This window comes from Aquarana catesbeiana, linkage group LG10 (assembly GCF_042186555.1).
Source record: "Aquarana catesbeiana isolate 2022-GZ linkage group LG10, ASM4218655v1, whole genome shotgun sequence".
In the NCBI taxonomy this organism is placed as follows: Eukaryota; Metazoa; Chordata; class Amphibia; order Anura; family Ranidae; genus Aquarana; species Aquarana catesbeiana.
In genome coordinates this window covers 209,152,370-209,204,704 of record NC_133333.1, presented here as the reverse complement: position 1 = coordinate 209,204,704, position 52,335 = coordinate 209,152,370, and the positions used below count along the sequence as shown (strand labels likewise).

Genomic DNA, 52,335 nt, shown 5'->3' with positions numbered 1-52,335 from the left:
AAAGTGTATTCTGCTACATTTTCTTTGATAAAAGTAACCAAAATCAGTGTATATTATTTAGTCTGTGTGAAAGTCATAGAGTTTATAATTGATCAATCCTGATAGGCCATCAGTACATTTAATTTCTTCAGGCCCTAAAATGCCAGGACAGTACAAATATCCCCCAAATTACCCTTTTTTGGAAAGTAGACAGTCCAAGGTATTTAGTAAGAGTCGTCTTTTTTTTTTTTAACCACTTGCCGCCCGCCATATAGCAAAATGACGGCGGCAAAGTGGTTTCAATATCCTGACCAGACATCATATGACATAAAAAAAATGTATAGCTGGATAGCCCCACTCCAAATATTCACCTTTATTGAAAAAATGTTTCAAAATCAAGGCATCAAGGGTAAGTACAGACTAACTGCACAGCCAATGACATGTTTCAGACCAGACAGGGTGCTTAGTCATAGCTAAAGTGCAGAATATACATACAGAGATATATACACATCCAAGTAATAAGACAAATAGAAAAAGCATGTATGTTATAAATAACGATATGGAAAGTACCTGTGAGCATCCAGAGTCCAAAGCTTAGCTATTAAGCAGATGGAGAGAATCCTCCCCACCTGCTGAAGGTTCACATACTCAAAATGCATGTAGTAAAAAACATGAACAATCTTATATTCAGGAAAAAGGAGACACCGGTGCACCCTAAAAAGAAAAAAGACATAACACATAAAAAATGTCATATGTAATAAAAAACTTCCATGCACCAACGCATACACAACAAGAGAAGAGACAGAAACGTCTCTCCCACCTGTCTCAATGCTGGTGCATGTAGCTCAAAGATATCTGATCCGCTAAAGATAATAAGGTCCTTCCTCTATAATAATTCATATCCATATAATTGTACAATGACAGAATTTAGATTGCTAGAATCTTCCACTTTTACAATTCACTGCTGTAAAGCATCAACATCGCCCCCAAAAATCGCTGAGGCTAGACCACACATGGCCGATAAAAGGATAAAAAGATGAGAGATCAAAAAATGAATGCTGATATCACCCGGTATAGAGTTATAACAAACCTGACAAGATAGTCACTATAATGAAAGACATCCGGGGGACATACATACAAACATGGAGCATACACACATATATCCACATGGGTACATAGCCACAGACGAAATAACTAAAAAGATAATAAATAAATAATAAATGTCTGTGGCTTACGATAAGTGCACAAATAGAACTGATCATAAATATAACTATATAAACATGGATATAAATATTAATTGATAATTACTATAGCAAATATCTAGTACTACATGTGTGCAGCTCCAGAAAGATCTCAATCAAGCGACAAACATAGTGAAAAGTAAGGAAATACAAGGGGAATGGTAAATAAGGAGAACAACAAAAGAAGGACATAGCGGAAAACACAAAAATAGGCAAAGCAGAACTGAGATGGAATATAATAGCACTCAATGGACAGCCATAACCTCCCATCAGGAAGCATCATGAAAATAAAAAATAAGCATAAATAGATGAGCAAACCAAGATGGGAATATTGCAGATAAACCTCAAACAAAAAATACCGTCAACATTAACGTATCAAATGTAAGGCGACCAGTGTATAAGGTGTAAAGGTCACTCATAGAAGTGTGAGATATCCCACTCAAAGTTAAGGCCGGTGGGCTGCCTCGTATGGAGATGGAATTAATTAATATTTATATCCATGTTTATATATTTATATTTATGATCAGTTCTATTTGTGCACTTATGGTATTCCACAGACATTATTTATTTATTATCTTTTCAGTTATTCTGTCTGTGGCTATGTACCCATGTGGATATATGTGTGTATGCTCCATGTATGTATGTTTGTATGTATGTCCCCCCGAATGTCTTTCATTATAGTGACTATCTTGTCAGGTTTGTTATGACTCTATACCGGGTGATATCAGCATTCATTTTTTGATCTCTCATCTTTTTATCCTTTTATTGGCCATGTGTGGTCTAGCCTCAGCGATTTTTTGGGGTGATGTTGATGCTTTACAGCGGTGAATAGTAAAAATGGAAGATTCTAGCAATCTAAATTCTGTCATTGTTTTATTACATATGACATTTTTTATGTGTTATGTCTTTTTTCTTTTTTAGGTTGCAACGGTGTCTCCTTTTTCCTGAATATAAGATTGTTCATGTTTTTTACTACATGCATTTTCAATATATGAACCTTCAGCAGGTGGGGAGGATTCTCTCCATCTGCTTAATAGCTAAGCTTTGGACTCTGGATGCTCACAGGTGCTTTCCATATTGTTATTTATGACATACAAGCTTTTTCTATTTGTCTAATTACTTGGATATGTATATTCTGCACTTTAGCTATGACTAAGCACCGTGTCTGGTGTGAAACATGTCATCGGCTGTGCAGTTAGTCTGTACTTACCCTTGATGCCTTGATTTTAAAACATTTTTTCAATAAAGGTGAATATTTGGAGTGCGGCTATCCAGCTATACATTTTTTCTATTTAATTTTCTGTTGCAAACAGAGCCAGCACCCTTTTTGATCGTGGAGACAGCTGATTTTGGGAGGGGTAATCGTCCTGGAGCGGTGAACACCTACACAGACGTCATATGACATCTTCAGGATATTAAGCCGCTGCACACCCCCGGGGGCGCGCATCGCGGCGATCGTTGTTGTGCAGTGGCGTCTCCAGCTTTCATATTTAGGGGGGGCACATGGGGGGACAGGAACAAAAGTAGGGGGGCAACTATAAAATGCAATTTTATATATATATATACATAAAGTGTATATATATATATATGTATATATATATATATATATATATATATATATATCTCCTGGGGCCCTTTACTACGATCCCACAACGGGCCCTTTCACATGCTCTGCAGTGAGCTCCCTTCCTACTGTATTGGGGCCCCCCAGGGTGGCAGAAAACAAGAGATATATGTCACCAGCATACCAAGAAAATATAAGGGTCCAAAGCAGTGGGAGAACTATCAGGGTTGCAAAGGTTGTCTTTCCACCGGGCCCTGGTGTTCTGCCACTGTGGGGTTCCCCAGCCTCCTCTTGCTGTCCTGCCCCTGCTATTGACAGCGCTGGTCTGGCATCTCTTGGAATTTACAGGCTGGTTCTCCTATCCTAAGGATGGGAGAAATCAGTCTGTTTTTTCAGTAACTGAGAGTCCTGGTGGAGTCCTTCCTGCAACTCGCTCTTCTCCCTGCCAATGAGGATGCAGGGGAAGGAGCAGATCGGGCGGCCGTGGTTGTGTGAGCGCTCACATTATGCAGTGTCAGCGAGCAGAGGGAGGGGGGAGGAATCACCCACAGGAGCTGACTGGGGACGCTCTCCCTCTCAATAGAGACTGTGTTACTCCAGCGGCGGCCAAAGTAAGATGCAGCGCATCCGCTACGAATGCAAACAGAAAGACATTGCCTTTTTGTAAAAAAAAAAAAAAATATTTTTTTTTTTAATTGGGGGGGCCACATGGTGGGGCACAGCATAATGTTGGGGGTTAAGGCCCCCTCTGGCCCCCCCAGGGACGCCATTGTTGTTGCGGTGTGTCAGTCTGACACACTGCAACTACTATCTAGGTAAAGAGTCTCTGTCCAATCACGGCTGATCACGATGTAAACAGGAAGAGCCTGTGATCGGCTTTTCCCCAATTGCGTCTGTCAGACGCGAGTAGAGGAGAGCCGATCGGCTGCTCCTCTGACAGGGGGGGTCTGTGCTGATCGATTATCAGTGCAGCCCCCCCCCCCTGAGGATGCCCACATTGGACCACCAGGGACGCCACTAGGACCACCAGGGATGTAACCACCAGGCATGCCACCCTAGACCACCAGGGATGCCAATCAGTGCACACAATGGATGCCAATCAGTGCCCACATCTATGCCACCTATCAGTGCCCATCCGTGCCGCATATCAGTGCCACCTATCAGTGCCCATCAGTGCCGCCTATCAGTGCCACATATTGGTGCCCATCATCAGTGCCCATCATTGCCACCTCATCAGTGCCACCTCATTGGTGCCCATTAGTGCCACCTTATCAGTGCCCGTCAGTGCAGCCCCATCAGTACCCATCAGTGAAGGAGAAAACTTACTTATTTACAAAGTTTTGTAACTGAAACAAAAAAAAAACATTTTTTTTTCAAAATTTTCGGTCATTTTTAATTAGTTTAGCAGAAAATAAAAATACCAGAGGTGATCAAATACCACCAAAAGAAAGCTCTATTTGTGGGAACAAAATGATAAAAATGTAGTTTGTAGCATGACCGCGCAATTGGCATTCAAAGTGCGACAGCGCTGAGAGCTGAAAATTGGCTGAAAATAGGAAGGTGTATAAGTGCCCAGTATTGAAGTGGTTAAGCTGAATTTTTTTGTCACATTTTAGTTGTCATTTTAACAAGTTATTTCTCACACACAGCATAGGCATACATATAATTATATCCCAAAACACATTCTGCTACTCCTCCCATGTATGGTGTGGCGTGGTGTACGTGTGAGACTTTTTCACAGCCTAGCCACGTAGAGAGGCCCAAAATCCAAGGAAGCACCTTCAGGCGTTCTAGGGGCATAAATCTAATCTGATTTCCTGACTACCGCTCACATTTTTGGAGGCCCTGGAGCACCTGGATAGTGGAAACACCCACAAACTGATCACATTTTGTAAAGCAAATGCCCCAAGGTATTTTCTAAGAGGCATGGTGAGTCTTTTGAAGGCTTCATTTATTTATTGCCACGTTTTTGGAAAATGAGGAAATAAAATGATTTTTTTTTTTTTACACAGTCATCAATTTAATAAGATATTTTTCACACACAACATTGGGCATGCGTAGAATTACAACCCAAAACACATTCTACTGCTCCTCCCAAGTATGGTTATACAATATTTGTGATACTTTTTCAATGTTTGGGCTGATTATGTACTGGATATTGTATCTTGTGTATCACACAAATCAGCCAGTTGTATTAAAACAAATGTACTGTAATAGTCGCCTCTATACGAGTGGTCAGGGATTATAGCTTAGTGAAGTGTCACCTATAGCAGTCTCCTTTGCTATAAGCCAAGCAAGCCTAGCCTACATGTAGGCAGGTAGTGGTTAATGTTGCCCCAGGCGTGAAGGAAACAGTTAACCTATTTCCCACATTTTTGCAGAGTTCTGCTTCTCACCCTGTGCTGTAAATAAAAGGGGGAGGGCTCTGCCCACACACACAGTCTGTATGGGAGAGAAGCCACAAACAGCCAGCAAGATGTAGTTGAGTGTTCCCGATTCCAGCAAAGCTGCTACTCGCCTGTGTCCAGGAGCCTTCCGCGATGTAGGGGGATTGCTGGAACCTGCAGCCTCCCTTGAAGACAACAACCATGGACTCTGCCAAAGATGGACTCTTTCCTATGCAGGTATGCTTGGGCAGCCACAAGCCTGAGTTAGGGACCAGGGATGTTAGGGAAATGTTTGCACCTTATTTCGGACAGTTGTCTGTATGAGTCATTTATGTCAATTTTTTTTAAGTAAAGCATTTGAAACTTTGTCTGGTCTAAAGTTACCCAAGTGGCGTAATGCAAGTAACCGGCACACATAGGGCTCGGGTCACTACACACATCGGGGTATGCAGATAATGGTACAAGAATTTATATGTGGGAAGATACAGTGATTTCCAAGGGTAACGAAGGTCTCTCTAGCAGCCTGTCGTTAAGCGTGTGGCAGATGAGATAGCTTCTTGCAGTGAAGGAGATGTTGTCAGCACTCCTTCGGCAGCTATCCATCTCCCATCTGCACCATCGGGGCCCTTATCCTGAACACATGCATGGAAAAGGAAGATATTTAAAGTGGTTGTAAAACCTCCTGCGTAACTTTTACCTATAGGTAAGCCTAGAATAAGGCTTACCTATAGGTAGTGGAAATATCTCCTAATGCCGTGTACACACGGTCGGACTTTACGGCAGACTTTGGCCGGCGGACTTTTCGACGGACTTTCTGAATGAACGGACTTGCCTACACACAATCCACCAAAGTCCGTTGAATTCTTACATGATGACGTACGACCAGACTAAAACAAGGAAGTTCATAGCCAGTAGCCAATAGCTGCCCTAGCGTGGCTTTTTGTCCATCGAACTAGCATACAGACGAGCAGACTTTTCGACCGGACTCGATTTCGATGGATTGATTTAAAACATGTTTCAAATCTAAGTCCGTCCAACTTTTGAGAAAACAAAGTCCGCTGGAGCCCACACACGATCGAATTGTCCGACGAAATCCCGTCCGCCAGGCAAAGTCTGACGTAAAGTCCGCTCGTGTGTGTAAGCGTGCGCTGTTTAGGAGATATTTACCTTGCAGTGCGCCGATGACGTCATCGGCACATGCGCTGTGAAGAAACTAACCTTCTGGGGCTGCCAGAGTCCGCAGCCCCAGAAGGAAGAGGGCAGAAGATGAATGCTTCCACCATCGGGGACCGCGCGGCTTCAATTGCAGGCAAGTGCCACATAATGGGCTAGTGTGCGATGCATACTAGCCCATTATGCTTTTACTTTGCAGGGAACGACAGAGGAAGTGAAACCCATCAGGGTTTACTTCCTCTTTAAGTGAAGTGCACACATGGAGTCTGCGCTAGGTGCACGGCTGGACCCCATGCTGTTACTGGTAGTGAGGTAGCAGTGATACACTGGACAGGTGAAGACGGCAAGGGCTCTGCGTGTCCCTCCTAATTTCACAAGTGACCTTGGTGATGTACAGAAATGTTGTGGGAGTTTATTAGAGATTGGTCGGTTGTTCCAGTAAATGTCCCCCAGGTGTAAAGCAGTGACCCTAACCAGAGTGCCTAGCGTAGACCAGAAGAACCCACCCCAGGGTAGCCCTCTCATGTTACCCTTGCTTGGCACCCAACGAGGAGGAGAACATAGAGGATGTGACGACCACCCCTTATATGCTGGTATGCAATGCAATGTGTTTTGGCCAGGATGTACAGGAGGATAGAGAAAGGCAAAACAAGACAGTTCCTGTAGTTTCAGGAGGGTAGTTGTTTGCAGGGGGTGGCTGGGACTGGTGGCTTGCAGGAACATAGTCAGTTGGATGTAGTAAAGGTGGCAGGCAGAAGCAATGCTGCACTGGTGTGATGGTGATTGGGATCACTGTTTCTGGCTGCACTGGCCTGGTGACAGTGAGACTTGTGTAGTGGTGATTAGGAACACTGCTACTGACTAAGGCCCCTTTCACACGATCGGACCGTTCAGGTCCGCCTGTCATTTTTGACGGCGGACCTGAACGGGCGCTCCATGTTAGTCTATGGAGCGTCGGATTTCAGCGGAGACATGTCCGCTGACATCCGACCTGGTCCGATCCGCTTAAAGCAGACGAATGGCTCTACGTCCAGGTCCGTCGCTGGCGGATCGGATCGGGTGAGATGTGATGAAAACGACATGCTGTCCGTTTTCATCCGATCCCTCCATAGGCGGCAGCGGCGCCTGACAAGCCCCTCCCCGCTCAGTGAGCAGAGAGGGACCTGTCATCCGCCGGCTCAGCGGAGATCAACGGACAGATCTCCCGCTGAGCCGGCGGACCAAGGCGGGCTCCGTAGAAACGGAGCCCGCCTCGTGTGAAAGGGGCCTTATACTGGTCTGCTGACACTAGGGACTGGTGTGGCAACAATCAGTGCTGAGGCGATCAGGAAAACCGTTGCTGGCTGCACTGGTCTGGTGTGGTGGCAATCAGGAACACTGATTATAACTACACTGGTCTGAGGACACTGTGTCTAATGTGGTGATCAGAAACACTCTGACTGGCTACACTTTTAGGGCTCGTTCATACATGAAGTTGGGGGGTGGTAAAACCTTGCGGTTCAGCCACGGTTTTAATACCCCTCAACTGCTACCCCCTTTAGCTGCAGAGTTAGAGGCCGGGGGTGTATACATGCCATGCCTGTGAGACATTGCTTTGCAGCTGTGCAGGAATTATATCCCCTGTATGCTCACAGATTGTGACCCATTCAAGCAAATGTGGGTGCTTGTGTGGGGTCCAAGGGGTTAAAGCTGGCAGGGAGGAGGTGATACAATGCCTCCTCACCACTTGTCGAATACTCCCTAAAGATGGATGGCTCTTCAGAAAGCATCACAACTGTGAATGATTCCTTATTGTAACACTGGTGTGGCGGCGATCAGGGCACTGGGGCTGGTGTGGCGGCGATCAGGGCACTGGAGCCGGTGTGGCGGCGATCAGGGCACTGGGACCGGTGTGGTGGCGATCTGGGTACTGGGATGGTGTGGCGGCGTTCAGGGCACTGGGACAGTGTGGCGGCATTCAGGGCACTGGCGATGGTGTGGCGACGATCAGGGTACTGGGGCCAGTGTGGCAGTTATCAGGGCACTTGGGCTGGTGTAGCGGTGATCAGGGCACTGGGATGGTGTGGCGGCGTTCAGGGCCCCGGGATGGTGTGGCGGCGTTCAGAGCATTGGGATGGTGTGGCTGCATTCAGGGCACTGGGATGGTGTGGTGGCGATCAGGGACTCTGTGACTGGTGTGGCGGTGATATAAAGAACACTGGGGCTGGTGTGGCGGCGATCAGGACATTGGGACTGGTGTGGCGGCGATCAGGACACTGTGACTGATGTGGCGGCAGTCAGGGCACTGGGACTGATGTGGCTGCGATCAGGGCACTGGGACTGGTGTGGCGGCCATCAAGGCAGTGGGGCTGATGTGGTGGCGATCAGGGCACTGGGGCTGGTGTGGCGACGATCAGGGCACTGGGGCTAGTGTGGCAGTGATCAGGGCACTTGGGCTGGTGTGGCGGCGATCAGGGCACTGGGATGGTGTGGCGGCGTTCAGGGCACTGGGATGGTGTGGCGAAGTTCAGGGCATTAGGATGTTGTGGCGGCATTCAGGGCACTGGGATGGTGTGGCGGCGATCAGGGCACTGGGATGGTGTGGCGGCGTTCAGGGCACTGGGACTGGTGTGGCGGCGTTCAGGGCACTGGGACTGGTGTGGCGGCGATCAGGGCACTGGGACTGATGTGGCTGCGATCAGGGAACTGGGACTGGTGTGGTGGCGATCAGGACACTGGGACTGGTGTGGCGGCGATCAGGGCACTGGGACTGATGTGGCTGCGATCAGGGCACTGGGACTGGTGTGGCGACGATCAGGGCACTGGGACTGGTGTGGTGGCGATCAGGGCACATGGGCTTGTGTGGCAGCGATCAGGGCACTGGGATGGTGTGGCAGCGTTCAGGGCACTGGGATGGTGTGGCAGCGTTCAGGGCACTGGGATGGTGTGGCAGCGTTCAGGGCATTGGGATGGTGTGGCGGCGTTCAGGGCATTGGGATGGTGTGGCAGCATTTAGGGCACTGGGATGGTGTGGTGACAATCAGGGCACTGGGATGGTGTGGTGGCATTCAGGGCACTGGGACTGGTGTGGCAGCGATCAGGGCACTGGGACTGGTGTGGTGGCATTCAGGGCACTGGGATGGTGTGGTGGCGATCAGGGACACTGTGACTGGTGTGGCAGTGATAAAGAACACTGGGGCTGATCTGGCGGCGATCAGGACACTGGGACTGGTCTGGCGGCGATCAGGGCACTGGGACTGGTGTGGCAGCGATCGGGGCACTGGGACTGGTGTGGCGGCGATCGGGGCACTGGGACTGGTGTGGCGGCGGTCGGGGCACTGGGACTGGTGTGGCGGCGGTCGGGGCACTGGGACTGGTGTGGCGGCGGTCGGGGCACTGGGACTGGTGTGGCGGCGGTCGGGGCACTGGGACTGGTGTGGCGGCGGTCGGGGCACTGGGACAGGTGTGGCGGCAGTCGGGGCACTGGGACTGGTTTGGTGGTAATCAGGGTGTGGGGACTGTGATAAAGGAAATAAAAAAATAAAAAACATAAGGAGCTGCACTAAAAATGAGTTAAAAACGTGCAATTGAATAAGATCAATTTGATTGGATCATTTAGATCGAATTGAAAAACCAATCACAAAGAGTAATTCCAAACAGGATAAATAATGAGTGAACATATAAATATATATTTATTTATATATATTTATTTTTTTCTGTGTGGGAACACTTTCATATGTTGGCAGCTTCTCATACTTTATATATTTTGATCATTTGAGCGAGTTTAGGTTTTGCGCATTAGTTCTCTTCTCTTTCAGTGAGTGAACATAAATAATAAATAAATGAATCCACGGTCTTTGAAATTTCCAAAGGAAAAAAAAAAGGTTTGATAAAACACCATGTGATACAATCTTCATGGTGTATCCACCACCACATAGAGTGCAAGCTTACCAGCTGCACAAGCTAATACCCAGCCAGGGCCTTTGATCCATCCAGCACCTCCGGTGTCCGATAAGCCGAACGTTCCAGGGGAGTTAAAACGGGGTGGTATTTATTGTATAAAAATCCGTGCTAATAAGCAGAGAATGCACAAATAAAAAGTTCCATAAAAAAAGGCGGCCGGCAAAATAGTACAAACACTCTCGTACAAGCGGGACGTATTACAGCGCGGTAACGTCAGCACGTCGCTCCTCCCATGATAAAGGACACTGTGACTGGTGCAGTAGTGTTTAGGGACACTGACTGGCAGCACTGGTCCAGTGCCATTGTACTGCTGTGACCACAGACAATGGCTGGTGGCACTGACATACAAGAATATCAGAGCAGCCTGCCTTGTACATGACCACTGCCACAGCAGTCACCATGAAATAATAATAATAAAAAAAAAACTACAGTGACATTTTTTTTCTTCTTTTACACTGTCACCAGAGCAGTTCAGTGTCACCATAGTGCCCATTTTTTGTGCATTTTACATCACCTGCATGCGGCAGCCAATCCATTTGAATGAGCTGCCCTACACGCAATAAAATGCACCAAAGTAGCTCATGTATTTTTGTGTTGCCAAGCTTTTTTTATCCACGCGTTTAAAGGTGCCATTAATGATAAAAGGCAACACAACTGCAATTTTTCACATGATTACAGAAAGCCTCGAACACACAGTCGGATTTACCGGCAACAAAACCGTGGAAGTTTGTCCAAAGGGCGATGGCCCAAACTTGTCTTGCATACACATGGCCACACAATTGTTGGCCAACAATTACGAACGTAGTGACGTACTACGTGGTTTTTCAGCTCTTTAGCGCCACCCTTTCGGCTCCTTCTGCTAATTTCGTGTTAGTAGAAGTTTGGTGAGTGTTGATTCACGATTTTCTTTTCGCGTTTTTTATTTAGCGCTTTTCATTTTGCGTTTTTCAGTTAGTTTCTGAGTGGCTGTTCGTCAACCAGCCATGTTGCGGAATCGGAGGAGATGACGTGTTATTTATTATTGGCCTTGGAGTTATTGCTTTGACATTATTTTTTGGTGGAATAATGATTTGATTTAATATATTTTCTATATTTTTGGATGCATAGAATGCACTTTTTGGTTAAGTTCTATTGGCTGATAGCATGTCTAATTTTATTTGTTTTCTTTTTTTAATGCACAATAAAAAAATTGTGTAGAATAATACTTGGCTATGTGTTTTACTTCAAATGACAGTTTGGGAGTAGGCGGCTACATTTTATAAAATACAATGTAAAATTAACAAGGGACACCAACATAGTTGTATCTTTGATCTTAAAAACTACGGGATAATGGTGTTGTGGTAACTTGCCCAAATAATAATAAAAAAAAATCATAATAATATTATTCTTGATATCACTAGAAAAAAAAAGCCTTTGAAAACTAGTTTAAAAACTCCATCAGTATCACCAGCAAAGCAGCTTCATTATTATCCCATTAAAGAAGAAGAGAATTGTGCGCTGCATTTGAAGATTTCATAATTTCGCACGTCACGAATGTTAATTCTCCATTACAAACGCTAGTTTACAAGACCGACCGCTTCTGCTTCCGAGCATGCATGTTTGTACTTTGGACTTTTGTTGGACGGACTTGTGTACACACGATCGGAAAATCTGACAACACGCATTTGTTGGCAGAAAATTTGAAGACATGCTAACCAAGATTTGTTGGCGGAAAGTCCAACAATTTTCTGATGGAGCGTACACACCGTCTGATTTTCCAGCAACAGCCTGACATCCGACATTTCCCATCTGAAAGTTCGATCGTGTGTACGAGGCTTTAGTGTGAATGCAGGCTATGGGGTGGCTGGGGGCTGCATATTTGCCTAGGAAGCATTGCATATGTGATCACCCATGGGATTTTATAATATCCAATAATGTTCTCTCATCCTTTATTTCACTAAGAAAAGGAACTTCGCACCAATCTTGTTCCTGGCTGGAGTCCCCGATTGGAGTAAGGATGATTTTGAACACATTTTACGCCACAAGGCTGGCCCTTTGTTGGGAGGAATAATGAATAAAGTAGGTAAAACCTCAGATGTCTTTATATAGAACCAGCTGGGAAAATCGTGCTTCGGTAATTGTAACTTCTACTATAAAATTCTACTTCTACATGGAACCCCACCACAAATATTCTGTCTTTTCGAGCTCGCAAAGTGCAGCGTTACAAATTCGCGGTCAGCAAATTACAGCCTGTCAATAGCCGGGGGACATTGGTGTCTATTTTTGCCTGCCTTGTGTGCAATCCTGCTCTTTCATAGTGAAAAAAAAGAGTTTTATTTTTGGCAGAACATGACAGGAGTATTTAAACGTTATGAGAAAGAGCCAGGCGCTGACATTCTGGTGGATCGTGTGAGCTAGAAGGGGAACGGAGATCCAGTTAAAGGAATTTTTTATACATTGGATTCTTTGGGAATTAATATTAGCGGACAACATGTCGATCGCACACAGAGCAGCGGAGTATATGCTATCAGATGCGTTACTGCCCGACCAACCGCTGAACAAGAAAGCCCTGCGACTGGAGTTACCTCTGGACCGTATTATAAAGTTGGTGACAGTCGGTCTGCCATTGTTGCTAGTTTCTTTAACATTTGCCCGGGAAATGTCTTCAGGTAAGTGACCTATGTACAACCGAATTTGTTTTTGACAAAATGCTAGCAAGTCGTATTCAAATAATCAGCACAACCTTCCTTATAGCCTTACCCACTGTGATCAGGGCCATCTTTAATGTTGATTGGACCCTGGGCAAAAGTTTTCTTGGGGCCCCCCTCCATGCAGTTTCGCTCTCCACCTGCTCTGAGTCATACAATAAATAGCAGCTAGACTCAAAAAATCTGTTTACTGAATCAGATCAGGCTGCAATCGCAATTGGTTGCCAGAGGTTACAGTGTAGCATTACCACTCACTGACTGGTTGCTAGAGGTTACAGTACACATTACAGCTCACTGTATAACAATACCGCTCACTGATTGGTTGCTAGAGGTTACAGCACATCATCTCCTCACTGCTTGCACACCATGGACTGGGGAGGTGAGGGGACCCATTAATAGACAGAAAACTCCTAGGGATCCTAGGACTCCTGGGAACAGTGGCAGTGCTGGGGGGAGGGGAGGGTGTGATCAATGGCAATGCTGATTTTTTTTCACCGACTACCAATATAAAGAGGAGTTTCAACACTGGCCACCAATGTAATAGGGGTTTACACTGACCACTAGTGTAATAGGGATTTACACTGACCACTAATGTAATAGAAGCATTCACAGTAACCGCCAATGTAAGGATGGATTTACACTGACCACCAATGTAAGGGGGACATTCACACTGGCCACTAGTGTGAATGAAAGGATTCTACACCAAGCACCAATGTAATGAGAAGATTTACATTGACCACCAATGTAACTGAGACATTTAGCCTGCGTTCACATTTGTGTGTGTTGGGAACGCATTCAAAATCACTTTCCTGACACCACAGAAATGTGCTGCCCTTTAGCAGATACACAGCAATGCCAATAATTGTTAATGACACCCTCACGCATCTGCTGACATGTGCCTTGGCACCGCGTGATTTTGCAAAAGGGTTTGGCACTTTCTTCCGCATTTGTAGCGCATACAGCAGTCCATTGAAATAAACAGGCTGCCCTACACGCGACCTACATCTTTGTCCACCCTGTCAGTACACCTTTGCATCCTAAAACCCATGCTAACCTCTGCACCCCAAACCTCCCCCATCCTCTCCACTCCAATCCCCCTCCCCTTTAACGCTACCTGCCTGCTCTACTCATCTTTGCATCCACCTTCCTTACCTCCATACATGCCCTTCTTGCTCACCTGTGCACCACAAACTGTAATTCCTTCTCTGCCTATCTCTGCACACCCCACACTACCCTCCCCCCACTAATTTTCTTACCTTTGCAGAATAGGCTGATGTTAGGCTTAATGACCACAGTTGTAGGCAGGACTTTCAAGCATGTCCCTTTATCTCCCTAGTGGGCAGCATTCAGTATAGGTGATGATGGATATGACCTCAGGGAGGCATGACACACATATGAATATCGCCTCTATTTACATATGAATGCTGCCTGTCTGCCACTATTTACATATGAATGCCACCACTATTTACATATCAATGTCAGTATTTACATGTACACACAGGGTCTGTAGGTGAGTCATCTGTACACAACAATAGGGCAGAGCTGGGCAACATTAGTAACAGAACTTCACACTGAGATATCAGGGCACAGCACAGGACTAAAACTTCAAGGGATGAGGGAATTTAAACTGGGATATTTGGCAAGTATGAGGCAGCTGCTTTGGGCCCCACAACAATGACAGGGCCCAGGGCAGCTGCCCCTTTTGCCCTGCCTTAAAAACGGCCCTGACTGTGATCAATACAAAATCAATCACTTTAAAGCGGTGTTAAACCCAAAACCAACAAAGTAATATAGTGCAGCTTACCAATCATTCGGTTCTCCTTTGATCTGCCCAGCAACACACCTCAAGTATTAGTGAGACACTACTCTGGAGGAATGAGCACAGCGAGCACAACAGCACTGTCAGTCTGGGGGAGGGTAGTGTTAAATGTATTAGCAGATTTAGATACACTAACAAATTGAATCCAAACTCCAGCTCACACCTTATAATCAGTTACAACGAATGCCGCGTACACACTATCGGAATTTCCGTCAGAAAAAACGTGGAATTCCGCTTAAGCTTGCCTTGCATACACACGGTCACACAAACGTTCTCTGGACTTTCGACCGCCAGAAACGCGGTGACGTACAACACTATGACAAGCCGAGAAAATGAAGTTCAATGCTTCCGAGCAAGTGTCAAATTGTTTCCGAGCATGCGTGATTTTTTGCGCGTCCGAACTGCATACAGACGAACGCATTTTCAGATAGGAACTTTTCCCGACCGAAAAATAGAGAACATGCTCTCAATCTTTTGCTGGCTGGAATTTCGCCAACAAAAGCTCTCATTTGAGTTTTGCTGGCGGCATTTCCGATCGTGTGTACGTGGCATAACAGTTATTTTCATTTTTGGGATAAAGGTTTTGCTTGAATAAGTAAAAGCTGATCATTTTAATGACCCCGCCAGTGCTAAATGGTTTGTCTCAGCCATGTAAACGAATATGCTCTGCTGGAGAGCTTGAGCTTGTGAAAAGCAACAGACTTGCTGGCTGGGTCATCATATAAAAATAGAAAAAAGAAAGCCTTAAAAAGGAAACGAATGCAGCCGTCACATCTAAGAATTGGTAAGCTGCAATATAATAAATGTTTGCTTTTGGGTTTAATACTGCTTTAAGTAAAGCAGCCTTTATCACTCATTAATGTGCCTATAATGTTAGCATTTTGGATGTGTTGCACAGATATTCAAGTTGTACACACCAGCGAGCGTGCACTATGTGCCCCAGTATGCTGTGCCCCTTAACATACAGTATGCCTACTGGTGTGAATGAGCCCTTATCTTCCTGAAATCATTCTCCTTTTCCAGGTTCACAAATAATCTGCTTCCCTCCAAATAACTTCTCATTGAAGCAAACGCAGTTTGTAGATAAGCACTGTTGGCAGTCCCTGACACACCACGACTTCACCGCTGGTGGACAGCACATTGTCTACTCCCTGTGGATCCACAAGGTAAGAACAATTCTGAAAATGAAGTGCTGATTTTTGTACTGACAATGCATTCTACAATCATCAGCCATACATAGGACAGCTCATTTCCATGTGTCCTCACATCTAGAAGGTCTTTGTAACAAGGAAAGCTGCCCTTCATATCTGCCAGGAGGTCAGCTGGCCAAGTCCATCTAAATCAAGGGTCTTCAAACTATGGCCCTCCAGTTGTTCAAGAACTACAATTCCCACCATGGATAGCCATGTCAGAGTTTTACAATGCCTCATGGGATGTGTAGTTCCGCAACAGCTGGAGGGGCCATAGTTTGAAGACCCCTGATCTAAATAAACAGATTACTTGCTGAGATTAAAGGGTCAGTCCACCAAAAACTGACACTTCAGTGTTTGGAGTATGATAGAACCTACCTGATCGTTTCTTCTAGCTGCTGTAGACTGCACACCTGCTATGTCCATTATGAGGGGCTCACACCATCCCTGTCCTGAGTGCCCAAGTCTGTACATCTGCTGTGCTCATTATAAAGAGCTCCCACCATCCCTGCAGAGTTCCTGGGTCTTTATGCCTGCTGTGCCCATTGTTAGGGGTTCCCACCATCCCTGCACTGAGTTCCTGGGTCTTTACACCTGCTGTGCCCATTGTTAGGGGTTCCCACCATCCCTGCACTGAGTTCCCGGGTCTTTACACCTGCTGTGCCCATTATTAGGGGTTCCCATCATCCCTGCTCTGTGTTCCTAGGTTTGCACACTTGCTGTGCCCATTATGATGGGCTCCCACCATTCATGCTGGGTGTTTATTTTATAGCATGGAGAATGTAACAGTGGGAAATAACACAGACAGAAGTTAACACCAACACCGAGTCTCCCAGATTGAGAGAAGAGTCTGGATATAAAACTGGGACATCTCTTTGTTGGAGTATCCAAGACATATTAGAATCTGGGAGCTGACTCAGCCCCCTAAGCTCCACTTACAACTAAAATATCACTTTTGGGTGGATTGACCCTTTAAAACGGAAGTAAACTCTCTTTTTTTTTTCTTTTTTTCCTTCCCTGCAAAGTAAAGGCATACGATGCATACCAGCACATTAAGTGACACATTATGTGAAGAAAAAAAAAAAAACAATATATATCCCATAGTTTGTAGACGGTATGACTTTCACACAAACCAATTAATATACACTTATTGGGATTTTTTTTTACCAAAGACGTAGCAGCATACATTTTGGCCTAAATTGTTTAAGAAATTTGATTTTTAAATGTTTTTTATTTAATATTTTATAGCCGAAAGTAAAAAAAAAAAAGTTTATTTTTCAAGATGTTCAGTCTTTTTTTGCTTATATAATAAAAAACCCAGTGGTGATCAAATACCACCAAAAGAATTTGTGTGAAAAAAATGATATAAATGTTATTTGGGTACAGTGTTGCATGACCACGCAATTACCAGTTAAAGTGGCGCAGTGCCAAATAGCAAAAAATGGCCTGGTCATGAAGGGGGTAAAATTTTCCGGTGCTGAAGTGGTTATGAAAGAAACAAGGAGGTTGCCATTGACAAGATGTTCACCCTGTCCTGTCACTTTGCAGGTTTTCCCATTTACGCTGACAGTTGTGGCTATCGCCATGTACCTTCCAGTCGTACTTTGGAAGTATATCTCCAGGTCTGCGCTGTACACTGATCTCCTCTTCATTATCGACGAACTGGACAAATCCTACAATCGATCCATCAAGCTGGTCCAGCACTTGGTGAAGACCCACAGGAGCTGTCCTGATCCGCAGCTGTTCTGGGAGGAGCTGAAAAGGTGCCGTGAGCGTAGTAGGGTTACGTTCAAATTTGGGAGTTGGTGTTAGGTCTAGAATATAGATTAGGGTTTCCATCCCTTAGTATTACGTTCTACGGTTAATCAATACCAAACACATACTGTATCAGCAATAAACATATACTGAGATACAATGCACAGTAAGGTTACCCCAACTTTGTAAGAGGAACTCATAAATGAAAATTTTGGTGGACATCATCCAATACTATGTATAGATCAATCACACTTCTTTTTCTTAATTTTTAGTGCCCGCCATGTGCGCTACTTTGAATACCCTCTGTTGGAACGTTACCTGAGCGGTAAACAGCGTTCCCACTTCATCGCATTCACCTATCTCTTCCGGAACATTCTCTTGCTAATTTTCATTGTCATTACCTGTTTCTACCTTGGCTTCTTCCACCTCAGCGTCTTCTATCAAGAAGAGTTCAACTGTCATATCAAACCGGACTTTCATGAATCGGACACTTCCTCCTCCACATTTGTCAGATGTAAACTGATATCGCTGACCATCTTCCAGCTAATCAGCGTGGTCAATGCTGCTGTCTACATCCTCTTGGTTCCGGTGATATTGTACAATTTGACTAAGCTCTTCCACTGGGACAAACAATTCCTGAATGTCTATGAAATGCTCCCAGCCTTCGATCTTCTGAGCAAGAAGATGTTGGGTTGCCCTATTAATGACCTAAATATTATTATTCTGTTCCTTCGGGCCAATATATGCGAGCTTAAATCATTCAGTCGCCTGAGTGTTCTCTGCTCACTCAAGGACATGTCCAGGAACCGGGAGAACATTGACACAGTGGTGGATTTCATGACGTTGCTGGTGGGAATGGAAGAGGACAGTGAAACCTTCCTTACCGCAGGGTATGATGGGATCATAACAAGCAACGAGCTTCAGTCACCATCAAAAGTGGAAAATATCGGTAAGAGTAGGCTTTCCTAAATCTGGCCTGTGTTGAATCCTTGCGGTTTTTATAGTCAGTCCACCTGAAATTAATAATGGATTATACTGACTAATAAAACACTACCCTAACCCTACCATAAAAAGCCTACTCCTATTCTTAACCCTAATGCAAACCTCACTATCCCTACAAAACCTGATCCCAACCTAACCCTAATCATAAAAAACCTAACCTGCTCCAACCATAAAATACAAAACATTTTTTGGAGTGCACAAAATCCAGCTGGACCCCCTCCATTTGACTTCCTCCATGATTGATAATCTCTTCCGGGAAACTTTCTTTATATTTCAGATTAGACCCAGATATGTCACCCCAGCAGGCGGCTCCTTTGGTTCTCCCCTGCATATCCCTGACTAATTGCTGACATTGACGTGCTCCTTACTTTAGTTTACAATCGATGTTCACTGTGCTTGCTTATTGATTGCCTTGTGGAATTTATCTGCCTACTTTATGCACCTCTTGTACCATGTCATTGGCTGTTATGTATGAGATGTCTATGATTTATTGTTTTTGTTGCACATCTATAAAAAAAAAAAAAAGAACTTGAAACCCCCTTGGGACCCAACACTAGCCTAACCCTACGCTAATGCTTACCTCGAAACACCCTGCAAAACCTAACCCTAGCTATAACTCCACCTTAACCAAATGTAACCCTAAATTTTAAACCTATTCTAACCCTCCAACCCTTAAAATCCTAGGGGTTTTTTTGTTTGTTTTTTTAGAGGTTCAGGATAAAGGTTATGATGGAGTAGAAAACCAGATAAAAAATGATTTAAAGGGAACGTATGGCAGAAAAGTCATCTCTGGGTATCATTCCTGAATTTTTCTGGATGTGCTCAGAGCTTTTCCCCACTAAATGGAGAAAGAAAGTATTGTAATACAGTGAGCCAAAACGCTTTGCATTAAGGTGCAGCAGGATAATCCCCCCCCATACGTGCCTAGGCCTGATCTCGAACCAGCGATGTGCACGAGAGTAGCAGCTCTCTCACTTCTCACTGGGCAGATTGATAGCAGTAAAAGTCATTGGCTCCTGCTGCGTTCAATCAAATTCTGTGATTAGGAGGTAGGGGGCAGGGCCTAGTCGCACTGCCTATGTCTATAGATGCAGATGGGGCAGCTCAGGAGCGAGCCTGCATGAATGCCACCATGGAAAGTGGGCACTCGCCGAAGAGGAGTAGCCAGGAATGCCGGCAAGGCACCCCAGAAGAAGAGGATCGGGGCTGCTCTGTGCAAAATCATTGCAACAGCAAGTAAGTATAACGTATTTATTATTTTAATTAAAAAAAAAAAATGATAGCTTTACAATCACTTCAAGCCTAGCCAATTGTTCGGTTTTGTCTCACTTTTTATATAACAAGAGAATAAATTATTATATTTTTTGTCTTTTACAGAAATGTCAAGTAGAGTGATCAGAAAATAATCCATGGAAGAAAGAACTCTAGTTATCAGCATTTTTGTGTTCTATAAGTTTTTTAAAGTGTTTTTTTTAATTTTATTTTTGTGGAACAATGTGTGTTTATTTAAAGTAGAATTATAGATAAAGCAAAGTAAGATCAATTTCATGCAGCAACACAAGATAATGTGGATTAGTGTCTTTGTTCCTTTAACATGTACTGTAAAGTCGCATAATCTACCTTTCAGAAATCTAAAGCCTGTTTTCTTTTATTACCTTTGGAGTGGTGACAATACATCTGCATCTTCCCTGAATAGCTTGTTGCCAAAGGTTTCATGAACCACAGTTGGAGGCAGCCATGTAATGTGGGGTTGTGTGATATACTGTAGCAAATATGCACATTAATTACCTATTCTTCAACTCTGCCGCCTTTCCCTGGAGCTCTACTGCATAGAAATAGCGCTATGATTGTTGGGAGATGTAGTTTGTAGACCTGTCTCTGGGGGGAGAAGCATTGCAAAAAAGTATGAAGGTGATCAAGCTTTAGGGCATCTTATCTGTTTTAAAAGTGCAGAATTATAAGCTGCTGCCAATGTAATATGCAAGAGACAGATACCTCACTTGTACTTGAAAGTGATTCTAAAAGACAACACATGACCTATAATCACACACAGAGGTTGGACTTGATGGACTTGTGTCTTTTTTCAACCTCACCTACTATGTAACATTTTATTTTTTAAATATAACGAACATGTCATACCTACCTGTTCTGTGCAGTGGTTTTTCACAAAGCAGCCCCGAGCCTTCTCTTCTGAGGCCACCCCCCCCCCCATCAGTGCTCCTGGCCCCTCCCTCCTGCCAAGTGCCCCGTTAGCAAGGCGCTCGCTCCCTGACGACGGCAGCAGAGATCGTCAGCTCTGTGTATCCACTGATGCTCCCTACTCTCTCCTCACTGGCTGTAATTGACAGCAGCAGGAGCCAATGCTTCCCGCTGCTGTCTTTCTATCCAATGAGGAGAGCCAAGAGAGTCACAGTTGTCATGCACCTTGCTGGATCAAGATTGGGCTCAGGTAAGTATAAGGGGGCTGGGTGGGAAAGTTGCATGGCAAAGGTTTCTTACCTTAATGCATTAGGGATAAAAAACAAAAAAAAAAACAAAACAAAAAAAAGCTTCTGGCTTTAGAACCACTTTAACTTCACATTTCTCAACCTTTTAAAAATATGCAAAATCTTGAGGCACCCCAATCTAAAATGTACAAGTTACTTATTGATGGGAAACCTGACCTTAGGACGATGCACACAACCACCTTCATAATATTAACTACACATCAAAAACCCCCTCGAGATCTCACCCCCCCTTCCATCACATCAGAGGTTCGGCCTACATATCAGCACCCCCCCCCCCCCACATCATATTGGATATGTCCCATTCACAGAGTCATATACCATCGGAGTCCCCTATCACAGGATCTCCCTTCACCAAGATCCCTTTGAGGCTCTATTCACACCTATGGATGTTGCTTTTGCGCATTTCTGGAGTGCTTTTTGTGGGGTTTTTACCATGATTTGCATTTTTTATGTTTTTTTTTTTGGCAAATTTGATGTTAGGCAGATTTAAAAATGCAAATCGCAGTAAAATCACACTACATGCTTTGCTGCAGCTTCTCTATTGAAGTCTATTAAACCAAAAAAAGCAGAGTTTTGCATTTAAAAAAGTCCCTGACCCTTTCTAAAAATGCAGAGGCACAAAAATGCATTGATGTGAACATTTTCTATAGGAACCCATGTTAAAAATAAAGTCCTGTGTTTCTGAAAAAAGCATGAAAAAAAAAACACAATAGTGTTAACCAAGCCTTACAACAGAGCCCTACCTTTTGGCTCCAGCAGTGCTATAGAGGACGGGAGGTGGAGCAAGACTGGAGAAGCAGACTCCCTGCATGCTGCCTGCCCTGGATCAGTATCATGAGTTGCCATGATGTGGACAGGCCAGCCGTTAACCCCATAGTAATGAGTTACCCTGTCCTACAGCACATTGGTTGATATGGTGCAGTAGGAAGAGATGAGCATGGACATATCAGAGTTGATTTACTAAAACTGGAGAGTGCAAAATCTGGTGCAGCTGTGCATACAAATCAATCATCTGGCAGTTTTTTTTTTTTTTTGTTAAAGCTTAATTGAATAAGCTGAAGTTAGAAGCTGATTGGTTACCATGCAGAGCTGCATCAGATTTTGCACCCTCCAGTATTAGTAAAATCAACCCCACGGGCAGCAGATACCTACTTTTAATAAAAACAGCAACAACATGGATTGCATTTATGTGATTATGTCAGACCATTTACTGTGGGCGGACGGACGGGGGATGTTGCAGGCACTGGTCACCCTGCTGAATATATAGCACTTGACAGCAGACATCTGGACAGGATTATTCAAGAAAGAAGCAGACATTGTTGAATGTGAGAACACACCTTTAGGGCTCCTTTACTTTTTTGATTTGAGAGGGGAGGGAGGGAATGTTGTGGTTAAGCCGTGTTTTTTTTATTGTACCTCAACCGCTCCCCCATTTGCTGCAGAGGCAAAGGCTGAGGGTGTAACACATGCTGCAGCTGCGATGTTTTGCACAACACATGCGGTATCTGGTTTTTAGGGGGTTAAAGCAGGCAGTGAGGAGTTGATCCTTACTGCCTGTCTAATGCTTGCTGAAGAGCGATGCAAATGTGGATGTGGATAACTCTTCAAAAAGGAAAGCAGGTGTAAATGGGACCTTAAAGTGGAGGGACACCCTAAATAAAAAAATTGCATGAAAAATCCTATAAAAAAAAAAAAAAAAAAAAAAAAAAAAAAAAAAGTTTAAAAACTTACCTAAACCCTTGTTGCTAGGCAGTCTTCGTAATCTGCCTCTTCCTATTCTGCGGCGTGTCCTGCTCCTCGGTGAGCGGCCCCGCTGCCTTCTGGGAACTGTGTGTGTTCCCAGAAAACCACGGGGCCATTCACAGAGCGCAGCGCCGCTCGCGCGCAGTAGGAAACTGGCAGTGAAGCCGTAAGGCTCCACTGCCTGTTTCCCTTACTTAGGATGGTGGTGCCAGGACCCGAGAGCCGAGGGACGGGTCGGTCTCGGGCGGCTGACATCGCAGGCACCCAGGACAGGTAAATACTTATTTAAAGTCAGCAGCTACAGTGTTTGTAGCTGCTGACTTTAAAAAAAAAAGTTTCACTGGCCGGAATCCCGCTTTAAAGTTTCTGCCCATAGCTGGGCTTTATATAACATAACAAAACTTACGTATTTAATTATATATTAGGTTTTTTTTTGTTACGTGAAAGTGACATTTTCCTTTAAATTAGATTACAAAAGTTCACCATGTACAATCCCGCACAATCCCATTAGTCTTAAAACATGTAATGGATATGAGCTACAAGGAATACAAATTTTGTACGACGGTTAAAATAAATTCAGATGTTTAAAAAAAAAAAAAGTTAATGTAAAAAAAAAAAATCTGAACATGTTTTCAGTTTATTAACAATAGCTAAATAAATAAAGCGGAAAATATACATTATAGTACATTTCTTGGGGTGACAGTCTTTACAGATTGTCCTCAGGGGGTCACGATGGGCTGTACTGGCTGGACGAGGAAGACTTTAGTTGCTGGATGTCTCTGGAGATGTGCGGGGGTGACAGGAATATTTCCTGATAGGTGGAGATGTAATCATGCGAGGCATGAATGTCTGGAAGATCCAACGTTCCTTCAAAGAGAAAACATCAGAAAATGGGATTCAAGAACTGTCAACATGGAGGAAGCATCAACAGAAACAGATAAGTTACCACCTTTTTAAAGCTGAAGTTGAAGACATTTTTAAATAAAGCCTGTTTTCATTACATACCTTATTTTAGACCCAGTGATGTCATCACTGGGTCTCTGTGCTTCTCTTTGCAATGCAGGCAGATCATGGCTGGTGGGAGGGGCTAGCAGGGTGCTGTACATAGCTTCTTGAAATCATCACAGCACCCTGCACCCCCAGCACTCCTCTCAAGAGACTTCAGCTCTGATGCAAGCAGTTATGCAATAATACAGATCCCTTGGGTGTCAGTCTGGAGAAGTGGGTTTCTAGGCAGACTGTATTTACATACAGATAACCCTAGGTAGCACTCACATGTATTGCTGAGACTCCACGATTTAAAGAACTGAAAGCCAATGAATGACCTCTGGCAGGCCTGGGACAGTCAGACTGCAGAAGAAAGGGTTAGTGATGGAGAGCCTACTGGCAGGCTCTAGCTGACCTGGGGAAGTTTCTAATACACATTGGGGTTAATTTACTAAAGGCAGATAGTCTGTGCACTGCAAGTGCAGTTGCTCTAGATCTGAGGGAAACATGCAAGGAAAATGAAGAAAAGTCATTTTTGCTTGCACATGATTGGATGATAGAACTCAGCAAGGCTTTCTCTCATTTCAGAGCTTCTCCCCAGATCTAGCACAACTTCACTTGCAGTGCACAGACTATTTGCCTTTCAGTAAATCGATCCTATTGTGGGAAGCTCACAGTGTGCAGTCAAATCATAGTAAGAAATTTCAGTACAAGAAAGGAGCCTGTATAACTGTGGATGGAATGGAAGGTAAAACTAGAGCTCAGCTTAACCACTTCAAGACCAAGCCTATTTCTGCACACTCATTAGCCACATCGGCTGTTATCATGAGAAAGCTGACAGCCAGCTCTAAAAAAAAAAAAAAAAAAAAAAAAAAAAACACACACACACACACAACACATTATACTTACCTGCTCTGTTGCAGTGGATTTGCACAGAGCAGCCTGAATCCTCCTCTTCTCGGGTCCCTCTTCGCTGCTTCTGGCCCCTCCCTCCTGTCGAGTGCCCCCACAGCAAGCAGCTTGCTATGGGGGCACCCAAGCTGCAGCTGTGTGTATCCATTCAGACACGGAGCTGCGGTTTGGCCCCGTCTCCTGATTGAGAACAGTGGGAGCCAATGGCACCACTGCTGTGTGTCAGCCAATTAGGCAAGAGAGTCCCAGATGGCTGAGGGACTCCTGGACATCGCTTGATAGAGATGGGGCTCAGGTAAGTATTAGGGGGGCTTAGGTGGGGAGCTGCACACAGAAGACATTTTATCTTAATGCATAGAATGCATTAAGATAAAACACCTTGTCCCTTTACAATCACTTTAAGGTTTCCCAGCATGATGGCCCTTGCCAAGAATACAATAATAAAATGTCCTTTGGCTTGACAGTCACTGGTTGACACTTTGCACGGATGCTGGCTCTCATTTCAATGTGTAGTCTGCCAGAAACACACACCAAAGTAGCAAGAATATTTTCGATGTCGATTTAAACAAAATGAACCCCGGGGCAGAGTTAAAATAGGGACTGGCAGAGACAAGGGTGCAATCTGTGCAGTGGGTGTCTTTGGATGCTGGTAAAACTCTCTACAGCTGTGCGCTCTCAGGTCTTTCAGTTGGCAGGTGCTGCGGGTACACTGTGCGTTTATAGGGCTAAGTCATCTGATAATCAGCCATCTTACCTGATAACACATGATCCGGTTTCATCTCCTCCAGGGATTGCCTCTGAAAAGTGTCGAAGCTTATGGCTGTGCTGTTTTCATAAATCTCCTGTGGCATTGGCCCATCCCCCGGCTTCCATACTTCAAACTTTACCCACTCATAACTAAAAAAAAAAAATGACAATTAGATGACAAGATTGGATTGTACTCAAAAAAATTTAACATGCCTCACTGGTGCCTAGGCTGTCTGCTCATCCTTGCATGTTCCATGTACTGTATACCAAAAGACATATTACTGAGGGTAAAGATAAAAAAAAAAAAAAAAAAAAAAAAAAACACAGTTCACACTGCATAGTGCAGATAGAACACATATTAAATCAATGAATATAGATAACTTGCACTTACAAAGAAGAGACTTCAGAATGTGTAACCTAGTAAATCAAATCCTATTGGATATCAGGTCCTTTGTGTACAGATGCAAAAACTACGACTTCTAGAAAGCAAAACGAGCGAGAGCGTGTGGTGGTAAAATGGGACTATAAAAGGAAATTAAATCATCCGGGACAAAAATCAGCCACTACTCGTCCAGAATGTAATATCATAGATAGGAACTGAGCTGGCAACTTGAAGCAAAGTACCTCCACCTATATGTTTCAGGGCCTGTCTCTTCATCAAAGTCTCTGATGATGGTACAAGCTGGCATCCTTGAGCAAAGTACCTCCACCTAAATGTTTTAGAGCCCTGCCTCTTCAGCAGAGTCTCTGATGATTATATGAGCTGGCACCCTGAGGCAAAGTAGATTCACCTACATGTTTCAGGACCCTGCCTCTTCATCGGTCTCTGATAATAGTACCAGCTGGCACCCTAGAGCAAAGTACCTCCACCTACATGTTTTGGAGCCCTGACTCTTCAGCAGAGTCTCCGATAATGGTACAAGCTGGCACCTAGAGCAAAGTACCTCCACCTACATGTTTTGGAGCCCCGACTCTTCAGCAGAGTCTCTGATGGTAGGAGATGGCACCTTGGAGAAAAGTACTTCCACTTACATGTTTCAAGGCTCTCTCACTTCCTGTTTTGTCTCTTGAACAGAAAGTTAAGGGAAATGCCCCAACAATGGATGGCAACGATAAAAAAAACAAAAAGCCTAACAATTTAAACCCAGCCCTTCTCTATTCAATAAAACTCAAGAAAATCTGAAGTGAAAGAGAGCCCATTGCTGATAAATTTGATTCTTAATTGCCATCTCATGCAGCAAGAAATGTGGCACAGACTCTGAAATCTACGGGCAGAAAGAAGACTTGTCTTTCTCTTTCTTCCTCCACTGTCCCTTCTCATCCTTACAAACACTATGATGGTTTCTGTATATAGAAATTGCAGAGAAATCTCACCTTGAGCATTTGCGAGCTCCGGGGCAACTTTGTATTAAGTTCTGAATGGTGGGGTGCGCAAACCCAAAAAAGTATGGCCCGGCATTTTCTGGAGCGGAGACCCTCCGTCCTCTGCAGAGAAAAGCAGCATAGTGAGCCACCAACATATTTACCGAGCAAAGTTAATTTTTATTGTTATTTAGAATTATATTTCCGGATTCTTCGCTCTGTGCACATTTGAAGATTTTACTGGGGATCTGAATCAAAGAGCCCCCTAATGTATGGAACACAATCGCTGTGCAAATCATCTTTGCACAGTGCAACTTACAACAGCTTCAGAACATGCTCAATGCCAGCTGGGAAGTTTACAATATTTAATGGCAAGTTCCTTCCACATAACATCAGAACCATAAAAAAATTGCAGATATGGAAACACATAAATGGAACTTTAAATTTTTTTAAAGTTATTTAAAACCCTCAGCATTGCACCTAATCACTTACGGAGTATGCAGGTTCTTTATCTTGCATGCAGGGACTAGAGTTGTATCTCCCTACACTTACTACAAAGTAACAGATGGACTGGAGACTGCACCGCCCACTTAACTCTTTCCTGTGAAGACCAGAAGTTCAAGATAGCAGCAATGACAGAGCAGGAGCCACCATTGCTTTCTGTAGGAAATAGACATGTGCAATTTGTTTAGTTACGAATTCGTTTAACGAATTTGGTCAAATTTGTTAATATCAGAAATATCCGAACGAAAACCCGTTTAACGAATTTTGCCGAATAATCAGAAATTTGAAAATAAGAACGAAAATTAAAAAGAACGAAATAAGTAACTAACTATTACTAACCATTAAATTATAGGTATTGGAATCTCCTTTCAAATTTGGCTGTTAGTGAACGTAATGAATACGAATTTATCTGAACTTACGAATTGTCTGAAATAACGAATGCTGTATCTAAACAAATGGAACGTAATGAATTAATAATAAACAACAATAATAAAAACTTTTTATTATTATTATTAATAATTTGTGCTGTTTAGATGCGGCATTCGTTATTTCGGATAATTCGTAACTGCGGATAAATCCGTATTCATTACACTGACTAACAGGCAAATTTAAAAATCAAATTCAAATACCTATAATTTAATAGTTACTATTAGTTAGCTATTATTTCCAATTTTCGCCCTTTCGAATTTTCTTTCTTATTTTAAAATTTTCAAATTTACGAATTTCGATCATAATGAATGACTGGAAAAAAAACCCAAAACACAAAAACAAAAAACGAATGAAACAAAAAGAATTTTTCAGCAGTGCACATGTCTAGTAGGAGATTCTCCTTCACTTCCTGTGCAGTTGCCAGAACGGGATGTAAGGACAAATCTTGCCAGTGAAGACACAGAAAGAATGTTAGCCTGACTGAGTATGGTATTTATAAGAGAAAATCAAGACAATAAGATAGATTATTATATATTAATTTCAGGGTACTGCTTAGTCACAGTTAACACTCCTCGATGTTCTCAAACAAGATAGCAAATTTTCACTTTTGCAGTTTAATTCCACCAACAGAAAACTATTGGTACATATGAACAGGACAACAAAAACAGCGCAAGGACTGTTTGTAGTAAGAGGTATGTAATCAACACCACAGTATCCCCTCACTTCTTTTTGGGTCCGAGTTCAACCATTTCATATAAAGTTAGCGAAGGCAGATACCAGTTTCCCCCTCTGGTTGGAGGGAGTTCATTACCTAGAGCACCCAGACAGAGGCTACCTGCTGCCTCCTTCAACTAGAACAGCTCATTTACCTTAGCTCCCAGATAGAGGATACCTGCTGCCCCCTGCTGGTTGTAGAGCACATTACCCCTAGCTCCTGCAGTAAAAGACAGATCTGGAAGTAGAGTGCACTCACCGCACAGCTCCGATGCTCTTCAGTAAAGCATTGTGACATTCTACAGCCGAGCTACCAGATATCGTGTTCTGGGGGTCATCTTCAGGGACAATCTCAAACTAAGGGAACAGAACAGAGAGATTCTTCTGGTCCAGATTTTCAGACTTTAGCTTGCGTAAATGGTTACACAGGTGTGCTTTCAGGGATTAAGTGTGTGGAGTTATTGCTACAAGTTTTTTAAAAAACTTTTTTTTCTACTCATACATTTTCATACACATGGAAGTGCCCCCTCCTGTGGCTGTACATATATTAGATACACACCGATGATCCACAAAAAAACTCCCGAGAGAATCAGCCATGTGAAGAGTCTGTATCGACCACAATTGTACGTTTATGTTCAGACAAAACAATAAATGAAACTTTATTTTCAGCACTCAAACTGCTCATAAATCAAAAAAAAATGTTATGTATATTCATTTATTCTAGATACACAAGAAGATCTCTGATCAGCAGAAGTACTGCCTGATATTCTGTATTTGGAGGGTAGCAGTACACAATCAGGGTACTGAAGAAGTCAACCTGTTCAACGAAACGTGTTGGCCCCAAAATATGATACGCATTTGTGAAAAAGCAAGATAATGCTGTTTTATGCCAAGGTGGTATTTGTATGAACCTTCTTAGCTGGATGTACCAATGTTCTTTTAACAAAAACAGATGCTTAATTTACGCTTTTTATGAACAATTGAGTGCTGAAAATAAAGTTTAATTTATTGTTTGTCTAGATAGAAGTCTTCGAGGATGTCAGCATTATAATCTGAAATACTTATGTTTACGAGTGACAATTCTTCATTGTCCTTCAGCAGTCAACTCTAATTTCACTGCATTTTAATCTGCCCCCCACAGTAGCCAATTGTCCAGTTTTTAGTTAAAGCAAACACATTTGGCACCTTTCATTTGGGGGGGGGTGCAGATACCTGTTTAATACAGGTATTTTGCTCCCACTTCCGGGGAAAGATACCCACAGGTATCCATGCCACTTCCTGCCCCCCCCCCCCCCCCGCTGTCTTCTGGGAGACACACGGGTCCCAGGAGACAGCAGGGACCAGTGGGAACGTGCAGCATGAGTCACGCATGCACAGTAGGAAACCAGGAAGTGAAGCCACAAGGCTTCACTTCCCGATTCCCTTACTTAAGATGGTGGAGGCAGCACCCGAGAGCCGAGGTACAAATCGGCTTCGGCTGCCGACATTGGGGGTGCCCTGGACAGGTAAGTGTCCATATTTTAAAAGTCAGCAGCTGCAATATTTGTAGCTGCTGACTTTTTTTTTTTTTAAATCGGCGGAACTCCGCTTTAAGGCGAGCTTTATAAACATCTTCCATTGTGTCAGTAACATGCTGTACAATGCTTTTTGGCAAGTGGGCACTTTGTATTATTATGATGCTTCATACTTTGTAATACAATGTCACAATTTAAATCCAACAGAAAGTGTAAATTGGTCACCTGAGGCCTTGTCCAGCCATCTTTGATCTGACATGTATACAGACATTTCTGCTCTGGGTTTCGCATGCTGACGTAAACTCTTGTGCTGCAGAAACCCACAGGATAAATGGCGCTCCTGTCATGGAAACCGCTCCGGTCGGACACAATCTGGTGTAAAAAACATGAATGTGTTATTGCTGAGATTATTTAAACAGTTCTGACTGAAGCAGAGGGGACTCCGTATCAGATCGATCTCTATTTATGCAAAATGTAACTAAAGCCAACATTTTTTTTTTTTAGTTTTTTGGATGGAGTAGAGAGGAATTAGAGCACCTGGCAGTTTTTTATTGCTCTGTGTGTCCCAGTTAGGAAGAGTCAACCTTTCTGTCTTTACTGTTATCATCGGGACTGAAAGTAAAAGAAAACCCCAAATTTAAAGGTTGTCCTTAGAACATGAACAGAGGGGACACTAGTTCTGGTGACCCTGGGACAACCAGGGATTTCCTTCTTTTGGAGGGATTTCCTCTCACTTCCTGTTGTGGCTATGGGATGTCTGAAGGTCCCACCTTATTTAATTTACAGTCATTTGTTGTGGCATGGACCAATGGTTGTGCTTTGTGAGGACTGAAAATAGAGAGGTGACATTACAACTCTGATAATGTGGGATGCATGTCACAACCTGATTTGTCCAAGCTGTAAATACAACCTGTGCGGCCATTCATACAGAGGTTCACAATAGAAATCAAATGCAGCATTTGACTTCGATAAGGAAGGAGCTGTGCCGGGACAAGGTCATCTAGTGCCCAGGGCGAAGATACCAAACAGCACCCCCTTCCCCAAATGCATGAGCATTATGTGTCAGCAAAAATCCCTTCCCCCCCCCCCAAAAAATGATTTGAGCACTAATCTTCACACTTACAGTACCTCTAGGCATAAATTCTCTTTGCAAGCCAAATTTCTCAAAAAAAAATATCCCCTCTGCCAGCACAAATCCCCCCTCCCAGCTCAAATCCCCACCCTCCCCAAGTCCCCCTCCTAGCACAAATAATCTACCCCTCAAATTTCCTCTCTGTGCATAAATCCTTCCCCTCTCCCCCCTGTACAAATCCCCCCCTCACCCCAAATTCCCCTTCCTAACACCAATCCACCTTGCTAGCACAAATCAAACCCCTCCCCCCCCCCAATCACCCCTTTAGCACAACCTCTCAAATCCTCAATGTGCCAAGGGCAGCTGCCCCCTGCCCACCCCTTGTCCTGGCCCTGGGAAGGAGTCACTACTGTGGCAACTTGCTAAACTTTGGGACCAATTCGATTTTTCTAGTACAGCTGAGAGCGGAACCATGTTTTTCAAGCCACCATTTTTGTATTGTCATCTAAGAAAGCACTGCTGTTCTGAAACAGTTAAAACTACCTAGCTGAACTTCTGTTGGTAAAATTACATTAAAAAAAAAAAAAAAAAAAAAACGCTAGAGCTGCAACTACTGGCTGGACAGAAGACGGCAACATATTTATATGCAAATACCTCATTTATTACACTTTAAAAAAACATTTATCAGACTTTTTTTTAGTTCTGGCCATGAAAAAAAAAAAAAAAAAAAAAAAAAAGAAAATATGTGCAAAACCACTATAAATTCTTTTACATGGACATACTATAGCAGTGATGGCGAACCTTGGCAGCCCAGATGTTTTGGAACTACATTTCCCATGATGATCATGCACTCTGCAGTGTAGCTGAGCATCATGGGAAATGTAGATCCAAAACATCTGGAGTGCCAAGGTTCGAACTTGTGCATCCCCATTTGGGCAGACATGGCCCTCTTATGGGCGTACGCCGTATTCGATTTAGAAGTGATCCTCACCTCTCCCAAACTGTAAACTGTCAGACCGTCTATAACAATGGGAAAGACTGGCCGTCCACACGGGTCCAGGAGAATAGGCTGAACCCACCTGCGTGGGGCGCCGTCTGTCACTCTCTTCTTTTTTGTTAATTTCTTTATAACTGTAAATGTAAATTAAGTTTCTGGTTAGCAAGGTATGCTCACACTCAGATCTAGACAGTCAGTTGCTTCTACAGGCTGAAAGAAAACAAAATGCCAAACACCTGTATAAGCAGCATTTTTTATACTCAGTGTGCATTAGGCCTCAATTTGTATACATGTCAAGCGTTTCAATCAGCGGTACAGCCAGGGGTCACCCGAGTCTCGGCTGAACAAGCCACCATTTTTGTATTGTCATCTAAGAAAGCACTGCTGTTCTGAAACAGTTAAACATACCTAGCTGAACTTCTGTTGGTAAAATTACATAAAAAAAAAAAAAAAAAAAAAAAAAAAAAATCTAAAAAAAATGCTACACTAAGCACAGGACATGATAGTTTTTGGGTGTGCATTGTAATAAAAGACATTACCCTTTTTAACTTTGCATCATTTAACAGCCCACATGCTGTAATCTTTCTGGTGCCAGAATGTAATATTTTTCTAACATTCCACCTTGAATCTTCACACCCTGCTGATTAGGCCCCTTTCACATGGGCTTCAGCTTGTACAAGAGCAGTGTGAAAAACAAGCTTTTACAAAGCACTTGCAGAGCTTTCAGCAAGTTTTTTTTTAAGCTTTTAGGCTCGGTTCACATATATACGAATCGGATGCGCTGGCTGTAGTGAAAATCTCCTCCTTCCTGATCTTTCAGCACTGGAGAAACTGTGCAGTTTATCATGTAACCGTGGTATACAGATCATCTAAAAAGGTATATAGTGGCAGTATTTTAATGTAAAAAGAAGATTTATAAGCTGTGGGCACTGGGGGGGGGGCAGATTAACTGTTTTCATATTACTGGGTTTAGTAACACTTTAAAGTACCATTCAGCTTCAGCTTATAAGTGTTTAACCAAGATCCTAGAGGTAATGCTAAACGCCACTTAAGCAAGCTTCTAGCGGGGTTCAGCACCACTTGAAGCCTGTTGAAAGCTTGCTGTAGCCTGCTAGCAGCTTGTTTAAAGTGGCAATAAGCACTCAAATTCGGATCTGTGTATAACATTCCAAACAGAAGAAGAAGAGTGCTTTAAAAGCTTAGAGAAAGCTGCTCGAAGCTTACCAAAAGTTCCATAAAAGCTTGCTGTTCACACTACAGTTATACAAGCTGAGGCCCATGTGAAACAGGCCTTAATCTAGCTTCACAATGAATGCGGCTTTGAAATTGTGCAACTTCACTTGAAAAGGCACAATTTCAAAGCCGTGTGTCAGTGCGACTTCAGGTGCGACTTGGCTGACATCTGTGCGACTTCATGCACAGTTGTCTTTGCAAGTCGCACCCAAGAGTGCCCGCAAAGTTGGCGCTGCACCGATTTGAACAGTTCCATTGCCGACAATAGGGTGCGACTTGACCTGTCAAATCGCATGACAAGTCGCACCGATGTGAACAGGAGCTTAGGCAGAGTTGCAGCTCAGGTCTCTGCCGTGCACACCTGTCTCAGTTAGGAGTTCTTAAAGTGGTTGTAAACCCTTACAGACCACTTTTTGCTACATGTAAGCCTATAATAAGGCTTACCTGTAGCTACCCAGGATATCTCCTAAACCTGCACGGTTAAGGAGATATCCCCTGTATTTGCACGTGCCAACGTCATCAGCACATGCGCACTGAAGCAAACTGAAGCAATGGCACGTACGTGCCTTTTGCTTCAGTGAGTGTGCCGTGACCGGCGGCTCCCGCATGCAAGCGCGGGAGTGACGTCATTGCGGCTCCGGCCAATCACAGCGCCGGAGCCGCGATACTCAGAAGTAACCCCCAAGAGTGATGTCGCCGGCCGGTGCTGTGTACGGGTACCGCAGCGGGGGCTTCGATCTCAGGTATTACATAATGAGCTAGTATGCTATGCACATTAGCTCATTATGCCTTTGTCTTGCAGGTGTTAGTTTTTTTGTTTTTTTTTCAAAGTGGGTTTACAACCACTTTAAATAGACTGCTACACATTTAGCTAGTTCCTGACTAACAGGTTAGTCTGTGTTAAAGTGGAACTATCCTCAAGGAACCCCTTTGTAGGTATAGTTATATAAAACAATAAAAGTGCCTATACTGTTTAAAATCCAGTAATACACTCTCACCATGCTCTTCTGTGACACACAGAATTGAAACAAATCCTCCTACATAAGTTGTACCCATTTACAGCTGTCTTTCCTCTACAGCTATTCAAAGTGCTGAAATTACACAAGATCTCTCGGCTCCTAAAAGCAGGGGGCGGGGAGCTGAAGTTACATCAGTAAGTAGAGCGCTGAGAGCTGATTGGAGGGAAGAGACACACCCCCTTCACACAGCACACAGGAATGTGACTGATACTGTCGATCAGCTGGAGCTCCCTCACGTCACCTTTTTTCTCAAGGTGTCAAGAAAACTCAGAAGTGATTCATGCTGATAGCAGAGGAACAAGGAAGTGGACAGAAATGACACTTAATGCTCTGGAGCGAGACAAGTGCACACTATAGATGGATATCCTTTGTTCATATTTCATGTCTGAGGTTTACAACCACTTTAAAACTACTTTCACACTCAGGTGTTTTTCAGGCGCTTTAGCGCTAGAAATAGAGACTCCCATGCCTCCCCAGTGTGAAAACCCAAGTGCTTTCACACTGGGGCGGTGCATTTGCAGGACGTTAGAAAAAGTCCTGCAATCACCATCTTTGGGGCGGTTTGGGAGCAGTGTATACACCGCTCCTAAACCACCCCTGCCCATTTAAATGAATGGGTAGAACTGCCGAAGCACCTGCAAAGCTCTTTGGCAGCGCCACAACACGGGCGCTTTTAACCCTTTCTTCGGCCACTGGCAGGGGTTAAAAGCACCCCGCCAGCAGCCGAAAAGCACCATTTAGACTAGAGGCGCTTTACGTGTGAAAACCCTAGTTAGACTTACCGGTAACGGTATTTCTACGAGTCTTTCAGGACAGCACCTGGAGAGAGAGCGCAGCTCCACCCACTTTCCCAGGAAACACTGCAGTCAGTTTCTTTAAAGACCGGACACTTCCACCATGGCCTCAGTTGTTCATAGAGTACCTCCAGCCATGCTGAAATTAGATAAGCAGAACACAGCAATAACACATCTTACAACCTCAAAACTTAGGGCGGGTCATCGGCGCTGTCCTGAAAGACTCGTAGAAATACCGTTACCGGTAAGTCTAACTAGGGTTTTCTCCCTTCGTCTTTCAGGACAGCACCTGGAGATGATAAAAGAGTACTTACTCTAGGGTGGGACCACCGCCTGCAGGACCTTCCTGCCAAACGACTGTTCCGCTGCTGATAGCAAGTCCAACCTGTAGTGGCGGGTGAAGGTGGAGAAACTTGTCCACGTGGCCGCTTTACAGATCCGACCCGGGGAAGCCCCTGCCCTCTCCGCCCAGGACGTTGCTACTGCCCTTGTTGAATGGGCTACTACCCCCTTAGGGGGCTCTGCTCCTGAAGCTTTATAAGCTTCGCTGATGGCCATTCTGAGCCATCTACCTATGGTGCCTTTGGATGCTCTATACCCCTTCCGTGGACCAGAGAAGAGAACAAAGAGCGAATCTGATCTTCTAAAATCTTTCGTTATCTCTATATAATGTAATAAACACCTTCTCACGTCCAGGGAATGGAAAGACCTCTCCTTAGCACTGGACGGGTTAGGACAAAAGGTAGGGAGAATTATCTCTTGTACCCTATGAAATGCTGATGCCACCTTTGGCAAGAAACCCGGGTCAGTTTTTAGCACTACCCGGTCTGGAAAAATATAACAAAAGGGTTCTCTTATGGAAAGAGCTTGTAACTCGCTTACTCTCCTAGCTGAAGTTACTGCTACTAACAGGACTATTTTTAACGACCATAGCCTGATTGACGCTTCCTCTGGAGGTTCAAACGGCCCTTTGATTAGACCCCGCAGAACCACAGACAGGTCCCATCTAGGAAAAAACTTAAAAGGTATTGGCCTAGCTCTGGCCAATGCCTTGAAAAACCTAATAATAAGCGGCTCCCTTGATAACTGCCTCTCAAGAAAAACCGATAATGCAGCTACCTGCACTTTTAGGGTGCTAGCTGCCAACCCCATCTCCATTCCCTCATGGAGAAACTCTAGCACTGAAGCGATTTCCTGTGGCGAAAGTATCCTAATCGCACACCAGCTATTAAATCGTTTCCACGTTTTGAAGTAGATGGCCCTGGTAACCTCTTTACGACTGTTCAGCAGGGTAGAGACCAGTTTATCTGAAAGGCCCTTATTTTTTAACATCTGCTCCTCAGTAACCAACCTGTCAACCTGAGATGCTGGGTATTTGGGTGATGAAGGGGGCCCTGCGTTAGGAGGTCCTTCCGAAGCGGAAGCTCCCAATAAGGTTCCACCGCCATCCCCTGTATTGTTGCGAACCAAGCCCGTTTGGGCCAGAAAGGAGCCACCAGAATCATCGTCGTGTTCTCTTTCTGTAGCTTTCTTAAGACCAAGGGGATCATCTGAAAGGGGGGAAAGGCGTAGCACAACTGGAATTTCCATGGCTGCGCTAATGCATCCAATCCCTCTGCCTGATCCTGCCTGTTCAGTGAGAAGAAGGCCTCTACTTTTGCATTCTTTTGGGATGCGAAAAGATCTATTTGGGGCATTCCCCATCTTTCTGTTAGTTGTTGAAAAGTCTCTACATTTAGACTCCATTCTGCTTCCAGTACTCTTTCTCTGCTCAGAAAGTCTGCCATAAGGTTTAAATCTCCCTTCAGATGTATCGCTGTTATGGAGTTTAGCCTGTCTTCTGCCCAGGCTAGAATCTGGAGTGCCAAGGATAGCAGAGCCCTGCTCCTTGTTCCTCCCTGCCTTGATATATAGGCCACCGCTGTGGCATTGTCCGATAGGACCTGAACATGATGGCCCCGGACTGTTCTTTCGAAGGCCCATAGACCCAAGAGAATAGCCCTCAGCTCTCTCCAATTGGAGGACTTTCTGGCTTCCCAGTCTGTCCAACTCCCCTGAGCCATCTGCTCGTCCAGGTGGGCGCCCCAACCCCAGGAACTTGCGTCTGTTGTTAATCTTTTCTGCAAAGGAAAACTCCAGAGCAGACCCCTGTTCAGGTTTGAGTGATTTCTCCACCACCAAAGCTTCCTCTGAACCCGCGCAGGTATCCTTATTAATTTTTCTAGGGACTCTCCATAGGACCAACTCGTTAAAATTGTCTGCTGGAGCTCCCTTCCATGTAGACGTGCCCACTGCACCGCTGGAATAGTCGCAGTGAGTAGCCCTAAGACCGACATAGCTGCTCTTATGGAGATTGGCATATTTGTCTGCGTCTTCTTCACTGCCTCCTGAAGCTTCTCCCTCTTCCCTTCGGGGAGAAAAATTTTCTCCTGGATGGAATCTATCGTGTAACCCAAGAATAGTATGGTCTGAGATGGAATCAAGTTTGATTTCTCCTCGTTGATTATCCATCCTAGACCTACCAGGTGTCTCATTGTCTTTTCCAGATCTCTCACTAACAGGTCCCTTGTTTTGGCAAAAATTAGTAGATCGTCCAGATAGGGCAGGACTGATACCCCCTCTACTCTGAGTGGGGCCAAGGCCTCCGCCAGGACTTTTGTAAAAATCCTCGGAGAAGATGACAGCCCGAAAGGGAGAGCTCTGAACTGGAGATGAAGGGTAGATTCCCCCAGTTTTATCGCAAACCTTAGGTGTTTCTGAGATGTTGACGCTACTGGTACATGCAAGTATGCATCTCTCAGGTCTATGGAAGCCATAAAACATCCCGGGGTCAGGAGATTCTTTACTGAGAATATTGTGTCCATCCTGAACTTCTTGTACCTGATAGCCTTGTTTAGAATCTTCAGGTTCAGGATGAGCCTGAATTTTCCCGACGGTTTCTTCACAAGAAATATGTGTGAATAGCACCCCTGTTCTAATTCCCCAGGGGGTACGTTCACTATCACTTTTTGTAGCATCAAGTCCTTCAGGATAGCTGTCATTGCTAGTGACTTTTCTGAGTCTCGGGGAGCCTGGGTTATGTAAAAACGCACAGGAGGAGGTTGAGAAAATTCCAGCCTGTAACCCTCCAAGATGGTCCTGAGGATAAACTGGCTGCTTGTTATAGTCTTCCACTGTAAAAAGAAGGTCTGTAACCTTGCTCCCACAGTTGGCTGACCGTCACTGGGTTTTTGGGCTTGTGGTTGGGGGGCGAAAAAGTACTCCTGACTTACCCCTCCCTCTTTGAGACTTCCAAGGCCTTTTGTAGCCTGCCTCTTTGGTATCTGGGGTCTTTCGAAAAGCACGAAAATTTCTGTTGCCTTGCGGAAGTACCTTCTTCTTTATAGGGAAAGCCTTCTTTTTGTCAGCTGTTCTGTCAAGAATAGCTTCCAGCCCAGGGCCAAACACTAGATCACCTTCAAAGGGTAAACCGCATAATTTTGTCTTTGAAGCAGTATCCCCTGTCCATGTCTTGACCCATAACGCCCTGCGAGCTGAGTTTATCAGAGCTGTGGATCTGGCTGACATCCTGATTGACTCCGCTGAGGCATCTGCTATATACCCTACCGCCCTTGATAACACCGGTAGCGTATCTAGCAGATCCTTACGAGGCGTCCCTGCCTCAATGTGGATCTTCAGCTGCTCCAGCCAGTGTTCCAGATTTCTGGCTACCACAGTTGAGGCCATGGCAGGCTTCAAATTTGCTAAAGAAGAATCCCATGCCTTCCTTAATAGGGAGTCTGCCTTTTTGTCCATGGTATCTTTAAGGATACCCATGTCCTCAAAGGCCAGGTCAGTATTCCTAGATACCTGGGAAAAGGCTGCGTCTAGTCTTGGCTTTTTATTCCAAATATGCGAGCTATCCTCATCAAACGGAAACCTTCGCTTGAGGGATTTAGAAAAGAAGGGGGCTCTCTCTGGATCCTTCCACTCCCTTTTAATGGTCTCTGATAGGAATTTATGTACAGGAAAAACCCTGTGTTTTTCCTCCCCGAGGCCTTGGAACATCTTATCGTGTAGGGATAGCTGAGCCTTATCCTCTGTGATGTTAAGGGTAGTATGAATTGTTCTTAGTAAATCATCTACCTCCTCAAGGGATAACTTGTACCTAGAAGAAGGAGAAGAAGCTTCATTTACTTCTTCTGCTTCCTCCTCCGAATTTAGTAAAATGTTACTTTCCTCCTCCTCTGAGTCGCTGCCCCCTCTGGATGCTGAAACAGAGGATTGAGAATGTGGCACCACACTGCTATGCGCCGTTGGACGCCTATCTAGGTAGGACCTGAAGGACTCAAAGGTGTCTGCCAGTTCCTTCCTGAAAGAGCTTAGCAATTCGCTTTGTTGAGCTGCAGGACTAGCAGGAGCTGTCTCCTCCTTAACTATGTCCGTAATGCAAGATTTGCATAATACTTTGGGCCAGGAATCCCTCAGTAACCCCTTACAAGAGGGACACTTCCTTTTAACAATAGGGGAGACATGCTTGGTCTTCTCCTTAGCCTTCTGCAATATCCCAAGGGAAAAAAGACAATAGCTGAACCATATTTCACAAACAACAGTTTACATGCTGTATAAGGAACACAGAAAAAAACACCACCAAGGAAGTTAACCCTTTAACACCTATGATCTGTTCCACAGCCGGTGAATCACCCCACAGATCCACCTTAAAACATAATTAATCACTTATCCCTCCTTTAGTACTCAGGACCAAGTGATCTGCAGGCTCCCCACTTTTTTTTTTTTTTTTTTTTTAGGGAAGGGATAATAACTAAACATTATAAATGCCCATAGAGTAAAAGACAGAGACCAGTATCCCTGCTTACCTGAGCCTGGCTGATTGTTGTGGCTCCTGCTCCTGCCACCGCCGTCTGATCGTCCTCCATTATTGACAGGACACACAGCGGCGTTTGTGCTCTTTTATTTGATTTTCCCGGGCCGCTCACCGCTGTGAGGGCCGGAAATGAAATCAGCCATGGAGACCGCCCCCCCCTCCTGCGTTCCAGCGGCCGGAACCGGAAGCCGCGTCGCGCCGCTCGAGGCCCCGCCCCCGGTCGGAAATGACACGCTTGCCATCCGAACCCGGAAGGCGTGCGGCCCGTGGAATAGACGCCGCTCTACTCCACAGCCCTGCCACCGGTCTGTAGGAGCGGGACCCTCGCAGCCTGGCTCTCGCCGAGCATGAAGAGGAGGAGGCACCGGAGAATCCCCCACACGTCAGGGAGGATGCTGGGCTGTCTTTGGAAAAGAAGAAAAAACGATCCGGTATGCCCTAACCTTCACCACCTGGAGAAAGCGCAGCACACCCCTGGTTCCCTGCAGCGCTTCCACCATGGCGGAGGAAACACTACAACTGAGGCCATGGTGGAAGTGTCCGGTCTTTAAAGAAACTGACTGCAGTGTTTCCTGGGAAAGTGGGTGGAGCTGCGCTCTCTCTCCAGGTGCTGTCCTGAAAGACGAAGGGAGAAAGTAGCCTAAAGCAGAATTAAACCCTCCTATCCTTTACAGCCAAGGAAGCTGCTTCTGTTTGATTTGCAACTGCCATGGTGCTGCACATGTGATCAGTTATTACACCAGCCATTTGATGGTTTGACAGGACACAAACAAATGTGACAGTTCGCAATCCAAGCATTCCAGGAATGAAACTCTGGAAAGTGTTAAATCAATGAGTTTAGTTCCACTTTATGATTTACTGCTGTTCAGGGGCTCTGGGCTTCAGCAAAATGGTCACCTCCAGCAAGAAGAAACAAGAGCAATACTGGAGACAATTTACAGCACACACTAATTTTAGTAGCATAATTACTAATGTGGAATGTATGATCCTTGCTAAAGAACATTATTTTTTAGCACGTTGTTATGGGTAAAGTTCTGCTTTAATGCCCTGGATTACTCTTGCATTTTATTTGGACTGCATTTGTACTTATCCTGGTCATCAACCTCTGCTATTGTCAGTCGTTACTCTGTGGACCTTTCTGGAACTCTGCTACCATCTGCTGTTTACTTTACCCATCAGCCTGAGGACTTACATGTCTCTAGTATCTTTTAGTTGGATGGCAACCTCCTCTACCGAACCCTACAACAGTTTACTCTTAAGCAAGCAACTGTTGGTCCATGGTAGGATATGCAACCTCACTGACCTGTAATAGGCAGGAAGGGACAGGTCACAACAGGATAATGAAATGTTTAGATGTCTTTTTTACTATGTAAATAATTGAGCATTCGCGTCTAAAAAGGTACCAAGCAGGTACCAGTAGGTTTTCACATTTTTTTTTCTATTGTTGTAGATTTTGCAGGTATCCTACTTTGCAGTGGTGGGACTTAATAGTTGCACTAGCACACAGCTTTCCATTCAACAATAACTATGAAAAAGGGCACCTGGGTCCTGGGCAACAGATATAAGATACAAACCCAATATTAATCAAATGCTTAAAAAGGGATTGTGAATTCTTGTTTTTTTTCCCCATAACAATAACTAACATATTATACTTACCTGCTCTGTTGCAGTGGATTTGCACAGAGCAGCCCAGATCCTCCTCTTCTCGGGTCCCTCTTCTGATATCCTGGCCCCTCCCTCCTGTTCAGTGCCCCCACAGCGAGCAGCTTGCTATGGGGACACCCGAGTCGAGTCACAGCTCCCTGTGTCCATTCAGACACGGAGCCCCGACCCAGCCCCATCTCTCCCCTGATTGGCTAGCTGACTTTGCTTGGCAGCAGCGGGAGCCAATTGGCTGAGACACAGCCAATCAGGAAGGAAAATCTCAGATGGCTGAGACATTTGTGGACATCGCTGGACAGAGAGGGACCTCAGGTAAGTATTAGGGGGGCTGTTGCACACAGAAGGCTTTTTATCTTCATGCATAGAATCCATGAAAATATAAAACCTTCTGCCTTTACAACCCCTTTAAGTAAGTGGCCCCTTCTGGGCTACAGCCCTGTGGAGTAGGCGACTTCCTTTTGCAAGGACAAGTTTGCTTTACTAAATTAACCAGCCTATGGCGCCCAGAACTCACCTTCTAATTTGTTCTCTTTGCCCTTTTCTCTCTTGTCCTTCTTCAGCTTCTTCCCAAGGCCATTGTCCGCCACACTGGGCAGGCTCATGTCCAGGTTCCCATCACTCATGCTCGGCATGTCAAAACTGAGCGACAAGCTGGAACTGTGCGTAGGGGGCCGATCATCTTCACCCAACGCCTGAAGCTGCAAGAACCTCTTCAATAGAAACCTGAATGAGGAGAATGGATGCTTCATAAGACTGGGTTTTAGGATCTCAGACTTAACTACTGAGGATTATATATACACATAATCTCGCGCACACACACACACACACACACACACACACACACACAATTATTGCTCAGTGCCTCCAGGTCCCCCTATTGAGGCAAACCAAGTCTGAATGACACACAAGGACACATGGATAAGTTCAGAGTTTGTGCAGGCCTTAGTATAAATTTACAAGGCCGCTGGAAGCAAAATGGCACCCAGGGTGTTCCTTAGGCCATGCTCTGCCCACGCTGTGAAAGGAATGGATTTCAGGTAGTTGTGTATTGAAAACCACTGGAAATGATAGAGAGAAAAAAGGAGCTAGAACTGAAAATTCACCTTCTCTCTTCTTTTGCTTGGACAAATTTACTTTCGATGCGTGCGATCTCATCACAGAGTGCTGCGTTTTCCTGCACAGGATAAAAAGACAATAAAAGAAAACACACATTTCAGAAATGTACAACTGAACTGTGAACACCGAGACTGTCCCACTGCATCGGAAATGAAATGAATGGCGGAACATTAGAGTGCAAGTTCCTCTGGTGCAGAGACTGATGTGACTGGCTCAGCATTCTCTGCATAGTACTACAGTATGTAACTGTATAATAATAATAATATGTGACTGTGGATGGGGCATTAGAGTGTAAGATTGATGTACATGGCTCAGCGTTCTCAGTACAGCGCTGTGGTATATGACAGTGCTATTTGCATGTATAATAATAATAAAAAAGTGTCACTGTGGTGGGACATTAGAGTGTAAGCCCCTCTTGTACACAGACTGATGTGGCTGGCTCAGTGTTTTTCTATACAACACTGCGGTACACAGTGGGTATAGAAAAGAATCACCCCCTTTAAAATAATCACATTTTGTTGCTTTGCAGCCTGAAATGAAGACGGACACAGTTTTTGTTTTATCCAGCTGTATTTACTAGTGCAACTTATAACATCCAAGTGAAAGATATAAAACCAACATGTCAGAAAAAAGATCAAAAACAGAATCACTAAGTTGGAAAAAGGATCACCCCCTTATGTCAGCATTTTGTTGAACCACCTTGTGTTTTAAAAGAGGAGGTCCAGCCCCCCTACCAAAAAAAAATAACAAAGTCAGCAGCTACAAATACTGTAGCTACTGACTTTTAATATTAGGATACTTACCTGTCTAGGGATCCCACGATGTCCACACCCCAGCCAATTTTCTGATCGGCTCTTGGGTGCTGCCGCCACCATTCGTGATAAGGGAAACCAGCAGTGAAGCCTTTCGGCTCCCTACTGCGCACGCGCAAAGTGCGATGCGCTATTTGGCCCAGTGGTGGAGGAAGGAGGAGGGGGACTGAGGTTGCGGCGGTCTCCCAGAAGTGGGTGACAGGTACTAGTCAAAAACAGGTACCTGCTCCCCCCAAAAGGTGCCAAATGTGGCACCGAAGTGGGCGGGGGGTGTCAGATAAGCGGAGCTTCCACTTTTGGGTGGAAATCTGCTTTAATTCCAGCCTTTGGTCTGTTGAGATATGTCTCTACTAACTTTGCACATCTAGACTTATATCATTCAAATTTTGTCTCATCTGGCCCTAACACCTTTTTCCACGTGGCCTCAGAATCTTCAAGGTGCATTTAATGTGGTCAGATGACACTAAAATTTAATTATTTGGCTTTAACACCAAATGATATGTCTGGTGGAAATCCAATACAGCTCACCATCCAAAGAACACCATTCCTACAGTAAACCATGGAAGTGGTAATATCCTGTTGTGGGGGTGTTTCCCTGCAGCAAGGACTGGAGCACTTGTCAGGATAGAAGGAAAAATGGATGGGGCAATACTGACGTAAGGGGGTAATCCTTTTTCCAACTCAGCGATTCTGTTTTGAATATTTTTTTTTCTGACTTGTTGGCGTTATAGCTTTTAATTGGATGGTATAAGGTTCACTAGTAAATACAGCTGGATTTAAAAAAAAAAAAAAGTGCCTGTCTTCAATTCAGGCTCCAAGGCAACAATTGATGATTATTTTAAAAGGAGAGGGTGATTCTTTATACCCACTATTTCAGCGCTATATAACTGTATAATAACAGAGCTAAGGTGAAGACCCGGTTACACTCCACTCTCACAGCACTGATCCTAACAGAAAACATTAATAGGCAGGCATCTCCAAAAGTTGGTCACCCAAATAAAATGAGTGCCAAGAGTGTAAATCAGTGTGAACTAGCCTAGCGGATAGGATTCCAATGATTATTATTTCAATTCACAATACGGCTGAAACTACAGGGACTGCTATACATCAATGGGAGGACTGTGTCCCCCCCTACAGCCAGTAGGAATTCACCCCAGATTCCTCAAGCACAGGTTAGCAATATAAGATCTATCATTTGATTGGCTGCTCCCTCTGGTATAGATCAGCTTCCCATCCACCAGTTTTTCTATAGGATGGCGATGACGTGATGAGAGTGATAGGTGGGAACACTGCACTCACAAACACCATGGTTTTCGCCAGTCGTCTGAGCCGCAGACACTTCAGCCGATATTTCTCCTTGTGACTTCTCTTCTTTGACTTCATTTTCCCATCGTGGTACGAGGAATGGGACAGGAATGGCGGATTCATGGCTGCTGCAGGAACGCTGGAATAGTGAGAACCAGAAGAGGAAATATAAATATACTGAACCATAAATCATCACACGTGTGCCAAACCATCCGGTCCGTGTCATTTATACACATTAAAAGGTTTTCTAGTCTTTTCTGAACACTGGTTTATGTCATCCACAGGGATACGTTCAATATCAGGTTATTCACATTACTGTTTGATTTATTATACCCCTCCTATTCCTTCATATATAAACTGAGAAAAATGTACATCAAAAGTGATATTAAATTCAATACCTAAAATGTAATATATTGCAGTTTACCAATTATTAGATGTGGCGGCTGTATTAGTGCCCCCACTCAGTCTGGGGGAAGTGTTAGATGGACTAGCAGATTTAGATACACCAACAAATTAAAGCCAAACTCCAGCTAATGCTTTATAATTAGTTACAGCAAATAGTCCCCCCCTTTTTGGATAAAGGTTTTAGATAAATAAAAGCTGATCATTGTAAGCAACCCTGTCAGTGTTAAATGGTTTGTCTCATCCCTCCAACTGATACATCAGAAGCGAGTATACCCCCCCCCCCCCCCCCCCGGAGTGCCCACCATAGTAAGCAGCTTGCTATGGGGGCAAGCCAGCAGCACCAGAGGGGGGTCCGAGAAGAGAAGGATCAGGGCTGCTCTGTGCAAAACCATTACACAGAGCAGGCAAGTATAATATGTTAATTATTTTAATAAAAAATCCCCTCCCCCCATTACTGTCCTCAGCCCCCCTTCACATTTCCCCCCTTCACATCTCTCCCCCCCCCCCTCCCTCCAATTACTGTCCTCAGCCCCCCTTCACATCTCTCCCCCCCCCTCCCTCCAATTACTGTCCTCAGCCCCCCTTCACATCTCCCCCCCCTCCCTCCAATTACTGTCCTCAGCCCCCCTTCACATCTCTCCCCCCCCCTCCCTCCAATTACTGTCCTCAGCCCCCCTTCACATCTCCCCCCCCTCCCTCCAATTACTGTCCTCAGCCCCCCTTCACATCTCCCCCCCCTCCCTCCAATTACTGTCCTCAGCCCCCCTTCACATCTCCCCCCCCCCCTCCCTCCAATTACTGTCCTCAGCCCCCCTTCACATCTCCCCCCCCCCCTCCCTCCAATTACTGTCCTCAGCCCCCCTTCACATCTCCCCCCCCCTCCCTCCAATTACTGTCCTCAGCCCCCCTTCACATCTCCCCCCCCCTCCCTCCAATTACTGTCCTCAGCCCCCCTTCACATCTCCCCCCCCCTCCCTCCAATTACTGTCCTCAGCCCCCCTTCACATCTCCCCCCCCCTCCCTCCAATTACTGTCCTCAGCCCCCCTTCACATCTCCCCCCCCCTCCCTCCAATTACTGTCCTCAGCCCCCCTTCACATCTCCCCCCCCTCCCTCCAATTACTGTCCTCAGCCCCCCTTCACATCTCCCCCCCCCTCCCTCCAATTACTGTCCTCAGCCCCCCTTCACATCTCCCCCCCCCTCCCTCCAATTACTGTCCTCAGCCCCCCTTCACATCTCCCCCCCCTCCCTCCAATTACTGTCCTCAGCCCCCCTTCACATCTCCCCCCCCTCCCTCCAATTACTGTCCTCAGCCCCCCTTCACATCTCCCCCCCCTCCCTCCAATTACTGTCCTCAGCCCCCCTTCACATCTCCCCCCCCTCCCTCCAATTACTGTCCTCAGCCCCCCTTCACATCTCCCCCCCCTCCCTCCAATTACTGTCCTCAGCCCCCCTTCACATCTCCCCCCCCTCCCTCCAATTACTGTCCTCAGCCCCCCTTCACATCTCCCCCCCCCTCCAATTACTGTCCTCAGCCCCCCTTCACATCTCCCCCCCTTCCTCCAATTACTGTCCTCAGCCCCCTCTTCACATCCTCCCCTCCAATTACTGTCCTCAGCCCCCCCCCCTTCACATCCCCCCCCTCCAATTACTGTCCTCAGCCCCCCCCCCTTCACATCTCCCCCCCTCCCTCCAATTACTGTCCTCAGCCCCCTCTTCACATCCCCCCCCCCCTCCAATTACTGTCCTCAGACCCCCCCCCCCCATCCCCCCCTCCAATTACTGTCCTCAGCCCCCCTTCACATCTCCCCCCCCCCCTCCAATTACTGTCCCCCCCCCCTCCAATTACTGTCCTCAGCCCCCCTTCACATCTCCCCCCCCCTCCAATTACTGTCCTCAGCCCCCCTTCACATCTCCCCCCCCTCCAATTACTGTCCTCAGCCCCCTCTTCACAACCCCCCCTCCAATTACTGTCCTCAGCCCCTTCAAACCCCCCCACCCAATTAACTGTCCTCACATCTCACCCCCTCCACTTAATTACTGTCCTTAGTCCCGCCTTCACATCTCCCCTCCCCCAGTACAGTCGCTAGTCCCCTTCACAATCACCACACACACACTGTCCTCAGCCCCCTTCACATCACCTCCATTGTTGCCCTCTGAACAATAAGCTGAGCTCTTTTATGTTGCATTAATTATATTAAATATTTCACGTCATTTAAATTTAAATAACGATAAAAAAGCTGTACTGACCCAGAATAAACCAAGTGTGTCCACTCAAGCCGCACTTCCGGCCATCTCTATGGTGCACCGCCCCAGCACTTCTCCTCTACGAGCAAGACATTTCCGCCCTTACACCGATCCCGCCTCCTACCAATCAGCAAGCACGAGACAGGAAGCATGTGACCTAAAAAAAATTAAAAGGTGGAGTGGAGGACAGATGCTTCCTGCCACACGTGGAGCTCCATACCGCAGCCAAACCCCTCTGCGCTGAGATGCGCAAAACCAGCTTATGATTGGCTGAGGCTGTGCTAGAGTCCATCCAAACTAATTAATTGAGTTTATTCATTTTAAATAAGTGAAATAGAAAGCTCTAGATTTGGTTATATGTGGGGACAAGCCATCACCTTGGCTGCACTACATATAAATCCTAAATGAACTTTTCAGTTTAAATCAGTCAAATCAGTTGCAGGAGCATTACAACAAAACAAACTCCATGCAGATCTTCTATCAATCTGTTTAATGTAGTGACATCATTAAAAAAATGGGACTTTAATGATGCTTTTTTTGCAATGCGTCTTTTCGAAGGCAATTTGTCAGGGCAATGGCTGGTGTTGGCGATTCAATCATCACTGCACCATGGTTGGTATGGTGTCAGGACGATTGAAGCGCATTATTTCTATTATTACATTGTAATATAACATGAAATAGTTCAACTCTCCATAATACAGAATCAGTGGGAGCCCTGAATGTGTAACTTGCTGCTGTCACCTGCCACCAGATGCAGCGCGTCACTTGCCATGTCGCCTGCCACCAGATGCAGTTTGTCACTTGTCAACAGATGCAGGGTCTCTGGGATGGACAGAGGGTAGGTACGACCCCTGGGCAGAGTTGCTCCAGGAACAAGGTCAAAAGCACAGTCAAAACAGAACACATCCCGGTAATCGCTGTATGCAGCGGGAAGATCAGAAGATACAGATGTGGTAGCAACTGGAAGTCTCTCCTTCGGGGCCACCTTGAAAAGGCAGGATGAGAAACATGAGGGTCCCCAAGCCAGGGCCTGCCCAGAGGCCCAGTCCACATGTGGAGAGTGGAGCTGTAGCCAAGGAAGGCCCGATACAATGGGGTTAGAGGCCTTGGGTAGAATGAGGAAGGATATCTACTCCTGGGGCAGTATCCCTACAGACATCCTAATAGGTAGAGTCTGGAAGCGGATAGGACCCCCTGGGAGAACAGTGCCATCAATTGCCAAGACTACCAGTGGTGTAGTGAGGGGCAAAGATCGACTGAGGAGAAGTGCCTACATGAAGAAACACCGGAAGAAGAAGACGAGAAGTGATGTTTCTGGGTCCAATACTCCACCTTCCAGATGTATTAGACCCGAGCATTTCCCGGACGAAGTGAGCAGAAGTCACAAAAATGACCCTTGCCTCCACAATAGAGACACAAGTCCAGAGTTCTGCGCCTAGCACATTCTTCGGGTGTGATTCTGGTCCGGCCCTGCTGCATAGGTTCCTCAGCAGGCAGAAGATGCTCCACGGGATGAAGGGAGGAGAGCTCACACTGGCTAGGGCCCAGGGAGTGCTGGCGTCTTTTTTTCTAGGGACCTCTCCTGAAAACGAATGTCAATCTGATTGCACAAGGAAATCACATCATCCAGACCGACGGGGATGGCTCCTCCCGCTAATTCGTCTTTCACTCGGTCAGAGAGGCCATGTAAAAAGGTTGCAACCAGGGCCTCATTGTTCCAGCTCAATTCAGCTGTGAGGATACGGAACTGAAGAGCATATTGTCCCACTAAACAAGATTCTTGGCGAAGACGTAAAAGGGCACTAGCCGCTGAAGAAACCTGAGCCGGCTCCTCGAAGATTTTACGAAAGAGCTTCAAGAAATCGGACAGGCTGGAAACCACCGGATCATTCTTCTCCCACTGGGGGGGGGCTGCCCAGGCTAAAGCTTCAAGAGAAGGGAAATGATATAGGCTACCTTTGCCCGATCCGACAGGAAGTTTTGAGGCTTGAGCTCAAAATGAATACTGCATTGGCTGAGGAACCCCCTGCAGGCCTTGGAGTCCCCAGAGAAATGGGACAGAGCTGGCAGTTGTAGTGAATGTGTGGCTGCAACCGGAATAAGTGCAGCCACTGGCTGTACTTGAGGTTGCTGACTCGGGGTTCCCAAGGAGGCCTGAAGCTGCTTGAAGCGGGAAACCAGATCCTGGAGGAATCGCATCACCTGAGTCTGATTCGATTCCTGGGTCTCAAGTCTGCGGACTATGCCCTGCAATGGATCATCTGTGGGAAGCAGCACGTCAGCCGGGTCCATGGCTGGTCAAACTGTCAGGTCACCTGAATCCAGGTGACAGATGCACCCTATTGGAGTCTGGAGTGCACCGCAAGGTAGTGGACCCTACGGCTGACTGCTGCGGATGGAGCAGTAGGATATACAGGAGAGCAGGTACTCTGTAGTACCTACAGGGAAGACACTGGAAGCTAGAGCATGAGATTTCCCAGAGCACAGAGTCTAAGAGCCAGCGGGTGTTCACCAGAAGCCCCTAGTGGTGGGGATGGATTTTGCTGCAGTCTGGCTCCAGGTCGCGACTCCTAGGGCCTCCCAGCTCACGGTAGACTACAGGGAGATAGAGTGGAAGCAGCAGAGAGCGACAACAAAGGATAGTCAGGAGATAGCCAAAGGTCGTAGGAGGGCTTCCTCAGTGCCTCGATACCTTGGGGTGGAGAGGTAGGAGGACTTCCTCAGTGCTTCGATACCTTAGGCTGGAGAGGCAGGAGGACATCCTCAATTCCCTAATACCTTGGGGTGGAGCGTTAGGAAGGCCTCCTCAGTGCCTCAATACTTTGGGGTGGAGGGGTAGGAGGGCTTCCTCAGTGCCTCGATACCTTGATCAATACCTTGAGGTGCAGAGGTAGGAGGGCATCCTCAGTGCCTCAATACTTTGGGGTGGAGGGGTAGGAGGACATCCTCAGTACCTCAATACTTTGCGGTGGAGGGGTAGGAAGGCATCCTCAGTGCCTTATTACTTTGGGGTGGAGCGGTAGGCGGACATCCTCATTTCCTTAATACCTTGGGGTGGACAGTTAGGAGGGCGTCCTCGTTCCTTAATACTTTGGGGTGGAGGGGTAGGAGGGCATCCTCAGTGCCTCAATACTCTGGGGAGGAGTGGTAGGAGGGCATCCTCAGTGCTTCGATACCCTAGCGTGGAGAGGTAGGAGGGCATCCTCAGTTTCTTAATACCTTGGAGTGGAGAGTTAGGACTGCACTCTCAGTGCCTCAATACTTTGGGGTGGAGGGGTAGGAGGGCTTCCTCAGTGCCTCGATACCTTGAGGTACAGAGGTAGGAGGGCATCCTCAGTGCCTTTTTGCTTTGGGGTGGAGCGTTAGGAGTGCCTCTTCAGTGCCTCAATACTTTGGGGTGGAGGGGTAGGAGGGCTTCCTCAGTGCCTCGATACCTTGATCGATACCTTGAGGTGCAGAGGTAGGAGGGCATCCTCAGTGCCTTATTACTTTGAGGTGGAGGGGAAGTAGGGCATCCTTAGTGCCTCAATACTTTGGGGTGGAGGGGTAGGAGGGCATCCTCAGTACCTCAATACTTTGTGGTGGAGGGGTAGGAGGGCATCCTCAGTGCCTTATTACTTTGGGGTGGAGAGGTAGGAGGACATCCTCATTTCCTTAATACCTTGGGGTGGACAGTTAGGAGGGCGTCCTCGTTCCTCAATACTTTGGGGTGGAGGGGTAGGAGGGCATCCTCAGTGCCTCAATACTCTGGGGAGGAGTGGTAGGAGGGCATCCTCAGTGCTTCGATACCCTAGCGTGGAGAGGTAGGGGGGCATCCTCAGTTTCTTAATACCTTGGAGTGGAGAGTTAGGAGGGCATCCCTCAGTTCCTCAATACTTTGGGGTGGAGGGGTAGGAGGGTATCCTCAGTGCCTTATTACTTTGGGGTAGAGAGGTAGGAGGACATCCTCATTTCCTTAATACCTTGGGGTGGAGAGTTAGGAGGGCATCCTCAGTGCCTCAATACTTTGGGGTGGAGAGGTAGGAGGGCATCCTCAGTGCCTTATTACTTTGGGGTGGAGGGGTAGGAGGGCATCCTCAGTGCCTCGATACCTTGGGGTAGAGAGGTAGCAGGATTTCCTCAGTTCCTTAATACCTTGGGGTGGAGAGTTTGGAGGGCATCCTCAGTGCCTCAATACTTTGGGGTGGAGGGGTAGGAGGGCATCCTCAGTGCCCCAATACTTTGGGGTAGAGGGGTAGGAGGGCATCCTCAGTGCCTCAATACTTCTAGGTGGAGGGGTAGGAGGGCATCCTCAGTGCCTCGATACTTTGGGGTGGAGAGGTAGGAGTACATCCTCATTTCCTTAATACCTTGCGGTGGACAGTTAGGAGGGCATCCTCGTGCCTCAATACTTTGGGGTGGAGGGGTAGGAGGGCATCCTCAGTGCCTCAATACTCTGGGGAGGAGTGGTAGGAGGGCATCCTCAGTGCTTCGATACCTTAGCGTGGAAAGGTAGGAGGGCATCCTCAGTTCCTTAATACCTTGGAGTGGAGAGTTAGGAGGGCACCCTCAGTGCCTCAATACTTTGGGGTGGAGGGGTAGGAGGGCATCCTCAGTGCCTCAATACCTTGGGGTGGAGAGGTAGGAGAATATCCTCAGTTCCTTAATACCT

General features: G+C 45.6%; 2 protein-coding genes across 2 annotated transcripts; one reads left to right on the top strand and one right to left on the bottom strand.

Moving 5' to 3' along the window:
* Positions 1-5,227: 5,227 nt before the first annotated feature.
* On the top strand, positions 5,228-20,375 carry PANX3 (pannexin 3). The gene is made up of 6 exons (XM_073603218.1): positions 5,228-5,408; positions 12,228-12,934; positions 15,816-15,958; positions 17,531-17,745; positions 18,010-18,686; positions 20,117-20,375. Exons 2-6 carry the CDS (start codon positions 12,757-12,759, stop codon positions 20,143-20,145), a joined length of 1,242 nt encoding a protein of 413 aa, XP_073459319.1. The 5' UTR covers positions 5,228-5,408; positions 12,228-12,756; the 3' UTR covers positions 20,146-20,375.
* A 3,235-nt stretch (positions 20,376-23,610) lies between these two features.
* Positions 23,611-47,838, bottom strand: TBRG1 (transforming growth factor beta regulator 1). Its single transcript, XM_073603219.1, has 10 exons — positions 47,688-47,838; positions 45,027-45,171; positions 42,903-42,973; positions 42,314-42,522; positions 32,222-32,361; positions 30,384-30,530; positions 28,904-29,001; positions 27,010-27,120; positions 25,643-25,785; positions 23,611-23,856 (listed from the first exon to the last, which is right to left on the bottom strand). The coding sequence occupies exons 2-10, from the start codon at positions 45,153-45,155 to the stop codon at positions 23,717-23,719; spliced, it is 1,188 nt and encodes a 395-aa protein (XP_073459320.1). The 5' UTR covers positions 45,156-45,171; positions 47,688-47,838; the 3' UTR covers positions 23,611-23,716.
* Positions 47,839-52,335: the final 4,497 nt, after the last annotated feature.

Excerpts from the sequence above, each read along its gene's own strand:
- PANX3 (XM_073603218.1), top strand. The coding sequence starts at position 12,757 with ATGTCGATCGCACACAGAGCAGCGGAGTATATGCTATCAGATGCGTTA. Across the intron at positions 15,959-17,530 it reads ACTCCCTGTGGATCCACAAG|GTTTTCCCATTTACGCTGAC; the intron begins GTAAGAACAATT and ends GTCACTTTGCAG. Across the intron at positions 17,746-18,009 it reads TTCTGGGAGGAGCTGAAAAG|TGCCCGCCATGTGCGCTACT; the intron begins GTGCCGTGAGCG and ends CTTAATTTTTAG.
- TBRG1 (XM_073603219.1), bottom strand. The coding sequence starts at position 45,155 with ATGAATCCGCCATTCCTGTCCCATTCCTCGTACCACGATGGGAAAATG. Across the intron at positions 27,121-28,903 it reads AAGAGCATCGGAGCTGTGCG|AGGACGGAGGGTCTCCGCTC; the intron begins GTGAGTGCACTC and ends TTTTCTCTGCAG. Across the intron at positions 23,857-25,642 it reads ACCGGATCATGTGTTATCAG|GAACGTTGGATCTTCCAGAC; the intron begins GTAAGATGGCTG and ends TTCTCTTTGAAG.